Source organism: Caretta caretta, chromosome 3 (genome assembly GCF_965140235.1).
Source record: "Caretta caretta isolate rCarCar2 chromosome 3, rCarCar1.hap1, whole genome shotgun sequence".
Lineage (NCBI taxonomy): Eukaryota > Metazoa > Chordata > Testudines > Cheloniidae > Caretta > Caretta caretta.
This window is the reverse complement of record NC_134208.1, coordinates 105567961-105640049: the sequence shown is the minus strand read 5'-3', so window position 1 is coordinate 105640049 and position 72089 is coordinate 105567961. Positions and strand designations below refer to the sequence as shown.

The 72089-nt window shown below is 43.7% G+C and overlaps 1 protein-coding gene across 1 annotated transcript; it reads left to right on the top strand.

Moving 5' to 3' along the window:
• The first annotated feature begins 30721 nt into the window (after positions 1 to 30721).
• On the top strand, positions 30722 to 67987 carry IL20RA (interleukin 20 receptor subunit alpha). Its single transcript, XM_048844430.2, has 7 exons — positions 30722 to 30906; positions 52799 to 52928; positions 58486 to 58664; positions 59441 to 59616; positions 62514 to 62658; positions 63526 to 63665; positions 66865 to 67987. The coding sequence occupies exons 1-7, from the start codon at positions 30822 to 30824 to the stop codon at positions 67801 to 67803; spliced, it is 1794 nt and encodes a 597-aa protein (XP_048700387.2). The 5' UTR covers positions 30722 to 30821; the 3' UTR covers positions 67804 to 67987.
• Positions 67988 to 72089: the final 4102 nt, after the last annotated feature.

The window sequence follows — 72089 nt, the reverse complement described above, 5'->3', positions numbered from 1 at the left end:
ATTGGCCGCAACTGATAAGATCTGTATCTGCAGTTCATTTGCGAGTGCAGACTGTGGCCACAAATAGGGAGACCAGGCCTAAACCCCAATTTAAAATGTACCAATCTGTTACTATTAAAACTAGGAATAACTTGTATAGGGAGCTGTCCATAGGGACCCTACCTAGGCCTAAGGTCGTAGGGTATGTCTACACAGGGGTAAAAACCCCACAGCATGGCCACAGCTGAACCGGATCAGCTGACTCAGGCTAACAGGGCTCAGGATGTGGGGCTAAAATTTGCCGTATAGGTGTTCGGGCTTGGCCTGGAGTCCAAGCTCTGGGACCCTCCACCCTCACAGAGTTCTAGAGCTCGGGATCCAGCCCAATCCCGAACATCTACATAGCAATTTTTCAGCCCTGGAGCATGAGCTCCACCAGCTCGACAACTGACCTGCGCCAGCCGTGGGTTTTTTTATCTCTGCATTGACGAAGTCTAAGGCATATAAAATACATGTAACTTCTAGGTCAGTCTGTTGAGTTTGAAAGGCAGCTTCTACACTGTGCTTCTGCTGGTCAGACCTGTTTAAGTTATTTACTATATTCAAATTTATTTTACAAAGTGCTTATCCCATGGCTCTAAGTCCATGTATAGTAACTAAGTATACAATAAGGACAAAAAAATCCACAGAGTCATGGGCTGCTCAGCTGACCTAGCCTCTTTTCATAAAATCGCCCAAGCAAAAATAATTGCTTCACCCAATCACTCTATCCCTCCAACCACACACAACCCAGCCCCCGGCCACAGCCAGCAAAAAGAAATGCAACTTTCAGTGCATCCTGGAGATCAAAAAATTCAGGCTCTTCCAGACCAAGAGCGGTGATGGGATGGTGGTTGGAGAGATGTTCTGCTGCTGGTAGTGGTGGTTGTTTCTTGTTGGGGATGCGTGTTTTGTTTTGGTTTATTGTTCGTTTGTTTGTTTGGAGAGTTTGTTGTTGGTCTGGTTTCTGAGGACTGGGCAAATCAAATCTCATCAGGGATTGGCAGGTTTGCTCTCCTGAAAGAGGCGCTGAACAGTTCCATCAGTAGTGGGTCTTTATGGGCTTCAACCGTATCACAGGGGGTGACTTGAAGATTTCCCAGGGCTTTCTGCGCTTCACTGAGCATAATGGGCCCAAGCTTAGTCACGGGTGGTGGCATGATGAATCTTTTTCTGTCTGGTTCAAGATTTTCTGTCTCAGTGAATTCACCTTGCATCTGGTGTGGTCAGTGCTTGTTTCAGATATTAGTTTATGCAGTCTACACTGATTAGCCACTAGACTATTCAATATAGCTCTGCAGCTGTGATTTTGCAGCTGGGGAGGATGAAGATGTCATTTTCATTTCCTTTACTGTAGTGGTGTAGTCCTATGAGTGATGCTGGCAGAGAGATTCAAATGAAGTTTCACCACATCTGAAGTTTCACCACATCTGCAGTCCATCAGCGAATCATGATGGTCTGTAAGGGTGAGTGACGGGGGAGAGGGAGAGAAGAGGAGCGAGCAGAGGGCAGGACATTGGGGGAAAGGGGCTCGACAAGGTCGGGGCCTGAGGGGAAGGGGTGGTGCGAGGGCAGGGCCACTGTTCAGGCACTGGGGCTATCCCCCCCCCACATACACTTTTAGGGAGCTTCCATCACTCCTGATCCGCTTAGTCAATGTACAGGGAGGGGGCAACTTTGGGCGAAGGCATTAACAGCTCTGATCACCACGGGCTTATAATTCTCCTCCAGCTCATCAGTACAATCCTTAAATTGGGCAGCTCGTTTTTCTAGGGATTACTGAAAGCTTGGTGGATTCACGGCCCAGATCTTCACCTAGATGAGGTGATAATCAGAAGAGGAGAATGTGCTGACCGCAATCTTCATGTGAGGGGGTCTTTGTCCAGCCAGCTGGAAGAAAAGGGGCATTGCCTTTTTAAGAGCTTCTTACAGTAGGTGAGGAGAAGGGGAACATTTACCAGGACAAACAGCAAGGGCAGGAAGTAGTTGGGACCAGGGCAACAGAAGGTCACTGCATTGCCCTTTCTGCTGACTGGAAGACTGCAGGGGTATTTATATCGCATACAGCCTGGAGAAGCCCTCCTTTTCCAGGATTGGGTGGCACCCCCACACCCATGAACTGGGCCAGGTTCCCTTTTGACTCCCTTTGGGCATTAAGTTGCCCTTTTCTTTCGGGGGCTGGGAGGAATTTTTCACTCACTGCTAGATTGGCCAAAGCAGAGTGGGGTTTTCACCTTCCCCACAAGAGGTCTGGGACCCAGCATGGTGGAGTAGGGGGGTTAGCTTATATAATGTTGTAATTTAGTGGCTAGCACTTGTGGCAGATGTCCAGAGCAGGTACACGGTATGGAAGGGATCCAGTTATGGTAAAATGGATTGGAAAAGGATTTAAAAAAAAACATCCCTTATGGGAGTGGAGAAAGGGGGGGGACGAGGCTCCTACATCTCATACAACAGGGAGCTGACCCCCCTCCTTCTCCTAGCCCCCTCTAAAAGAGCTCAGGAAGGTGGTTTGGGGGTTCTGGAAAAGCAGGAGCTTATCCCTCTCCTTTATTCACCTCTTGCAAAGGAAAGGCAGTAGGGTCCCAATACATTATGTGGAACTGATTAAAGAAGTGATGCTGTACAATTTGTTGTCAGGTACTCCGAGGTATTTTAAGTGAATAAAATTGCAGCCTAATTAAACCACATCCATTGCCTCCTGTCTTTCTTCCAATGTGGACAGACAATGATATGTTGGTATGGCTCCAATGTCCACTTACTGGCTGAACATCAGTGCTGTTAGTGTATCCAGTTACATCTGTGTTGGCCTGAAGAGAGCCTGTGGGCTGCTACACCAGCAAAGTGTCTGTACAAAATCAGATCATGAATGATATTCAGGTGGGGGCCAACCATGCAGTTGTTAGCAAAAGCTTGAAGCTGCTGGGAGTAGAGCATTTTTAGGGAATGCCCATGGCGCAAGGCCCAGCTGTTTACTCAGGCAATAGCTTGATGGCATATTGGTGAAGGTTTATTTTTGTTTATAGCTGAATATGAGGAAGAGATTTTCATTTGTGTTGATATTGGTCTAATAAATTTATTATTGTTAGAGTTATTTGTTCATTGTATTTATAAAAATATGTACACATGCCACAAGAAAATGCAGGAGACACATTTTAAAATATCTTAGAATAATTCAGCTCTCCTTTTCTTGGGAATACAATGAAAAATAATCTTGGTTCAGTCCATAGTAAGCAATGGCATGGCAGGCTCCTTAGTACCAAAGAGGGGAAAGAAACCATGTACATTCTGTGAAGTAAACTTTCTTAGAAGATATCTGTTAGTGTGTTTTCTACATTCTAGTCTGAGTTCATATATATAGAAAAATTTTAACATCTGATCCACTTATTCTGCTGTAACTGAAAGTGAAAACAGGACTATGTTTATACCAAATAGCTGGAATTTTATTATTTTAAAGGTTTCAGAGTAGTCTGTTAGTCTGTATTCGCATCGCTGATGCATCCGATGAAGTGAGCTCTAGCTCACGAAAGCTTATGCTCAAATAAATTGGTTAGTCTCTAAGGTGCCACAAGTACTCCTTTTCTTTTTATGATTTTTAAGGTATGTTTCCAACAGATGATAAAAGTGCTTTGGATAAACAAGATGACGACAAAGGGGTTATTGTTAAACTAAATCTAACAGCATTTGAAGAACAACCTTTAAACTCATGACTAGAGAAATCTGAATCATCAATTACATTTCTTGGCCAAGACCAAGAACAATTTTGGTTGGCCCTCTTCAGCTTTCTTTCTGAAATCTCTGAAGGATTCATACTTCGGGAGCGGGTGGAGAAGCTTAATTAAACTTACTGGCATCTGAAATCATATTTTTTCCAGTGTGAAGACCATTGCTGGTCAGAGTCATGTCAGAATGCATCACCTAAAGGATCACTCAAAGTAATATTTTTCCTTTGAATTTTCCTGAGCATATTTTCTTCTTTCCTCAGTGTGGTACTATTGAACTAATCTCATGTTAACATAAACACTAATGGCAGCAAGGCCAACATGTTCAAGCCATCTCTCTCTCTGTAGGGGACAGCACTAAATGAGGTGACAAACGTCAGTGCTTGTCTGGAAATAAATTCACATTCAACTAATATTCTGCTGCAGTGAGCACTAAGGCCATTTATCCCTTGTCCACTCCACCAAGATCCAGTAACCTGTGCTTGAAGTTTTTACCTGGTTGACAAGATAGAGATTTAGTGCCAGAGAACTGGCAAGTTTGCAAAGTACATGAACAAGTAAGCAGTTATCACTGTTATAATAATCTAAAACAAGCCAGTGTGAGAATAAAAGCATTAAGGCCTAACTCTGAATTTGTTCCTTAGGGGTTAAAGGAGAAGGGTGGGCCAACGGGTTTGGGAGCAATATGACATCTGGTTCCAGGACCATCAAAGGCTGGATATCAGAGATGCTGAAGCAGAGGGCAGTCTGTATTGCTCCCGCTATGGTTGGTCAGCAAAAAGGTGGTGATGCCATCATTAGATGATGCCAGACAGTCTTATACGAGTCTTGTTCTTCCTAGAAAGGCAGCCAGCCAGTCAGGCAGCGGCACAGACAGCTGCAGCGGCACAGGAGCCAGCAAACAGAGCTGTAAACAGGGGAGTTTGAAAGGGGAGTTTGTATTGCGGCGCTTGTTTGGGGTTTGATTTTGCTGTGGGTGCTGGTGTTTTGGTGTGGTTTGGGTTTCCCAGATGAACAGGATTTAGGTGGGAAGGCTACGACGGATACAGAGGCAGCAGTGGGAGTGACCCATGTAGGGGAAGACACAATGAAGATGACTGGATTTGGAAGCTGTGGTATGTACATGATCCTGGAGGGGGTACCTGGTAAGAGTTTTGTCTGCATGAAGTGCTGTCTGCTAGAGCTGATGGAAGAGAAGATCCGAGGATTGGAGATGGAAAGTCTGGTTGAGTTTAGAAGGGGGTTCCAGTGGATTATGGAGCAAAGACATGAGGTAGCTGAAGGGAATAGCTCAGACTTGCAGAAGGAAGCAGGACTGAAGAACTCTGAGGGGAGACTGCTGGGTGAAGAAAATGGACAGTGGAAGCATGTGACTAAGAGAACCAAGCAGAGGAAAAGACAGGCTAGTGAAGGAGAAATAGAGCTCAAGAACAGGTTTGCAGAGTTGGAAAATGAAGAAGGGGCTCAGCAGGTGGTCACTGAAGGTGGAAGGGCAAGGAAGAAGAGAAGAGTGGCTAGTCCTATAGGAAACAGGGAAGAGTCAATGGACACTACACCAAATATGAACCCCAGGAGGATACAGGATGGGTTGAAGAGGACTACAAGGGAGAACAGGAATGGAAAGAACTTGCAGCCAGAGGGAACAGGGGATAGACCGGAGAATCACACCGTCACCAGGAAAAGGCAAGTCTACGTGATGGGGGACTCCTTACTGAGAAGAACAGACAGGCCTGAAACCAGAGCTGATCCAGAGAATAGAAGGGTGTGCTGTCTTCCAGGTGCTAAGATATAGGACGTGGACCTGAGGTTGAAGAGGATCCTAAAGGGAGCGGGAAAGACTCCACTGATCATCCTTCATGTGGGAACAAATGATACCGGTGGATTCTCACTGGAACTTATCAAGGGAGACTATGCCAGGCTGGGGAAGACACTTAAGGAAATCGAGGCTCAGGTGATCTTCAGTGGGATTCTGCCTGTTCCTAGAGAAGGGCAACAAAGTTGTGACAAGATTTTGACTATCAACAGATGGCTCAAGCAGTGGTTCTATAAGGAGGGCTTTGGGATGTATGGCCACTGGGAGGCATTCATAGACAGAGGACAGTTCTCTTGGGATGGACTTAATCTGAGTAGGGAAGGAAATAGACTTCTAGGATGGAGGCTGGCACAACTGATTAAGAGAGCTTTAAACTAGGAATTTGGGGGAGATGGTTGGGAGATGTCCAGGTAATCTCCATGCCAGACTTTAGCATTGAGAGGAAAGAAAACAAAGTAAGAAAGGATACAGCCGTGGGTAGGAGAATGGACATAAGGAGGAAGGGCAGTGTGGATACCAGTCTAATAGGTCATACTGACTGTAGAATGTCCAGGCCTAATTGGGTAAAGAAAGTGAGAGAGGCAAACAGCAAAAATTAAGATGTTTGTACACCAGTGTGAGAAGCCTAGGTAACAAAATGGAGGAACTAGAGCTACTGGTGCAGGAAGTGAAACCTGGTGTTACAGGGATAACAGAAACATGGTGGAATAGTAGTCATGACTGGACTACAGGTATTGAAGGGTAAGTGCTGTTTAGGAAAGACAGAAATAAAGGCAAAGGTGGTGGAGTAGCATTGTATCTCAATGATGAGGTAGAATGTAAAGAAATAAGAAGCGATGGAATGGATAAGACAGAGTCTGTCTGGGCAAAAATCATATTGGGGAAGAAAACTGCTAGAGCCTCCCCTGTGATAGTGCTTGGGGTGTGCTATAGACCACCGAGGTCTGATATGGATAGAGCCCTCTTTAATATTTTTAATGAAGTAAATACTAATGGAAACTGCGTGATCATGGGAGACTAACTTCCCAGATATAGACTGGAGGACAAGTGCTAGTAATAATAATAGGGCTCAGATTTTCCTAGATGTGATAGCTGATGGATTCCTTCACCAAGTAGTTGCTGAACTGACAAGAGGGGATGCCATTTTAGATTTGGTTTTGGTGAATAGTGAGGACCTCATAGAAGAAATGGTTGTAGGGGACACCCTTGGTTCAAGTGATCATGAGCTAATTCAGTTCAAACTGAACGGAAGGATAAACAAAAATAAATCTGCAACTAGAGTTTTTTATTTCAAAAGGGCTGACTTTCAAAAATTAAGGAAATTAGTTAGGGAAGTGGATTGGACTGAAGAACTTATGGATCTAAAGGCAGAGGAGGCCTGGGATTACTTCAAGTCAAAGCTGCAGAAGCTATCAGAAGCCTGCATCTCAAGAAAGGGGAAAAAATTCATAGGCAGGAGTTGTAGACCAAGCTGGATGAACAAGCATCTCAGAGAGGTGATTAAGAAAAAGCAGAAAGCATACAGAGAGTGGAAGATGGGAGGGATCAGCAAGGAAAGCTACCTTATTGAGGCCAGAACATGTAGGGATAAAGTGAGAGAGGCTAAAAATCAAGTAGAGTTGGACCCTGCAATGGGAATTAAAACCAATAGTAAAAGGTTCTATAGCCATATGAATAAGAAGAAAACAAAGAAAGAAGAAGTGCGACCGCTAAACACTGAGGATGGAGTGGAGGTTAAGGATAATCTAGGCATGGCCCAATATCTAAACAAATACTTTGCCTCAGTCTTTAATGAGGCTAATGAGGATCTTCGGGAAAATGGTAGCATGACAAATGGAAATGAGGATATGGAGGTAGATATTACCATATCTGAGGTAGATCGAAACTCGAACCGCTGAATGGGACTAAATCGGGGGGCCCAGATAATCTTCATCCAAGAATATCAAAGGAATTGGCACATGAAATTGCAAGCCCATTAGCAAGAATTTTTAATGAATCTGTAAACTCAGGGGTTGTACCGTATGACTGGAGAATTGCTAACATAGTTCCTATTTTTAAGAAAGGAAAAAAAAGTGATCCGGGTAACTACAGGCCTGTTAGTTTGACATCTGTAGTATGCAAGGTCTTGGAAAAAATTTTGAAGGAGAAAGTCGTTAAGAACATTGAGGTCAATGGTAAATGGGAGAAAATACCACATGGTTTTACAAAAGGTAGATCGTGCCAAACCAACGTGATCTCCTTCTTTGAGAAAGTAACAGGTTTTTTAGACAAAAGAAACGCAGTGGATCTAATTTACCTAGATTTCAATAAGGCATTTGATACGGTGCCACATAGGGAATTATTAGTTAAATTGGAAAAGATGGGGATCAATATGAAAATTGAAAGGTGAATAAGGAATTGGTTAAAGGGGAGACTACAGCAGGTCATACTGAAAGGTGAACTGTCAGGCTGGAGAGAGTTTACCAGTGGAGTTCCTCAGGGATCGGTTTTGGGACCAATCTTATTTAATCTTTTTATTACTGATCTCGGCACAAAAAGTGGGAGTGTGCTAATAAAGTTTGCAGATTATACAAAGCTGGGAGGTATTGCCAATTTAGAGAAGGACCTTGTAAACTGGAGTAATAGTAATAGGATGAAATTTAATAGTGAGAAGTGTAAGGTCATGCATTTAGGGATTAATAACAAGAATTTTAGTTATAAGCTGGGGACGCATCAATTAGAAGTAACGGAGGAGGAGAAGGACCTTGGAGTATTGGTTGACCATCGGATGACTATGAGCCGCCAATGTGATATGGCCTTGAAAAAAGCTAATGCGGTCTTGGGATGCATCAGGCGAGGTATTTCCAGTAGAGATAAGGAAGTGTTAGTACCGTTATACAAGGCATTGGTGAGACCTCACCTGGAATACTGTGTGCACTTCTGGTCTCCCATGTTTAAGAAGGATGAATTCAAACTGAAACAGGTACAGAGAAGGACTACTAGGATGATCCGAGGAATGGAAAACCTGTCTTATGAAAGAGCTTGGCTTGTTTAGCCTAAGCAAAAGAATGTTGAGGGGAGATATGATTGCTCTCTATAAATATATCAGAAGGATAAATACCAGAGAGGGAGAGGAATTATTTAAGCTCAGTACCAATGTGGACACAAGAACAAATGGATATAAACTGGCCATCGGGAAGTTTGGACTTGAAATTAGACGAAGGTTTCTAACCATCAGAGGTGTGAAGTTCTGGAATAGCCTTCCAAGGGAAGCAGTGGGGGAAAAAGACCTATCTGGCTTCAAGATTAAACTTGATAAGTTTATGGAGGAGATGGTATGATGGGATAACATGATTTTGGCAATTAATTGATCTCTAACTATTCATGGTAAATAGGCCCAATGGCCTGTGATGGAATGTTAGATGGGGTGGGATCTGAGTTACTACAGAGAATTCTTTCCTGGGTATCTGGCTGGTGAATCTTGCCCACATGCTCAGGGTTCAGCTGATCGCCATATGTGGGGTCGGGAAGGAATTTTCCTCCAGGGCAGATTGGAAGAAGCCCTGGGGGTTTTTCGCCTTCCTCTGTAGCTTGGGGCATCGGTCACTTGCTGGAGGATTATCTGCACCTTGAAGTCTTTAAACCATGATCTGAGGACTTCAGTAGCTCAGACATAGGTGAGAGGTTTATTGCAGGAGTGGGTGGGTGAGATTCTGTGGCCTGCGTTGTGCAGGAGGTCAGACTAGATGATCATAATGGTCCCTTCTGACCTTAATATTTATGAGTCTATGAGTGAGTTTGGGATATGTAGGATATGCAGGATTTTTCCCAGTACGTGCAAAAAAAGAAAGAAAGAAAAAAAGCCCTCTCCACAGTTCTATTTCAAAACCAGAAATCTGACATATTGTCAAACTGATTTTCTTTAAGCTCAAAAGAATAATATTAAATAGGTGTTGTCCTATTTGGTTACTTTAAAAAGGCCCAGATTTTGCAGCTGCTTTTTTCTGATTTACAGTATAACACTGCCATTCCTGTGTATATTTTTTTTTAACATTTGGCACTAGATTGCTTCCATGTACTTTTAATTACATTTTTTAAACATTTGCCTAAGAGATGAGTTTTGCAAAGTTGGCTTAGATTTTTGTCATCTCTGAGTTCTCCATTTGCTTCCAAATTCCTGCATTGTGCTAACTTAAACCATCTGGCTGCATTTGATGCGATTTGGATTGAATCTGAGCATTCCATTTACATTTCTAATTTAAAGTGTTTCCAGCAGCATGCATAGGTTTTCATCTTCTGAATGAATCTTTCCATTTATTGAATTTTATCTGGAAGAGAAAAGAGTTATCAACTCTCTTGTAAATTTTTATCTTAATTGCCTGGCATACAAATTTACAGGGAACATGAGGGAAGAGTGAAGTAAAAATAATAAAATTATATCATGCTTTATTCCCTTGGTTATTTTGTCTTCATAATCATTATCTATAATAATATCTGTTCAGTCTTTATAGCTCATGCTTTTTGTTCTTTTTTTTCTTAAGCACATTCCCATAAATAGTGACAAAAATACATTTTCACAATTCTAGTACAAACAGAAGACCAGATCCTGCATACCTTACTCAGGCAGAATTTCCAGTAGTAGTTTTGCCCAAGTCAGAAGTACAGAATTAGAGCATATACACTCTCCCTATATATATACATAATGTACACACACTGTTCAGTATGAGACAGACAGTTGTAATTCAGTGGCAAAAAACTACTTAAACACTGAGTTACGGTTGTTTGGTGGTATGCTGTCCCCTTGCAGAATTTTTAGCTGAGTAAAACTCAAACTTCTGAAAACCAGGAAATGCAAATTTAACTCTGCCTCTTTCAGCAATACCCCAATACACCCTGTTAACACATATACCTTTACCCAGCCAGCCCCACAGTGGCTGAAATGAACAAGCTCTTCACCTCCTTCTACAACCCATTCACTCTCACTCACAAGATTCCAGCTAACTCTCTTAAAGGACAAAAAGAAAACCCCCCCAGCAATTAGCATACAGACCCAACTGACATTCCCCCCTATATGAACTGCATCCCACCAGCCCTGCTTCAGCACACCTCTCCAGACCGCAGCAATGCCCCTGACTGCACTCCCTCCTCCAACCTAGCCCCCAATTCTATGACTGTATCTAGGCCCCCTCACCGCAAGCAGGAAATGCTGTTACTCCCCCTCTCCTATAACCCGACTCACATGCAGTGCCAATGCCTGGTGCGAAAGACAACTAGGGTTACAGTGGAATAGCATTGGGGTGCAGGAAGGCTGAGGTGCAGGGTGATTGCCAGGGCTGGGAATGCAGGAGGCTGAGGTGCAAAGTGGGAGGGGTGAACTGGCAGAGCAGGGGGGTTGGGGTGAACAGGGGTTGGGATGCAGGATTGGGTGCACTGACAGAGTTGTGGTGTGTAGATAAGTTGGGGTGCATGGTGGTTGGGGTGCCCTGGCAGACCTGTGGAAGGCAGAAGGGTTGGGGTGCACTGGTGGAGCTGGGGGTGCAGGAAGGTTAGAAAGGCCGGGGTGCAGGGTGGTTTGGGTGCACTGGCAGCAGGGCTTTGGAGCAGAGCCCGGAGCTGGAGTGCAGAGCAGTGGAGCTGCAGGTTTTTGCCTGGAGCTGGAGCGGAGTCAGAGCACAGAAAATCTTGACTGCTCCACTGCTCCAGTTTTTTTTTCATTTTCAATCCAAAATGAATTATATTTAGCACGCAAGTCCTAAAGGTGCCAAAAAGTTTCAGATTGTATAACAACTGATATTAACATCTACTTTACCACTGTACATAATATGTCACAGTTTTTCTCACTTCAGCCAAAATCACGATTTAATGTACAGATATAAAATTACAAAGTGTTTTGGAGATACGTTTTATTAAAGAATCAGATAATTATCAAAAAGAAAAGGAGTACTTGTGGCACCTTAGAGACTAACAAATTTATTTGAGCATAAGCTTTAATGAGCTACAGCTCACTTCATCGGATGCATTCAGTGGAAAATACAGTGAGGAGATTTATATACACAGAAAACATGAAACAATGGGTGTTACCATACACACTGTAACCAGAGTGATCAGGTAAGGTGAGCTATTACCAGCAGGAGAGTCGGGGGGGATCTTTTGTAGTGATAATCAAGGTGGGCCATTTCCTGCAGTTCACAAGAACATCTGAGGAACAGTTGGGGGGGGGAGGAAATAAACATGAGGAAGCCCTCTACACCAACATTCCACACAAAGATGGACTACAAGCCGTCAGAAAAAGTATCCCCGATAATGTCGTGGCAAACCTGGTGGCTGAACTTTGTGACTTTGTCCTCACCCATAACTATTTCACATTTGGGGACAATGTATACCTTCAAATCAGCGGCACTCTATGGGTACCCGCATGGCCCCACAGTATGCCAACATTTTTATGGCTGACTTAGAACAATGTTTCCTCAGCTCTTGTCCCCTAATGCCCCTACTCTACTTGCGCTACATTGATGGCATCTTCATCATCTGGACCCATGGAAAAGAAGCCCTTGAGGAATTCCACCATGATTTCAACAATTGCCATCCCACCATCAACCTCAGTCTGGACCAATCCACACAAGAGATCCACTTCCTGGACACTACGGTGCTAATAAGCGATGGTCACATAAACACCACCCTATACCGGAAACCTACTGACCGCTATGCCTACTTACATGCCTCCAGCTTTCATCCAGACCACACCACATGATCCATTCTCTACAGCCAAGCTCTACGATACAACTGCTATTGCTCCAACCCCTCAGACAGAGACAAACACCTACAAGATCTCTATCAAGAGTTCTTACAACTACAATACCCACCTGCTGACGTGAAGAAACAGATTGACAGACCCAGAAGTTACCTACTACAGGACAGGCCCAACAAAGAAAATAACAGAATGCCATTAGTCATCATCTTCAGCCCCCAACTAAAACCTCTCCAACGCATCATCAAGGATCTGCAACCTATCCTGAAGGACGACCCATCATTCTCACAGATCTTGGGAGACAGGCCACTCCTTGCTTACAGACAGCCCCCCAACCTGAAGCAAATACTCACCAGCAACCACACAACAGAACCACTAACCCAGGAACCTATCCTTGCAACAAAGCCCGTTGCTAACTGTGTCCACATATCTATTCAGGGAACACCATCATAGGGCCTAATCACATCGGCCACATTATCAGAGGCTCGTTCACCTGCACATCTACCAATGTGATATATGCCATCATGTGCCAGCAATGCCCCTCTGCCACGTACATTGATCAAACTGGACGGTCTCTACGTAAAAGAATAAATGGACACAAATCAGACGTCAAGAACTATAACATTCAAAAACCAGTCAGAGAACACTTCAATCTCTTTGGTCACTCGATTACAGACCTAAAAGTGGCAATTCTTCAACAAAAAAACTTCAAAAACAGACTCCAACAAGAGACTGCTGAATTGGAAATAATTTGCAAACTGGATACAATTAACTTAGGCTTGAATAGAGACTGGGAGTGGATGGGTCATTACACAAAGTAAAACTATTTCCCTTTGTTTATTCCCCCCACCCCACCTCACCCCCACTGTTCCTCAGACGTTTTTGTCAACTGCTGGAAATGGCCCACCTTAATTATCACTACAAAAGGTCCTGTCCCCCCATCCCCCCTCCCCCCGCTCTCCTGCTGGTAACAGCTCACCTTACCTGATCACTCTGGTTACAGTGTGTATGGTAATACCCATTGTTTCATGTTCTCTGTGTATATAAATCTCCCCACTGTATTTTCCACTGCATGCATCTGATGAAGTGAGCTGTAGCTCACGAAAGCTTATGCTCAAATAAATTTGTTAGTCTCTAATGTGCCACAAGTACTCCTTTTCTTTTTGTGGATACAGACTAACACAGCTGCTACTCTGAAACCAGATAATTATCAGACATCCGGCAACACTGCAGACTGCTCCCACCCTTGTGTCAAGGTTAGGCAGGTACGTACTCGCGTAGATTAGTTAGATAAGTATGTGTTGATACTTGTTTTGTAAGGGTTCATCAACAAGACGCGCTGAGCACTGCGATTAAGGAAAAGTATGATGAAAGATGCAACATTTAAGATATCACAAACAGGTATATTGCAAAAAAATAATGTTTTTGTTTATTGATATATTAAGATATCACAAGAAATATTAACCACTTAAGCTCATTTCTCTCATGGGCTCCCGTTACCGGTACATTTGTTCATTTTTACATGCTCCCGTATCACTCTGGCGGACTTATTTTATATGTCATCTGTTCAACGGTCTTTTGGTAGCGTTGTTTGTAATTTTAAATTTACTGAAAAAGTTGTGTGCAGCAGGCATATAAATATACAGTAAACATTTTTGCATAAATTAGAAGTGATTTTTGTGATATATCCAGAGTGATTGGAAAATGTCCAACACAACTTTGGGGGTGAATCCTTGGGTCATTTTAAGAAAAAACATTTCTGTGAACACGTGTCCTAAAAGTCTTCCTAAGGGAGCTACAGTCCCTTCAAGCAGATGATGAAAAGTTAATTTCTGATTAATATCTCAAAAAAGCTTTAATATAAAGTAGTGAAATTATGTCTGTGTCTTAGTGTTAGTATGCGCTACCATCTTACATTATGCAAAATTATTTAAACCATAGGCCTCCCAAACTGGCAGTTGGTCATTTTTATTTCATATTTCAAGAAAGGCTTGTCGTCGACTGCCCCTGGCTACGAGCGGTAATATTATGTTCCATAATAAGTTAATAATTTTTGGTTATTATTTATTATTACGTTTAAAATTTATGGTTCCAAATTTGAAAAATAAGTAAGAAGTAAAATTGTTTGTATCATTCTAAGCAGATTAAAATTTTTAAATAGAATTACTGGAAACGGTAAATTATACAAAATAAATTAAGAGTACTATTTTAATACATGTTTTAGCATTAAATCATATTCCAGGGTCATATCTGTTAAAAAGTCGAAGATTTAAAAAATATTAAATAAAATTGGCCTAGTCCCCCCAGTTCACGACGCCTGTAGTTTAAATAATTTTATTTGAATGATGTTGTATGATAGAACATTGCAAATAAACTTTAACAGGAAAGCGGATTCAAATTGCAAGCACAGTCCTTTCAGTAAAGAGAGCAAATTTTCGGAAATACATTTTTCCTTCATCAGGCTGGAAACATTATACAAGATAGAACCTGTTATTTGCTCTATCTTGTATAATCTATTCAGGCTGATGAAGCAAAAATATATTTCAGAAAATTTGCTCTCTTTACTAAAAGAACTGTGCTTGCAATTTGAATCCGCTTTCCCATTAAAGTTTATTTTCAACCTTGTAACATGTAGCCTCGTTACTGCCCAACAGTTAATGTTGCAGAACAGCGATAGCACCTTCTAACGCTACGGCACATACCAAATTTCACTGATATATCTATAATAAAGCGTTTTTGAGATATTAATTAAAAACTTGGAAAATATTTCAAATATTTTACCACAAAATTTCATAAGAAAAACTAACTTGCAATTTATAAATAAAAATGTATATTAATTATGTATATTAAAATACTTCTTACTTCATTAAAACTGCAAGAAACATGTTAAAATATTAAAATATACTTTAATAATAATTTTGTGTAAAAAGAAAATGCAATCATTTTTGTCCAGAAAATCCAAAATAAATTCAGAGTACCTTAAGTGGTTAAGTTATCACAAGCAGGTACATGATAAAAAAATGTAATGCTTTTGTTCATTGCTTTTCGAAGATCATAACAAATAACATTTGGATGCGATAGTGGCGCAAGAAGATTTGGCCATGGCTTCAGCAAAAAAATCAAATCTGCCCCCCCATGATTGATAGCCGATTTATGGAAAAGGATCTCAACGATGTCTTTACTTTTGAATTTGAAAAGCCCAAATTTGGACTTTTGGGAAAAGCAAAGAAGAAATCGGCAACGTGCAAGGTGGAAAAGGAAATGAATGGCGAGCTCAAACCATGTAGCTTCAAGACAAGTGAAGCAAGTGCCGTGAAAAGTTTCAACCTTTGGTGGCGTGTAAAAAGTAACCATCCTGAAAACTATGCGGCTCTGGTTACAAAAAAGGACCAGGAAGATGAGGCAAAACGGAAAGCTGACGCTGCTAAATGACGTTCATCTGGCTCTTTGAAAACACCTGGAGAAAAGATTTTTGCAGAGCTTCATCTGAAAAGAAACCCAAAATTGAGCATACAAAACTTGGCTCATATTTGAAGTCCTCAAAGGTTACAGTCACCATGGATGCCAATACTTTCCATGAAGGTCTGATGGAAATGGTTTGCTTGAGTTCAACACCGCTCACTACCTTCAGGCTAAAGAACAAAGGATTCCAAAAAATTGCAGGTGAAAAGGGTCTGTAGCTTGGCATTTTGACAGGGCATGATGCAGTTCGTTATTTAGTTGTCAGCACAGCTGAGTCTGGTCGCGAAGAGCTCAAGGAAGCTTTGGAGCAAAAATTGTGCTACCTGAAAATGGATGCGGCAACCCATGGAAACTTCCTTGCAATCAATGCTCAGTACTATGATGAAAAAAAGATAAAGCTGTGGTAAAAACCTTGGACAGAATCGACACTGAAGGGCGTCACAATTCTTCATACGTGAAAAATCAAGTAAAAGCTATTTTAGAAAAATTTGGGATCAGTGAAATGCAAGTGCTGAGCATCTGCATTGACAATGCAGCAAACGTGACATGTGCCGTCAAAAATTTCAGCGAGGATAATTAAACCATTTCTACCTCTGAGAACAGGGATGCGGACAGAACTGAAGCTATTTTGCCTGATGAAGGAACTAAAGGAATGGATGAAATCGAACTCAACTTGGAGGCTGCTGAGCAATGGGTTAATGACCCTAGCCTCATACTTCCAACATGGCTTCATGAGGACAACTCAAAAGTCCAACTGATGATGCATGGTATTCACACTCTTCAGTTGGCAATCTGGGATGGACTGAACAAAGAGCATGCAAAGAAATTTCTGGCAAAAATTCGACAAGTCGTTGTCAAACTACGAACCCATAGTATTCGAAGTGTTCTGCTTGATCTACATGAGGTAACTCAATCATTGGATACTGTGACTCACTGGGATTCAACATTTGCAATGATTGATTGGCTTCTCATTTTTCAATCTTACTGTGAACAAGTGGCTGCTGCTGGAACAAGAGAACTCAAGTTAACAAAAGCTGAATGGGACAAAGTGAAGAACCTGTGAGACCTCTTGGCAAAGCCAAACCAAACAACCATGAATCTTCAAGCTGTCGATGTAACCCCGGGAGTTTTAATAAAGGAACAGCGAAAACTGTCAAAATTCTTGCAAGAAAATGGTGGACAAATTGCAGAAGGAATTCTATCCTCCATCCAGAAACGTGAAGGGAAGCTTTTTGACAATATTCATTTCCTTGCTGGAGTTTATGTTGACCCACGGTATCGGATTCTTCTTACCTCAAGGGAAATACCAAAGGCAACGGAAGGGCTCCTTGATACTGCTAGGCGACTCGAAAAACAAAATCTATTGCTACATTTGAACTCGGTAAAAGAAGTTGAAGAAAACGAAACACAACAAAAGGAGTCATCAACAATCGAATCGGCGGTTTCAGAAAGTTCACATCCTTCAGAAATAGCAGGCTGTTCTCAAACTTCCGTCTCCACTCTGAACTTGTTCGAGCATCCATCCCTGAGACGTCTTCAGCCACCACAGGGAAATGGAGATAATTCAAGCACCAATTCTTCAGGAGATGATGCCTTCGAAAGGAATTGGATAAACAAGAAAGATGCCGGCGAGCTTCTGAGATTCAAAATTGTAATGAAGCATTATTCAAGAGAAACTTTCGGGAAGGCTGTGAGGCAATGGAGTATATTGGTAGGCTAAAAGTTAAGTCTGTTTTTGAGGCCATTCACAGCTACCCACACCGCATTCAGGCTGCCTGTAGAATTGCTTCGAGCATGCCAACAACTCAAGCTAGTGTAGAGCGACTGTTTTTGGCTTTAAAGTTAATTTTAAATGATTTGCGGCAGGCTATGAAAGAGGACTTGATTGCTGCAATAATTTTTTACAGAATGAATTATGAATGATTCTAGTTTGTATCATTGTTGATGACATTTAAATTGTTTTAAAAGTCTGAATAAAAATAATGTTTTTTCAAAATTACAGGATTTACTTTTTTATTTAGTTAAAAATTAATTTGAGTCGGAGCTCGGAGTGGAGTCGGAGTGGAGCTGGACCAGTCACTACTGGTGCCGGAGCAGAGCTGGAGTGGAGCAATTCAAAAATTTAATTGCTCCAAATCCCTGACTGGCAGAGTTGGGGTGCACTGGCAGAGTTGGGGGGGCAAGCCTCCCTCACATGAGCCCCCAACGTCTCTTGAATCCCCATACTTCCCTATTTATCCCCCCTCTCCACAACTCCCTCCTCTAGCTGTAGCCCCAAGCCCCTCTACGCCTATTCCTTTGCTCTTCCATTTCCTAATACCCTTCCCAGGAAGCATTCCATGCCTAATTTTTTCCCCAGAAAGATTTTGATTATATTTGATTACAGGTTCGTGATATATCTTGACTTTAGCAAAGCTTTTGATGTGGTCTCCCACAGTATTCTTGCAAGAAAGTTAAAGTATGGATTTGATGAATGGACTATAAGGTGGATAGAAAGCTGGCTAGATCATACGGCTCAACGGGTAGTGATCAATGACTCCATGTCTAGTTGGCAGCCGGTATCAAGCGGAGTGCCCCAGGGGTGGGTCCTGGGTCCAGTTTTGTTCAACATCTTCATTAATGATCTGGATGATGGGATGGATTAGATCCTCAGCAAGTTGGTAGATGACACTAAACTGGTAGATATGCCGGAGGGTAGGGATAGGGTCCAGAGTGACCTAGACAAATTGGAGGATTGGGTCAAAAGAAATCTGATGAGGTTCAACAAGGACAAGTGCAGAGTCCTGCACTTAGGACAGAAGAATCCCATGCACCGCTACAGGCTGGGGACTAATTGGCTAAGCAGCAGTTCTGCACAAAAGGACCTGGGGATTACAGTGGACGAGAAGATGGATATGAGACAGCAGTGTGCCCTTGTTGCCAAGAAGGCTAACGGCATATTGGGCTGAATTAGTAGGAGCATTGCCAGCAGATCGAGGGAAGTGATTACTCCCCTCGATTCGGCAATGGTAAGGCCACAACAGGAGTACTGCATACATTTTCTTAAATTCCATTCTCAGTTGGAGCCCCCAAATATTTAGTGGATGCCATGCACTGTTTTGGGTAAAACTCAACAGGTGAGACCATTTTGACCTACATTGCATCAATAGCATGACCTCTAGCTCTGTGCTAGCAAAAAAAAAAAAAACCTAGAAACTTTTTGAAAAACAGCATTTTTTTTCAGGGATTATATCTCTAGAACCCTTGGCTCAAATGATTAAAACAGAGCCAATAACTTTCCCCAGCACCCTCCTGAGGCACCAAATTTCAAAGAACGCTAAGTGTGTTGATTTTAGAGGACTTAGGGAACTTAAAACACTGCATTGGCACAGCTGCGCTGCTGTAGTGCTTTAGTGAAGATGCTCCTACACCGATGGGAGAGAGCTCTCCTGTCAGCGTAGTTAATCCACCTCCCCGATAAGCGGTAGCTACATCGACAGGTAAAGCTCTCGACAGGTGAGACCATTTTGACCCACATCACCCCTGAGCGAATTTTCACACCCCCGAGCGACATAGTTATACCAGCATAGGTCTGTAGTGTAGACCTGGCCTTAGAAAGGTCAACCTTGAAATAGATGTTGTGATGCAACCTTAACCACACTATAATATGAAACATGACCTGATTTTGATTGGCTCTTGCACAAGTGGAGGAAGGGTATGAGAAGCTTGCTGCTCTTCCACATTCCTGTGGTCCCAATGCCAGGCCACTCGTTAGCACAATTCTCTGCTCAGAGTGGTAAAGCCCTGGAAGTCACACACTCCTTAACACCTACCAACAGAACAGACTCACTGGGGAGCAGGCTGTACCATCTGTGGCAGTCCGGCTCTCCACACCCCTTTAGTTAAAGATCCAGTCTAGCCCTTTGTGAACAGGCAGAGAATTAATCTTTCACTTCTTCAGCCACCAATACCAACTGCATGTTATTGGGAAAGATTGAAAACTCTTTCCCACATCTGTTTAATGAAGGCAAAAGAGCACTTGCTAGATACATCTTACAAACACAACAGCAAGAATGGAATGTTAAGCAACAAATCTAGGGCTGGGAGCTACTGAAAAATGACGTGGTATATAATCCTAAACTGTGATTTAATTTCTTCCGGTGTATGAATAACTCCTTCATATTTGTAGCCACTCCCTTGAGAGAACAGGAGAGTTATTCAGCCAATTTAGTGTAAAGCATCTTTTAACAGCAACAACTACAGTTATTGGCCAGGTTATGATCTCAGCTCTTTGCTGCTCAATAAATCTGGAGTAAGGCTACAGAAGTCAGTGGAATTACTTCAGGTTTACACTGATGTAAATGAGAAAGGAATCTGGCCCACAATACTTCAATGGGTTCTTCTGTTAGATATCTGTTAATTCCTCTTGCATCATCTCTGAGGTATGTGTGTGTATATATATATTACATTTAATATTACATTTAGTCTCAAGAAAAGAAGACTGAGGGGGGACCTGATAACAGCCTTCAAATATGTTAAGGGCTGTTATAAAGAGGACGGTGATCAATTGATCTCCATGTCCACTGAAAGTAGGACACAAAGTGATAGCTAAATCTGCAGCAAGGCAGATTTAGGTTAGAAAAAATTCAGGGGTTCTCAAACTTCATTGCACCGTGCCCCCATTCTGACAACAAAAATTTCTACACAACCCCAAGACAGGGGACCGAAGCCTGAGCCCACCGAAGCCCCATGTTGGGGGCCAAAGTTTGAGTCCTACCACTCCAGGCGGGGGGTCAAAGGTGAAGCCCAAGGATTTCAGGCCCAGGCAAGGGGGCCTGTAACATGAGCCCCGCCGCCAAGGGGTAAAGCCCTTGAATTTCAGCTTTGACCCTAGGTGGTGGGGCTCATGCTTCAGTGCCAGGCCCCAGCAAGTCTCAGCCAGCCCTGGCAACCCCATTAAAATGGGGTCCTGACTCAATTTGGGGTCCTGACCCACAGTTTGAGAACCGCTGGGTTAGATATTAGGAAAACTTTCTAACTATAAGGGTAGTCAAGATCTGGAATAGGTTTCAAAGGGAGGTTGTGGAGGTTTTAACAACAGGTTGGATGGTCTAGATTTATTTGGTTCTGCCTCAGCTCAGGTGACTGGACTAGATGACCTCTTGAGGTCCCTTCCAGCCCCACATTTTTATGATTCTATGATTGCAGGCAGGTCAAAGTGTCAATATTTAGTTCAGAGAGGAATTTCCAGAAGCAGGTAAGCAGAACTAAAACACCCCTGGTGAAATCCTGACTCAACGGAAGTAAATGGGCATTTTGCCATTGACTTAAATGGGACCAGAATTTCACCCCTCGTTCCTACAGACTTACCAGCAACTCTGTTTCTCCTGTATACAAAGCTTACACACATTCCACTGATATCCCTGCCAGCTTTAGGAAGTCATAACTGTGAAAATATTTTTCAGCATTTCTTTGTCCATTGCAAGTTTTATCATTATATTCATTTAACCCAAAGTACAAATAAACATATAACCAACAAGTCTATGCTCCCTGTAATCTTTCATTCAAATCTCTGGAGAAGATAGTGGTTCTTGCAGCCAGAGTCAATCTTTTCTTTTGTTAGTAAATAAAAATGATGTCAGCTGAAAGTACTGTATTTAAAGAAGTCTGTTTTATGGCGCTTATATTGTCCCCGCAATTATTAAAACAATTCCATTTTATTGTGGTTGTTATTCTTGATGGTGCAGTAGTGCCCAAAATGAGTTTATTAATAAATAACTGCTCAAGAGCTATAAGCCCCTATGTTCCTGTTCTTAAACATCACATGAAAAACCTGGTGAGAATGCTAGACTGTAATAGATTTATTTGTAAATATTTATTATTTTAAGCCATCTTCCAAAAATAATGATTTTTTTCCCAGCCCAGGCATTTTAAACATTTCATCTCTCAGTTTGAATGACAATTGTAACACTGGACACAGTGCATACTGACCCGTTATGTCACAGGGGTACAGCGTAAAATTTTCATATGCACCTACGCCTCATTTTAAAAAATGACACAGAATCCTAAGACTCACTGGAAGTCAATGGGACATAGGGGCCTAAGTCACTTTTGAAAATGGGATTTAGGGTCCTAAGACACTTAGGCGCTTTTGAAAGTTTTACCCATAGTCTTTTGTAGCCCTGGCCATGTCAGGTGACTGGGGCCAGGAAAAAAAGATTAATCTATTAGTACTACTCCTGTGTGTCTCACCCTTATTACAAAACTAACGTATCAAATCATAGCTGGGTAGGTTATAGGAAATTACTGTTTTATTTGTGACTGCACAGTCTCTGATGAATCTGTCTCCCAATCTAAAAATTTAGCTGAGTTCCTTAATATTTAAAAATGTGGAGATGGCCAGACTTTGCCTTTCTTCTGCTGCTCTAATAATTTATATGTGTATTTTACTTTAGGGATGAGCCAAACCAACACACAAACCCCAAATATTGGCAGGGTTTAGATTTCCAGCTCATAACCAACTTTTTGCAGCTTGGGATCATCTCCATTTTATTCCAATTCCCCCTTCCCCAAACTCCAAATTAGTCTAAAATGGGGATTTGTATAATTAACTCCCTTGCAAGAGTAAAACCTGTAGGAGACGACTCAGGGGGAAGAAACTCGTTGAGATTATCCTTCTGGCATTCCCTCAATTCAAAAAGCCTCCAGCATCACTTGTCAGCCACCAGCCACTTGTCAGCCTGGAACCCTCTCAGCCAGAGTGCAGTCTACAGCATGTTGCTCAGTTGGAGGACCTTCTCCTATCCATAAGCAAGGGAGCTACATCATTTCTACAGTTTGCAGGACCTCTCTGTGGCATTTGATACCACTGATCACCAAATACTCCTGTCCTGAAATGGCTCAAGTCCTTCCTCTCAGACTGTACCCAGAGAGTCACAATGAGCAGTTATTCTGCTACAAATCCAACAAGGCTCCCTACCACGTACAGCAAGGTTCATTCCTGTGCTTCATCTCATTCAACGTCTGTGTGAAGGCATGGTGAGGAGCTGGTTAGAAAACATGGTTTTATATGCCAGCAACACACGGATTATCCCCAACTCGACATCTCTTTTAACACAGATAAATACCACTCTCTCCCACCTTTCCCGGTGCCAAGGACAGATCAGCACCTAGATGACAAGCAACTGGCTCAGGCTGAACCCAGGGAGAATGGGGTGATGCTGGTAGGAAAAGGGGAACATTTCAGAGAACTCACCACCTCTGAAACATCCTCCACTACTGAAGGCAATTGCCCATGGAATGTAAAGTCTGTTTGCAGCCTCAATGTCCTTTTGGACTCCTTAGTGCTTTTGGTCCCCAAATAACTATAGCTGCTGAAAATGCCCACTTGCAGCTGGCCTGAAAGCTATGCCCTCATCCTAACCAGCACTGATTTAGTCACAGCACTCCATGCTTTTGTGACCTGCCTCCTCCAGGCTTAGTTACTGCGATTCATTATACCTAAGAATGAAGCTGCATACTTCCAACTAGAATAAAACACAGCAGCCCATCTACTTAGTAAAAGGAGTGCCTCTGAACACACCACCCAAGTGTTCGTCTCTCTACATTGCCTCCCTCTTTAATACAGAGCCTAATCTTTTAAACATTCAAAGCCCTCCAGGAGATCAGCTCAAGTTACTCAATGGACCAGCTCGCCCGCTATGACTATGACCTCCTTCGACAGCTACATTTCACTAGAACAAAAACTGCTGTCCAATGGGGAGGCATGTGAGAGCTGGAGACTGAACTTTAATGGGTACTGGACCCAGACTATGGAACTCAGACCCACAAGACATGAGACTGATCACATACCTCTAGACAATCAGAACCAAATGCAAAACCCATTTCTTCAGCTTAGTTTTCCCTCAACAGCTCTGCCAGCATGCACACACACAGTCAACCTCACCCCTTTTAACTACCACTTTTTTTAAAAAGAGGAAAAGAAATCAGCTACCTATTCAATTTTTCCCTCCAAGTGGTGAAAGGAGAGTGAGTGAGCTTTTTTTAAACAAATAATTGTTATTGTTACTTTTAATTATGTGGGAATTACTTTTAATTACAGCATTGATGAAGGTGATCTAATTCCTATATAGATAGATAAATAACCTAAACAGCAACCTGGACTCACTTCTTGCACTGAGACATATATAACAGCCACTCCAAAGGGGGGAAAAAACAGATTATGAATACAACATAGCATTCATCATGATACACAAAATAAAACTGAATTACTAAGCAATTTAAATTTAACATAGCATAACTGCACAATCTTTCAACTTAACTGCATTTACTTGCGATCCAAATAAAACAGTTTTTTATCACAATCTGGTGAGGAAGAAAAGAAGCATCTAACTCAGCAGGAATAATGTGACGGTCAGCACAGAGTGATTTGAGAAATAAAGACGTGCTTATCATGCGAATATAGGAAGGACTATAATGGCGCGGGCCGAGGGACGTACTGGCCGCTGCTTCCAGCAGCTCCCATTGACCTGGAGCAGCAAACCGCGGCCAGTGGGAGCCGCGATCGGCCGAACCTGCGGACACGGCAGGTAAACAAACCGGCCTGGCCCAGCAGGGGCTTTCCCTGCACAAGTGGCGGAACAAGTTTGGGAACCACTGATCTAGTCTATACTGGTCCATGCAGTTAGATGCATCCACAAATAGCCAATGCTGGACAATTCAGAGGCACCTATTCAGACATCAGACTATGCCACATTGGGATATACTGGGGTCTAGAGGGGCTAGGCATCCCTCTTAATTAATACGCCAACTAGCATAACTGTAGATGTTTCTGTTTATATATAAATGCCTCATCTTTTTCCAAAGACAACAGTTCATCTCACTCGATTTTGGTTTTCTGGGCTTCTCTCCACCTCTGCAAGGGAATTGCTTGAATGACTCACTACTCTCCCCTCTCCTCCGCTAAACCATTGGTAGGGTCCTACCAAATTCGCGGCCATGAAAAAGGCATCACAGACTGTGAAATCTGGTCTTTTGTGTGCTTTTACCGTATGCTACATAGATTTCACCAGGGAGACCAGTGTTTCTCAAACTGGGGGTCCTCACCCAAAAGGGAGTTGCAGAGGGTTACAAGGTAATTTTAAGGTGGTTGTGGTATTGCCACCCTTACTTCTGCACTATCTTCAGAGCTGGGCGGCCAGAGAGCAGCAGCTGTTGGCTGGGCCTCCAGCTCTGAAGCCAGTGCCCCGCCACCCACAAGTGCAAAAATAAGGGTAGAAGTACCGCAACCTCCCGCTACAATAACCTTGCGACTCCTGCCCCCCCCCCACTACGCCTTTTTGGGTCAGGACCCCTACAATTACACCACCACAAAATTTCAGATAAAAATAGCTAAAATCATGAAATTTACGAATTTTAAAACCCTATGACCATAAAATTGACCTTGAATTTGGTAGTGCCCTAGCCATTGGGGTTCCTGCTCGTCACTCATCTGACTCTTGTTCGGAGCGCTACTGTCTGTTTCTGGGATGCGAGGCATTATGCTTCTTTGATCCTAATACAATTAAAAGTGGCAGCACTGCAATTTTTCCATGGTGCATGGAAGCAGCCAAAGCTGTCCACACATCCTAGGATCAATGCAAGCACTCATGGTCTTTATCCTTGGCATTCCTTTCCCAGACAAAGTGCTAGGGCTGGAAGTACAGGTATAAAATAGTTGTTTTTCTTAAGTAGGAAGAAAACGGACCCCTTGTAGTGAGGGGTTGTTGGTTAGTGGCTGGAGCTTCCCAGTGAATGAACGGGAGGAGGAAGATTGGAAAAAATAAAACATTGCTGTCTAGGCAGTTCTTTTATATATATAAGATTAGCACTGATATCAACTCCTCTTGCTGGCTAAATCCTCTCTAGTCTGGACTCCATTTGACTTCCACTGTAGTTCGAATTAACTAACAGAGATTCCCGTAGTGCTTTTTTTTAATGTTGCTACTATCAAGTTCCTGGATTTCAAAATTTGCATAACAGCCATTCTGAGTGGCACTGGCACTTGATTTCATGATAAGGATGAGGAAGGACGAAGGGATTACTTGGAAAAAAAAAACATAGCTGAAACATAACATAAAAATCGCCATACTGAGTCAGACCAATGGTCCATCGAGTCCAATATCCTGTCTTCTGATAAAAACAACGAGGAGTCCTTGTGGCACTTTAGAGACTAACAAATGTATTTGGGCATAAGCTTTCGTGGACTAAAACCCACTTCATCAGATGCATCCCCCTTAGTCGTCTCTTTTCCCAGATGAAAGGTCCTCAACTTGTTAATCTCTCCTCATATGGAAGTGGTTCCATACCCCTAATCATTTTTGTGGCCCTTTTCTGAACCTTTTCAGGGTTTTGGAGATGGCACAACCACATCTGCACACAGTATTTAAGATGTGGGCATTCAATGGATTTATACAGAGGCAATATGATATTTTCTTTCTTATTATCTATCCCTTTCTTAATGGTTCCCAACATTCTGTTAGCTTTTTTCACTGCCATTGCACATTGAGTGGATGTTTTCAGAGAACTATCCACAATGACTCCAAGATCTCTCTCTTGAGCGCTAACAGCTAATTTAGACCCCATCATTGATCCGACCCTCTTGGCTAATAGCCACTGATGGACCTATCCTCCATATAAAACAGCAGCCAACATAACTGAAGAAAAAGGAAAGGAAAGTCAAATGCAACAGGGAAATCTGCTTTAATGTTCTAAAAAGCTACCTTAATTTCTTTTGCCTCCTGGGAGTAATTGCAAAATGTATAATGTCTCAAGGGGCAATTCTAATAGGGCGGATTGTGTTTTCCCCCTTTCTCTAAGGTAGGGGTGAACAACCTACAGCCCGCGGGCCACATCCGGCCCGCTGCTTCATTTCATCCGGCCTGTGGCAAGAGCGCCAATTCGCCCCTCTGCAGGGGGAAGCTGGGGTTACCAGGCCATTAAAAGTCCAGTTGGCGCCACACAGCTCCCGGAAGTGACCAGCATGTCCCTGCAGCCCCGAGGAGCAGGGGCAGTCAGGGAAGCTCCACGTGCTTCCCCTGTCCCCTGCACCAGCTCCACAGCTCCCATTGTCCAGGAACCGCGGCCCATGGGAGCTGCAGAGGCAGTGCCTGTGGGCACGGGCAGCGTGCACAGTGCAGAGCCCCCCGGCCCCTCCACCTAGGAGCCGGACATGGTGGCTGCTTCTTGGAGCAGCGCAGAGCCAGGGCAGGCAGGGAGCCTGCCTTAGCTCCACTGCGCCGCTGACCAAGAGCTGCCTGAGGTAAGCACGGCCCAGAGGGAGACCACACCCCAAACCCCCTGCCCAGGTCAGAACCCCCTCCCACACCCTAAATCCCTCCCAGACCCCGCACCCTTGCCTGCACCCCAATCTCCTGCCCCAGGTCAGCACCCCCTCCTGCACCCTGAATCCCTCATTTCTGGCCCCACCCTGGAGCCTAGGGAAAGCCCTGGGGCTGTGTGTGGCCCGCAACTGATTTTTTCTGTGCATCAGTGGCCCCTGAAAGAATAAAGGTTCCCCACCCCTGCCCTAAAGCGTCTGGCATTGACCGTTGTCAGAAGCAGAGACCATTTTTCTATTCTGGTAGGGCAGCTCCTATGTTCTTATGCTAAACTGGTAGTCAGAGTGCACAAAGTTTGACAGATCACCATTTGATTGTGTGCATATGCACCACACTGTATAGAAAGGAGAGAATAAATGAAAGAAAAATCACAAATGAAATTGCTTTTTATTAGTGTTTTCATCACAATTGTCCTCTCATTTGGGGCTGTGCAGTCAGATAAGTAATTTGACAACAATGAAATTGTCAGCCTTTGAGAAGGGACACATAGTAAGAACACCCAGAGCAAGAAAGGAGACTGTTCATTTTGCATTCAGACACATGACTAGCTGTGTGATTTGTAGGGGCACCAAGATGCAGACTCCTGGATGAGGGATTCTCAAATGGCAGGGAGTTTCCTCACAGTCCAAACTTTCTGCTCGAGGCAAGATTACAGAGTTTGGCCCTTAAAAGGTGTGAGACCCCAATGTGCGTGCTTGTGTCACTTGTGCCTAAGGCAAGATCCAGATTAACCTTATTATAAGCAGCACAGCCTACTATTAAAGTCGGCTGAAACTTCCCATTAAAAGATTCTGTTTTCAGTTCTTTATAACCTAGCCAAATATTAACTGTTTGGGCTGAAATTTTCCTTGTTGGGTGTCTGCCAGAGGCTGAACTTTTTTGGATTTTAGCCAAAATGACTCAGGCACTTCCAAGAAGAAAGCCAGGGGAAAATATGTTGCTTTTGCTAGAATTTTTTTTAAAAAGGGCTATCTTTTCTTTGACTAGTGCTAGTGCAGGGGTTCTCAAACTGGGGGTTGAGACCACACCGGGGGTCATGAGGTTATTATATTGGGGATTGCAAGCTGTCAGCCTCCACCACAAACCCCGCTTTTTTAGGTGTTTTTAATTTATAGGGGGGAGGGTCGCACTCAGAGTCTTGCTATGTGAAAGGGGTCACCAGTACAAAAGTCTGAGAACCACTGCTCTAGTGCCCTCATGATTTGGAGATTGGATTTAAATTGTGGCAAGGAAATATCCTTTTGCCATCCATATGAACATCTGCTCAAATCTGGCCATGTTCTAAGTCTTGAAAAACTGCAGTTTGCATGTGCTCAGTACAGGCTTCTTAGATTTTAACAACTAAACTCCCTGAAGACTCCGTCCACTCTGGCCATGCTCCAGCCTGGGGCTCAGCAGGATTTTCCCTGCAATTACAGCTGTGGGCTGCTGTGAGCCATGCCCACTCCAGGTCCAGGAACCTGAATTGTGAGCAGGAAGCGTGTCTCCCATGCTTTCAGTGACACCGCCCCCCTCCCGCCCCACACACACATATATCCTGGGCCCAGAAAGTATGGAGGAAGAATCTGTCTGATTTAAATGCAAAGAAGACAAGAACCAGATTTGCAAGGGGGTGAAATACCGATTGAGACATGTAAAAGCCTGGGGGTGAAGGAGAAGGAACTGAGACTGGGAGCTGGAGTGGGACTCTGGGACTGGCTGGGCAAGGAGACTAGAAGAAGACAACAGCAGTGCAAAAATCAGATTCAACAGGGAGTTTAGGTAGAGAGATTGGGACTGAGAGCCCACGGGGAATGTGGGTGGGAGAGCAATTGGAGGTTCAATTTGGGGAAAGAAGTAGACTGGTAGAGCCCTGCATGGATACAAATATGTGAATCCGCATCTGAGCCACAAAAATTGTTTGTGGATATCCACATCCGCGGATGCAGATAGCAGCAGATATTCGTGGATTTGCAGAGCTCTACTTACCATGGCCGGGCTGAGGCTCCCGCTGCTGGAGCCTGGTCGGGGAGAATCACCCGTGGAGAGTTGCGGATCCTCCACCTGCCCTCAGCCGGGCGGGGAGCCTGCAGGCCGGGACACGGCCGGGGGCGGCTTTCTGCTGCCCCCACTCCCACCCCCCCCGGCCACACACCACAGGCAGGTGGAGAGACCCAGGCTCCCCACAGCTGCCAATGGCGCTCCCCGACCTGGCTCCGGATATCAGCGGATATAAAGCGGATACCCACTGATTTGCAGCGCTCTATAGGTTGGATGGCACACTGGCAGTGGGGAACTCGGTATGGCTGGGCCAGGAGACTGGGACTGGAAGTGGGGGAGACTGGGATGGGGAGTCTAGCATGGCCAAGAAAGGAGACTGGGACTGTGATGAAAAACCTAAGGAGTGGAGACTGGGACTGGCTAAGTGAGGAAAACGTGCCTAGAATGAATAGCAAGGGATGGGGAAGAGAGAGGACTGAGACAAGGACAGGTTGAAGGGAATGGGCAAAAGAGTCTGTGCCCACTAGAGCACACTCTCCTCCAGAACCTGCAACAGCACCAACATTCCCGGCTCTCACCACCCCTCACTGTCAGCAAATAGCTAGAAAACCAACTCGCAAAGTGTCCCATCCCCCTGTAATGCTGGTACACATGGAGGATGACAACACACTGCTTTCAGTTACTCCATTAGCTCAAGTGGCAGTCGTCTGTGCAGTGGATCTAATGTATGTAACCCTTCTGATGACCCATGTGGGGGGTCAATATGGTGCCATATGATGAATTTTTTTTTCAGATTGCTTTAAAAAAAAAAACCTAGGAAATTACACTCACAAAAAACTATGTTAAAAGAACATTATTAAGGTTGCATAGGTGGTGGAACTAGGGGTGTACCACACCCCCCTGTCTTGAAGTGGATTCCATTATCTACAGGGTTTACACTTTGGTTCTATGTCTCTGAGCACCCCCACTATAAACATTGTTCCAGGGCCCTGTAAGGTTGAAAAGTCAAACACTCAGAAGTTAGGAAAGGCCAGAATTAAGGTTGCCTGTGGCAAAAAAAATAAAGTAAATAAACGATGAGTGTACAAATACAGGCTACTGTAATGGATAAATGTCTCATGTATACACATAGGCTATGATAATGGATAGGCATAATGGATTGAACTGAGATTGCACACGGTTAGTGCTTGATTTTACGACCTTACTATAAGACTCTTTCAAAGTAGCTGTTGTGTGTGTCATTAAACAGTTTGCCCTGTTTGCTCTTCTTAAACAGCACCACCGATTATTGTGAGACCCCCCTCCCCGGCCTCTGATGCCATTTCCTTAACAGCCCCATGGGGTCCTGAATTGCGCTTCCTCGAGCAGCCCCACCTGGCCAGCCTCATTCAGATCCAAATTCCACCGGGTTTGGCAGCGTCTTTACGGGCCGCACGCGCTTGCCCCGCTCCCAGCCGCGGGACGCCTGCCCCCGCTAGTCTCTCCCGCGGCCCGGGGGGCAGCCAGGCCCCTCGCTTGCCTGCCCCGCTCCAGCTCTGCGGGGGGCCGGGGCTGCGCGGGGGAGCGAGCAGGAGGCTGGCGCACGGCGGCTCCGCCCCTGCCGCCGAGGGTTGACGGCTCTCCACCTGCACCGAGCAGCAGCGGCGGCGGCGGCGCGCCCGGAGCGGGAGGGACCCAAGTGTTGCCGGGGGAGCTGCAGCCTGGGCTCGCTGCTGAGGCGGCCAGACCTTCCCGCCCGCCCCATGTGCGCCCCCAGGTCCTGGAGGCGGGCGGGAGCACCCTGGCTCCTCATGCTGCAGCTGCTCCTGCCTTCTCCCGGGGCGCAAGGTAGGCTGGAGCCGCTCTTTCCCCCTCCGCTCTCTGCCCCGTTCCCTGGGCACGTGCAGGCTGGGGCCCGGGTGTGCGCGTCTCCCCCTCTCTCCAGGGCTGGGGACCTGAACTCGCTCCTTTTAGGTTTCAGCTCTTGGAGGGTTTTGTCCCGTGGGATCCAATTGCAGCTAAGCACGTTTTAGTGGAGTGGCTCTCCAGATCCCATCTAATTAGTGGCTCCATGAGACCGCCCATATTATCATATTAATTATTAGATGAAATCCCCAGATCCAAGAGCTTGATCCTGTAAATGTTTAGGAGTCTGAGTAGCTTTGCTCATGGGAAGCACTTGAACCAAATGGGCCAGCTCACAAAAGTGAACTTACTCACTGGTTAGGTGTTCACAGGAGTAGCCCCTGTGGTTTCAATCCTGCAGCTGGAACTGTGCAGCAGCAGAGGTCTGTCCATTTGGATTCAGCAGCGGCATCTGGACCTGTGTTTTGCAAGTTGCAGCTTGCTTTCTGTAATGGACATCAATGAATCCAAACACCCTGAACTTTGGGTAGGCTTGGGGACTCAGCCCTGGGTGTTTGAGAGTGTTTGGAATGATGGTTTTGATGCTGTCCATTATACCTATGAGCTTCCTATTTGAAGTTCGTATCCAGGCTTTTATTTCAAACCCTTGTCTGACAATAATGAAGGGGGGGGGAAAGATAGATCACTCACCTAAACCTCTATTATCTAAAAATAATCATTGGCATAAAGTATAACTTGTTTTTTGGGGTTTTTTTAGTTTTACAAAAAATTGGAAGTGCCACTAAACCAACAAATAAAGGGACACTTACAGTTTAAATATCACATGTAAACAAATTTCCTTACTAGTGTTACTAATAACACTGTAGACTAAATGTAAAGATTTTTAAATTGTAGTACCCTAAGCACTTCTCTGGCTCTTTGTTTACTTTTAGCATACCTTTCATATGAGACAATAAAATAATTTTCTCTTTTGTTTATAGTTAGTTTCACTTTCAGGTTCTCTAGCCTGCAGGATTTCAAATGCTACAGAGGATAGTAGTATTTTAAAAGAACTGTTTTTATTGGATTTTTTTTTTAATTTATTGGTTTCAGGTTTGATTAAAAGTGTATGTTTACCAAATGTAAATTTTGAGTCAAAGGTAAGTTCATGGAGCCCCTTTGAAATATTATTTAGAGGGTTGGTGCCCAAAATATTCCAGGTACTTGCCAATCATAGAAGAAGACAGTCGCAAAGAGTATTCACGCTGAATACACAAGAGAGAGATAAAGGGAACGGAGACAACATATAGACAAACTGGTCAGGTCAGTGATAGTTACACACATTAGTTCCCTGTTTTGTTTTAAACTATCCCCAACCCCTTCTTCCCCAAACCATTATTGGTTCCTGACTCAGCTCTCATCTACATTGTGGTGTTATAGAAAACAAACAAACGGTAAAACCCTGGCTAACCTATGCCAGTATTCTCCTGGATCCTCCCTCAACACAGCAACCCCAATCTCTCACCCTGAACCATTCCCATATCTCCCTGCTGAGAATCACCCTTCTTTTGCCCAAGTCAAAGGGAACCACAGTGAAGGAAGCAATAAGAACCACTTAGATAGAAAGAATTCTGCGTGTAGGTATTTTCTAAGAGTACTGGTGACTTTAGCTTTTTTATTTGCAGGTGATGTTACCTAGGGCATGCCTTGGAGGTGTGATTCCTAGCATGGATTGACAGAGTTGAGCTAGCGTGCTAAAAAAGCAGTGTAGAAGTTGCTGCACTGGTGGCGCTTGGGCTGGCCACCAGAGCCTGGACTCAGCAGGGGTCAGGCCGGCTTGGACTCAGGCAGTTAGTCCAAGCCGCCACTAATGTAGCAATATCCACACTGCTATGTTTAGCATCCTAGCTCAATCAGAACTAGTGTGAGTCTGTCTGCCCATGATGGGAATCACACCTCTCAGCTGTTGTGCAGACATACCCTGAGTGCCAAGGCCTGTAGTGCATGCTCAGTCCTTACTCAGACTGAGGTCAGTGGGAGCCTTGCCTGTGTAAGGATAGCAGGATTGGGCCCTTAGACTGCACAGTGCTGAGGACCTATGAGAGCCTGATCCTCATCTCGCACTGGTGTACATCTAGAGTAATTCCCGTGAAGTCAGTGAGCTAAATGCTGTGAGAGGGAAATTAGGCCCATGCTACTTAGCATTTTACAGGAATCTTTTTGCACCTCTAAGCTAAAATAGCTCAAAGAATTCTAGATGTTAGGACTGGAAGTGACCCTTTGGAAACCTAGTTCATTTTGCTCCATTTCACTACTGCCAGTCTCCACAACACTAAGGCCCAGATGCTCCAAGGTATTTAGATACCTAATTCCCATTGATTTCCTTGGAAGTTAAGCACCTTTGAGGATCTGGGCCTAAACCCATAAGGGCTTGATTCTGCTCCCATTTCAATCCATAGCCAAACTCCTGTTGGTTCCAAGAGAAACAGAATTGCCCATAAGTATGTTTATCCTGGATGCTTTTGGATATCTGTAGTGATGGTGTCTGTTACCTCTGTTTACAACCTATTTTGTTCTAGAATCATAGAACTGGAAGGGACCTCGAGAGGTCATCTAGTCCAGTCCCCTGCATCTATGGTTTTGAAATTCTTTTTTAATAAGAGTTCAGAGTGTGCACACAGCTCATTTCCTTTTGGGCAATTAATTGTCTGTACTTCATTAACTTTAATCCATTAACCCTGACATTTCAGTAAATGGAATGCAGGGTCCTCACCCATTTAAATGTATCCATAGGATCTACTTGTCTTCTAGAGACAAGCAGAGAGAGCCCTGGTTTGATTTGGCTCTTCTTAATTGTGGCCTTAATTACCATGCGTTGTTTTGATGGCGTTATGGCAGCAGGTCTAACTTCCAGTTATTCATGAAATTAGGGCAGTGATGCTGTCAATATAAATCAGTGAGAAATCCCCGGGTATTCAGGAAGATAGTGAATATTGCTCCTGGTCAAAAGCTAGCACAAAAGTCCTGGAACAATTCTTTTATAAAATTGGCATAGAATTGCTTTTTTGATTAATAGAAAATTATTTTTGCTTTTTATTGTTTGAGGAAGGTTTTTTTTAAAAAAAAGTGAAGAGTTTTGTTGGTTGCGGGAAATGGCTCCTCAGTGTTCTCCTCCAGCAGAACACGAGATGAGAACAGCGAGAACAGCCACTGGCTGAGAGCATGTTGCCCCAAAATTTCATCTTCATTTGCTTTAAGCATGCCCTCAAATGTCCCATGTGCAGTCAACCACACGAAGGAATAACAGAGAAGCTGTGCATTTAGCTTCAGGGGTAGAGCCATAGCCTCAGTCCTTCCCTACACTCTGGCAGCACAAGACAACTGGAAAGCTATTTTAATTGGCCTCTCTCAACATTACGCTTCTGTAAAGGAATCTCCATGTGGTGTAGAGCCAGCTGAGCTATTCCATCTTCTCTTAACTCTCAGCAGAGGGGTTGTGCCCACAGCACTTTTCTTGCTGTAGAGAGCCCCTGCTGTCAGACCTGGACAGATGGGCATAATATAGTCCTAAAACTACTTGAGTTGTCCTGAGGGCCTAGTCTGGAACTGGAATAGGCTGGGATTGTTGTTAGAGGCATAAATGTGGTTGAAAGAAAACTTTGCAACTGAGCTGCACAAACTCAGTTCTGGCATGATCCAAGAGCTGTCCCATAATCCCTCTACTTTGGATTTTCTATTGTTTAACAACCTTCTGTACAACAGAGGAGCAGCAGCATTCAACCTTAATCTGGATTTTAAACTTTCAAATTCACTGATCACCTAGTGTTTTGAGGTAGCGGGGGGTGTTTTTGTGTTTTTGTTGGTTTGGTCTGGGTTTTTTAGTGCATGGTTCATATAGTAGTTGGACTGTGCTGTGATATTTTAGACATGTCTGAAATTTTAGACATCCCAGTTCTGAAGTCCCATTATCTGATGATCTGGGCGTGATCTCACAATTATCTGGGTGTGTGTTAAAGGGAGAAATCGCATATGTAATACATTTTAATGCTATGTTAATGAAGGCTTTTTGGCGGAGGGTGAGAAGAGATATTTGTAAATCCATCTTTAATCTCCTCTTAAAAATCTGTCCTCTGGAAAGAGGAGAATTTAGGACCTTTTCTCCCACTCACTGATTTCATTGTTGTATAGGCAAAAAAAGTCAGGAGAATTTAATAAGTTCTTCTTGACCATGTGAGAGCACTCAGCTCTTTTCATGAACAGCTCTGTAAATCCTCCTACCAACATCTTCCCCACCCCACCCCCCTCCAGAAAAACCGCCAACCCATATTTTTTTCATTATAGGAAACAAAAATTAGAAGGGTTGCATCTTCAAAGTGCAAATTCTTTGATGTATTTATTTATTAGAGCTTAAATAGCACTGTAATTGTGGTTTGGGAATACCAGATGAGACCTTCAAAGGTGCCTTCTCAAAATTCCTTCTGATATTTTGTTTGTAATTAAGGCTCCCAAAGGTGTATGGGCTGCCAAATCTGATTTTATTTTCTTTGTGGTTAATCTGCTGCTTTGTTGCTATCAAGACATGTTCTTCATGATTTGGAAAGTAACCAGAATCTGTTAGCACCAAGAAGCAACCCTAGCCATCTCATTAAGTAAACTTGAGGATATGTTTTCCTTTTACAGTTACGGGAGCATTGAAATACACAAAATAGCACTTTGTAATTGTTGTCTGAGAAATAGAGAAGAGCAAGAGGATAAAGGAGCAGAATATTTATTAGCTAACCTAATACAGTGTCAAATAGAGAATCTCCAATTTAATACATGCAACATTCATCTAAAAAACAGGCCATTGTGTAGGCATACAGTGTATGTGCACAAGTCTTTGCAATCCATTGATAAAAATGGAGTTAACCTCAAAATAGGTGTAAGTCACCTGGGGGCATGGATCAGTGGGTCTTAATGGGTTGAGAGAAGACATGGGTTACCGTAAATTGTGAAAGAATGATTTGTTTGATTTAGGTATATCATTCAAGGTGGAAAAATTATGTTGATGACTTAAGTGAGATTTTCAGTGGGGAAAACTCAGTAAATTCTAGATTACAGCTTTCACAGCATCAGAAATTTGACCCCTTTCTGGACATATAATATTTTGTATTACTCTTAAGTGTACATAGTTATGTTTGTTTTTATGATTGTGACTTGTGTGGAACTTCATTTTTATTGTTCCTCTACAAGAGACTATTGAAAACTTACAAACTATGTCATTGCTGTTGGAGATTTTGTGACTTTTGGGAAACTCCTCCTAATAATATGTGACCAATGATTAAGAGAGAGAGAAACACCTGTTTTAAGTAAAGATGGGAATCCAAAACAAAGCTCCAGATCCAGACCAAACTGAAGAAGCTCAGATTTGTATCTGGATTTTACACTTCAGTGTATATATTTCTAGATTTAAATAAGCCTTTGTTTGAAGATTCTTGTTTAGAAGATATATAGGTCAGATTCTGTGTTGAACTAGCTGCTCCAGCAATGTAAAGGGGCTTTACCCAATCTGCCTGGCCTGCACAAAGCACTTCCCAACTGATAGAATGGCTCGACCCCAACGCTTCTCCCAGCCCTTAGCGTAGGGGGCATGACCAGAGCACACTGGACTCCTGTTCTTCTCTGCTACCCACAGCTCCTGAGGCTACTCTGACCAGGGGCCACAGGCAAGCCCTTGGATGAACTTGGACTATAAGAAGCACAGAGATGACATAAAGCCCTATTTGCCCCCTCCGTTTTCCACCTCTGTTCCCAGGCTGAGCATAGGAATGGCATAAGAGAGATCAGACTGGTAGAGTGTTACTTTGCTGGGTGTATAGAACCTTGAATCCGCTTATAGCGATCTCTGTATTTCAGCTTGAGTACACCGTGAAAATATAGACATCAAGGAATGGGGATCTGAGCATTTAGATAAAAGGAGATCATTTTTCTATTAGATTCTCAGGGGATTCCAAGAACTGTCAGACACTGTGAAGGTAGTAAGTGTTCTTGCCTGTGGTTTGCATAAGACTTAACTGTTCTTATCGTTCACTGTCTCATCTGAAAGTGCAGCAGTATCCTGTTTTTGCAGTGTATAATGTTTGAACTGATGATCTACAGGATGTAGATCAGAAATGTTTAAAAGCGGCTATGCTCTAGGAAGGCGGAGGCACGTGTGGTTGCTCATGGAGGTTTGGACATAAACAGGGGCAGTGAGTTATATGGGCCCGTGGTGCCCATGCTCCAGCAATATTCAGGGCCTGGGGGCCCGGCTCCAGCAATGTTCAGGGCCGGGTCTCTCCCCTCGCCCTGCCTGCCACCCCCGCGCACCTGCCCCGAGCGTCCCTGCCTGCACCCTGGGCATTGGGCAACTGCCCCCTGCAGCTCTGCACTGTGCTCCACTCTGCCGGCTCCTGGCATCAACTGCCGCTGCAGGGTCCTAGTGCCCCCCATCCACTAGTGCCAGGGCAGGCTGACCCTACCCCTGCCCTTCTACCTTGGACGGATGGACCCTTCCCTTTTCTGGCAGGACCCTCCACCAGCACAGGGGTCCCACAGTCACCAGTCCTGCCCCACTCTGGGCAAGGGGCAGCCCCATCCCCAATGAGGCTACAGTGAGGGGCAGCAGCAGGAGAGGAGGCACACATGTGATGGCAACCCCCCCCCCCCGGCACCCACCACAGGTGGGGCAAGGGGGCTTCCTGGACCTGAGAGGGGCCCTGGGAGCACACGCAGTGACAGTGGTGTGAGGTGAGTGTGCTTCCGGGGGGGGAGAGGGGGCCCCTCCCCCGGACCTCGCTGCTGCCAGCGGGAAGAGGGCTGGGGGGAGTCCTCTGGCCCCAGCCTGGGGAAAGCCTGCCTGCACCCCAAACTCCTCATCCCTGGCCCCACCCCAGAGCCCACACCCCCCCACAACCCAACCCTCTGCCCCAGCCCTGAGCCCCCTCCTGTACCATGAACCCCTCATCCCCAGCCCCACCTGCAGTCCTCACCCCTGCACCCCAACCCTTTGCCTGAGCCCCTCCTGTGCCCTGAAACCTTCATCACCAGCCCCACCCCAGAGCCCACACATTTTTACATTATTTAAAAAAAATATATTGGCTTACAAGGCAGGTCTGGGGGGGGGGGGGGAAGACGTGGATCTATTCTGGGCACCACCAAAAATTATACAAACCTGCCATCCCTGGATAAAAAGGTGGCAGACCAAAGTGGGGATGAAGCTGTTCAACTCTCCAAATTTAATTCAACCTTGGATAGCTTTATAGACAAGACTTGGAAGTATTTCAGGTTTCACCATCCAAGAATCGTAGCCTTTTACTGATCATAGCAAGTACAGTAGTTAAGGTTTTGTCTGGAAAGTAACTGAAATATGTGTACCCTGCCCTCAGACCACCCCTGGTCTGTGTAAAACATTCTCTCTGGTCCTACTGTATAGATTTATTTTATTAAAGGTATTTTTTTGCTGCTGTTACTCTAGTATCTATATGTAACAGAAGCAGCTGGCTAGGCTAAATACCTCCCCGTTTATGATTCCATGTTCAGCAACAGTCACTTAAAACTGTGGGCTAATTAAAAACAGCAGCAGATTATAAAAATAATCGTAAAGCACTTTTAATATACAGGAAGACTGCTAAAAACAATGCTTCAGCTATAACTAGATGGCTGGTTATATTGCTATATAAAGCAGCAGGGACAGAAGCATTTAGTGTCTCAGATCACCCTGGACTCCTCCCTGCAGCAGAATGAAATGAATGTTTGAACACCTCAACAATTTTTTCCTGCGTGTTATCAGAGAGCAATTGCTTAACCTGAGACTTCAGTATTCCTTTCCTTGAGGCTTATGTGGCAACCCAGGTTCTTCTCACACAATTACCTTTCACCGCACCAGTGAGCAAGGCTAGTTCAGACACGTTGACAAACCTGAGGCATCAGGGGGTCTTGGATTGGGGGTGAGGGGACCAGGTTTGCCAGATGTGATTGTCACATGCTCCATGTGGCTGGAAGCTTGAATGTCAGGCACAAGGAGGAGAAAGGAGTTGTGTGCATATCGAACAGTGAAAAGCACCCCTATGTTTTGAACTGAAGGATGATGCTTTCAAATCTACTGGGATACTTCCAGTTGGCCTCTAATTTCATGTGAGAGATCACAACATAGCAAAGTTGTTGAGCTCACCGTGTAGGAAAAAACTGTAGTGCTCTTCTGGGACAGACAGGGAGATAGTCCCAACACCTTCCTAATTCTCTGGGTTGAAAATGACACAGAGCAGTGGTTCCTCTTGCACTACCTGCTATTTGGCTGCTGGCCTTAGGAGAATTGATAGATGTTTAGCTCGTATATGTTCCCTGCAGACGCTGAATTGAGAGTGCTCTGCTCTGCTGGGCTGGATCAGAGGGGGGGAGTTGCTGTCTCCCAGAATAGTATCCTGCCGTTTGCAAGCCTAGCTAGAGGCTGGAGATAGATGTTCAAGGAGATTGTTTTGCTGTCTTTCAAGCTGGCATATCAGACTGACCTGATAGTTTTGCTGCCTGCAATAGGTCAGGAGATGGAGAAGCCTTAGTTAGGCTTATGGGCCATTTTTGTCTCTTTGGGATTCTAAGCTAGAGAGGAGTATTGAACTGACACCTTGGAGGAGCAGCGAGCCTGGAGAATTGTGGGGGGTGGGGAGCAAGGTCTCACGCACCATCCAGAAGCTTGATCCTAGGTCGAGGAACAGGTGGAGATTCAGGCATAGGAGTTTAACTCGATAAATTAACTCTAATTTCACAGGAGCAAAAACTCTAGTCCAGAGAAAGCTTTGTTAATAGGTCAAATAATAAGATCAGAAACACCCTTCAGGCAATAAATACAAAGTTATCAATTTTAACTGGACCATTGTTGCTAAATGGATAATAGTGCTCTGCAGTGTGAGCATCATAACCATTCTTTGCTGAGCACATGTGCAAAGAGAGGCTCATTCTAGTGCCCCATATGTATAATTTAGGAGGTGGTCCAGCAGATCCATGTTCAAAAATCAGATTATAACTTTCATGAAGACTCGAACTCTTTGCTCACTAAAAGTGCAAAACACAGGCTAATTCCTGAAGCACACCTTCATTCCAGCCTTGAGAATTTTGAAAAATATTATTCCAAGTTCAGACATCCTCACACAAAACCTTTCTGTTTCCTGGCTGAATCTGTGTTTTTGGTAGCAGATGGTGGTGTCCTGTCCTGGGGCACTGGCAGCTCATGTTTTTGGATGTTGTTAGTGGTGATAAAGGGGCAATGCTAAGTGTAGTTGAGAGAGGTATGAAAAATATTCATAAATGGTTACTTACATGAGGTTGTTTTTTTCACATTTTGTTATAAATTCAAAATAAACCTTTTTCTGAAAAACTGCTGGTGTATAAGACTTTTTTTTTTTTAGAAATGAGCCATTTTTATTTATCTTTAGGCAAAACTTTGCCTTTAAAACATACAGAAATTCAGTCTTAGCTCTTTCCATTGCAAAAAGTCATTTTTGCCAACATTGAATGTGAAACTGCTCAAATCTGAAAAGAGCGTTGTATTTAATATCACACAAACACCCTTTACATTTTACAACAACTAGTCTGAAGCCAGTACTGACTTTCCATCACTTGAATTCAAAATAAAGCAATAGAGACTGACCATAACAACTTTCCCCTTAATTACCGAGTGTGCCTCAAGCAAATTACTTTGCAGGCAGCCTAAGGTTTGGTTGAATCAACCCTGCCGGTGAGTTGGAGCAAACATGACAAGTGCAGTGACAAACAAACAATCAGCTTGTTTCACCCTGTCAGCAAAGTTAGCCAAAAAGAATAGTCATGCCTGGGTTCCAAGATGTCTGCCTCCACCACCGCCTCCCCAGGAGCCAGTCCCAGCAACCCTTCCAGAGGGCTGGATGCATTGGCTTCTTCTCTCCTCTGGCCTGTGGATGACCCCACACTGCCCTGGAGTCTCTCAGCGGCCCCTCAACTAATGCTGCCTTTCCCCAGCATGTCTCTCCGTATCTTGGAGCCCTGCTGAAGCAAAGAACTTTGAGCCCTCCTCTGCCTTCTTCCACTTTCTCATCACAAATCCTGTGCTTGTCTTCCCCCTTCTAGGCCTTCTGCCCCATCACACCTTTCCACTCTCTCTCTGATTTCCAACATCTCCTCTCTCCCTTTACACCAACTCTTTTCCTGCTATTCTTCAGTGCCTCCTCCCGCTGCTCAGTCTTGTCTTCACGTACAGTGCTACAGTAATGGTGCCGCTGCAGCGCTTGGGGGAAGATGCTACTATGCTGATGAGAGAGCTTCTCCCATCTGTGTAGTTAATCCACCTGCCTAAGAGGCGGTAGCTGTGTCGACGGGGAGAAGCTCTCCATTTAACAAAGCGCTGTCTGTGCGGGGGAGTTAAGTCAGAATAACTGAATTGCTCAGGGAGATGCGTTTTTCACACCCCTGAGCGACATAGTTATACCAGTATAGGTCTGTAGTGTAGACCTGGCCTCGGTCTTTGGCCTTATAACTCTGCTTTGCTCCCTGCCTTCTCATTTACCAGCCACAGAACTGTAGCAGCACATGAGAGAAGATATAGCTGGGCTACAACCTACATATCATTCTCTTCCTCCCATCCTGTACTGGATTCTTTTGAGAGTGCTGCTTGTAATGCTCCCAATGGTGACGCAAAAGCATGAGAACCAATCTCAGGGCAGACTGATTAAAAAAACAGGGCATAAACCCCTAATTGGTTGTGAGTTGTAAGCTGAGATTTCACCAACCACCTGCAAGCTCTGCAGGCTCTTTAACAGTTTTAACAAGGAGTCACAGGCAGTCCCCTTGGATATTCCGGTCTGTCTCGCCATCCACACGAGCGTATCTCTGTGATAGGATTGCTCCATACACCAAGAATCACAGAAATATTCAGTTTACTCCTGATTCCAAAGGACTAGTCACTTAGCCCAGGTCAATTGCACTTTAGGTCTCATACCAAAGACCACGCTTGTAGCCAATCCTATAATAAGCTATATGAAGATGTATTAAATAGGAAAAGGAAATTAGAGAGTGAACCTAGACACACAAATGAGTTACAGTCCTAGGTTTCAAAAGCTACTATATATAGGCTTCTATAATCAGCAAGTGCTGTTTGACCTTTAGGGCTAAGACAGGCTAAGCAGCTGGGGATCTCTTGCTTATGCCTAGAAACACCTTGCCTTCCACCCAGAGTCCAAGTGGCATATAGATCCCTAGTTACTTTTGTATGGGGTTTTATATCCCCCTCCTTCCATGTGCTCTGAGCTGTAAACTCAGCTGAGGGAAGGAGTCCACTAGCATGACTCATCTTCACGGGGAGGTGAGCAGAACAATAAGAGTCTGAGTTCTTTTTTTGATGATTCCTCTATCCAGATGTGGAGAGTTTCCAGTTGTAAGATCCAGCCATCACCTGCCTGTTATTGATTGGCCTCCTCTACAATTTATGTAGAAAAGCAGCTCTTCACACTAATTAATGTCCCTCTCCTGTATGGCGATGGATACAGAGGCTCACAATACAATCGCTTAAGTATTACATAACAATATGGAACACAAATATTATAAGTAAGATTAAAGCACGCAGTAGAGTCTAAATACTGAACACATCCTTATTCTAATGCCTATTTTTCTATATTAACCTACAGGTGAGCCAGCCAGATTCCAACTGTGTAGCTGTCACTGTCTAGTTGAGACATGGGAACCTTGGCATGAGCTGGTGCCTGGTCTGGCAGTGCCACATTAGTACATAGAGGAGACCAACTCCACTCCATTGGAAATCAGGTCACTTTTTTAAATGCCTAAACATAGTTTTAGGTGCCATAGCTCAGGGGTTAGCGAATTGGCCTAGTAAACCAAGGATCACAAGTTCAAATCTGCCTGGGTAGCAGTTTCTGTTGTGGTCTGTTGTGCCCCCTGTCAAGTCGTTCATTGGCTACTCTCTCTACTCAGTGGGAGGAGGGGGACAATAACAGAAAATGTGGAAATGGCAGAAGTGCTAAATTAGTTTTGGTTTTCACCAAAAAGGTTAGTAGTGATTGGATGTCTAACAGAGTGAATGCCAGTGAAAATGAGGTAGGATCAGAGGCTAAAATAGGGAGAGAACAAGTTAAAAATTACTTAGACAAGTTAGATGTCTTCAAATCACCAGGGCCTGATGAAATACATCCTCCTAGAATATTTGAGGAGCTGACTGAAGACTTAGCTGACGCATTAGCAATTAACCTTTGAAAAGTTATGGAAGACGGAAGAGATTCCATTGGCCTGGAAAAGAGCAAATATAGTGCCAATCTATAAAAAGGGAAATAAGGACAACCCGGGGAATTAGACTACTGAAGTTAAGCTAAAAGAAAAGGAGTACTTGTGGCACCTTAGAGACTAACCAATTTATTTGAGCATGAGCTTTCGTGAGCCACAGCTCACTTCATCAGATGTGTACCGTGGAAACTGCAGCAGACTTTATATACACACAGAGAATATGAAACAATACCTCCTCCCACCCCACTGTCCTGCTGGTAATAGCTTATCTAAAGTGATCAGCAGGTGGGCCATTTCCAGCACAAATCCAGGTTTTCTCACCCTCCACCCCCCCCACACAAATTCACTCTCCTGCTGGTGCTAGCCCATCCAAAGTGACAACTCTTTACATAATCAATAATTAAGCAATCAATTTGTAAACACCTAGAAGATAATGAGGTGATAAGTAACAGCATGGATTTGTCAAGAACAAAGTGTGTCAAACCAACCTAATAGCTTTCTTTCATAGGGTAACAAGCCTTGTGGATAGAGGGGGAGCAATAGATGTGGTATATCTTGAATTTACCAAGGATTTTGATACTGTCTCGCATGACCTTCTCATAAACAAACTAGGGGACTGTAACTTCTATGGAGCTACTATAAGGCAGGTGCATAACTGTTTGGAAAACCATTCCCAGAGAGTAGTTATCAGTGGCTCACAGTCAAGCTGGAAGAGCATATGGAGAAGGGTCCTACAAGGATCAATTGCGGGTCCAGTTCTGTTCAATATCTTCATCACTGATTTAGATAATGGCATAGAGAGTACACTCATAAAGTTTGCGGATGATACCAAGCTGGGAGGAGTTGCAAGTGCTTTGGAGGAAAGGATTAAAACTCAGAATGATCTGGACAAACTGGAGAAATAGTTTGAAGTAAATAGGATGAAATTCAATAAGGACAAATGCAAAGTACTCCACTTAGGAATGAACAATCATTTGCCCACATACAAAATGGGAAATGACTGCCTAGGAAGGAGTACTGTAGAGAGGGATCTGAGGGTCATAGTGAACCACAAGCTAAATATGAGTCAACAGTGAAACACTTGCTAAAAAAAAATCATCATTCTGGGATGTATTAGTTAGCAGGTGTGTTGTAAGCAAGACACAAGAAGTAATCCGCTCTACTCCGTGCTGATTAGGCTTCAACTGAAGTATTGAGTCTAGTGCTGGTTGCCACATTTCAGGTAAGATGTGGACAAACTGGAGAAAGTCCAGAGAAGAACAACGATTATTTAAAGAACTAGAAAACATGACCTGAGGGAAGATTGAAAAAGTTGGGTTTGTTTAGTCTGGAGAAGACTGAGAGGGTACATGATTACAGTTTTCAAATACATAAAATGTGTCGAGGAGGATGGAGAAAAATTGTTCTTCTTAACCTCTGAGGATAGGACAAGAAGCTTAAATTGCAGCAAGGGCGGTTTACGTTGGACATTAGGGAAAACTTCCTAACTGTCAGGGTGGTTAAGCACTGGAATAAATTGCTCAGAGAGGTTGTGGAATCTCAGTCATTGGAGATTTTTAAGAGCAGGTTAGACAAACATCTGTCAAGGCTGGTCTAGATAATACTTAGTCCTGGTATGAGTGCAGGGGACTGGTCTAGATGATCTCTCAAGGTCCCTTCCAGTCCTATGATTCTCTAATACAAACAATAAATTATTTTGTTTTGAAGGCAGAGAAATCTGTAATGGTTCTTAGCTCTTTCAGAAGGCAACTTTCTGAGTCCAGGCCAGCTTTCAAGAAGGCTTTGGTTCTTGCTGCCATTGGTTGTCACAGGTAATTCAATTTTTGGGGTAGCTTTCAGTGGTGTCCAGGTCAAATTTTCTTTGCTCACATGGAAACAAATGTCTTCTAAATGCCAGTTCTTCAACCTCAGCTTAAAATCTGAATGTCAAACTGATTTTCTCCTGGCTCACACATCAGCAATAATAAATCTGTAATAGGAACTTTATCAATCCTCTTGATGAGGCGCATGCCCAGATAAAATCCCAGAGTCTCTCGTAGCTGTCTTGGCTTTGCAGCACTAATAGGAACAAAAGACACTAAACACTTGCTATTTTTCACTAAAATAAAGACATGACTCTAACTATGCACGAGGATCTGATCTATTGAACAAGTAACATTTTACCTGATCCCTGTTCTAACCATAACTGCACTATAAAAAGATATGATTCTAGCACAGTGCAGAAATGGTGGTGACCTGTAATTAAAGCTAACCAGCTTTCTAGACCAAACAAAATCTTATGTAAAGAAAGGCAACTTCAAATTTATATGCCTGCTCTGCAAACCCTTGCTCATGGGAGTAGTCTCCTAGACTTCAGTGGGTTTGTTTAAGGACTGCACACCTGAGAAAGGGAGGTTTCTGGCTTAGTATCTATATTTTAAATAATTCTGCAGTAGTTTACTCTAAGGTCATTGTTTGACTGTTATTTGATGTGGTTAAATTTATTGGTATTTGTTCTTCCCTTCTAATTCAGTTATGCCTTAGATCAGGGGTGGCCAGCCTGTTCAGAAGTTGATATGCAGCTCCTTGTATAGACACTGACTCCGGGGCTGGAGCTAAAGGCACTTACTGCTCAACCCCTGGCTCTGCCACAGGCCCTGCCCTCACTCGACCCCTTCCCGCCCCCTCCCCTGAGCCTGCCGTGCCCTTGCTCCTCCTGCTTCCCCACCAGAGCCTCCTGCATGCCATGAAACAGCTGATCAGGAAGTGCAGGGAGGGAGCGGGAGGCACTGATTGGTGAGGCTGCCAGGGGGAGGGAGGCGCTGGGAGCGGGGTGGGGGAGCTGATGCGGGGGGCTGCTGACATATTACTCTGGCTGTTTGGCAATATACATTGTAAATTCTGGCTCCTCAGGCTCAGGTTGGCCACCCTGGCCATAGAGTCCTGAAATGTAAGGTATTATTATGATTTAATATTTATATTAGCATTATCCAGAGCTCACCGTCAGGATCAGGGACTGATGTGCTGAGTGCTGTACAAACACGGAGACGCAGTCTCTACTGCACTGTAGTAGTGGCTGCAAATTTCTTCGTAAGAGAAATACAGAAAGTGGCTTCATTATGATGGGGAGTGATAAAGGTCATTGCAAACATTTCCTATGAAATAGAACATTTTTATGTATGTATTGAATCTTGCCAAGTTGAGTATATGGCTAACTTCTGATCTCGGTTATGCAGGCAACCCCATTGAAATCTGTGGATTTACTCCCGATTCTCACTGGTGTAAATGAGCTCAAAGTGTGTGTGTGTGTGTGTGAAGACAGGAACTGAAATAAGCAGCTAGTGAATGAGTTATATATGCTAATTAACTTCAATAGAAATCTTGGAATATAATTGTAAATTAGATTACCATAGGCTTTCCAATAGCACTGTTGTATTAATTTAGATGGCAAATATAGACAGAGCCAAGAACAGGAATAGAAACCAGATCTCCTGAATCCCAATTCAGTTGCATTACCTTAGTGTGTAAGTTAAAGTTACTCTTTCCATCTTACAAGTCAATGGTATAATTCTCATTGACTTCAAGGGGAGAAGGAGTGTGACTTTCTTTAAAGAAAAGCCTTTCTCTTGCAAATTCTGGGGGTTTTGCTCATGGAGATCGCCTGTAGGAGATGAGGTGATGGCTCTGTCTTGAGTACTCCTCACTTCACAGAAACCACATCGGAGGGAAGCAAAACATGAAATGAAACCCCCACCTTGACACTTCGTATATTTAAGATATTTTAGTGTAGTAAACAAATACGTGACTCAGATCTGCTGTATAAATATGCTGTGAAAATGTACATACTTTCATGTAGTGATGAACTTTCGAAAGGTTCAGGTAGGCAAATAAAATTCAGATGCTCTACTTCCATAGGTTTTGGTATCACCTGTGTCTGCAACAAGAGCTGATTCTCTCTATCTGGTGCAATTCAATGAGACTTTATTGGCCTGACAAGTATACAAGTGTTGCCAAAATATGCTATTTAAAAGACTAGTTGACCCCTTGGGATATGTCAAAACTTGTTTACAACCCACCTTGAATAGGTCTTAACACCGTGTTTGGAGTTTGATCCCCGGGGTCTGTTTGTCAGTGGCATCCATTCATGATCTGGTGACAGGTTGATTCGCAGTCTGATGCCATGTCTACCGTCTTTCTCCGGGAGTCAGGCACAGTTTTTCCTCATAGCTTTTTAGTGAGAAATCTCTTCTGACTCCGGGTAATTTGAGAAAATCCCTTTCTTGCTCTTCCTCGTATTTTGAGCATTGGCATGAAAAGTGCCTCTGTCTCTCAATCTGTCTGTCCTTTGTTACATAGATTGCACAATCGCTCTTTTGTAAGATTGCTCCCAATTTTCAGCTCTTGTTTGTGGTCACTGGTTCTGTTTTTGCTGAGAGTTTGCCTTCGCTTTATACATTTCACTGCAGTGAGGTAGCCTGCTTGTGATGGTTGTGGGCATACGTCTTTAGCAGACTAGTTTATTGCTGGCTTTGTTTTTTCTTTGCAGTGATATGTATATTGGTGTTTTAGATGCAGCTCTCGCATATTAATCATTCTTTCCAGCTTTGTGCAGCTTAGTTGGTTCCCCTGGTCAGGAAGTTTTCACCTTTTCATCTGGATATGATTACTGATCCTCTGTAGGGATGTAAAATGTTAAACTGTTAACTAGTAAGCATTAGGCTTAGCGTTAACCAACCTTAACCCCCTAAGCGCAGGGTGTGCGCCACCCCAGCCCCTTCCCCCCACCCCCCGCACTGGGCGACACAGCCCCAGCACCCAGGGGCCCCCCAATGCTGGGCAGCCCCAGCCCCACCAGCACTGAAGAGGAGCAGCCTGCCTGGGCTGGGGCCAAGGGGGAAAGGGCAAGCAGGAAGGGGTTTTGGGGGAGCGTGGGCAGGTCCACGCAGGGCTGCTTGGGGAGGCACAGCCTTCCTCAGCCTATTGGACGTGCCACCCATGCCAGCGTGCATTTTGTGCCTCTGACAAGGTGACCTAGGGCAAGTAGCATTTGATTGTTGGAATCTTGTGTGCTGTGGAGCTTCGACATCAGACACCTAACAAGAATGCATCAGAGTGCTGGGAAATGTGAAAGACACAGTAGCACAGCACAGCTAGGGGCAGGTCTACACTTAAAACACTGCAGCGCCACTGTAACATTTCAGTGAAGACACTACTCTGCTAAAGGGAAAGCTTCTCCTGTTGGCATAGTTCATCTGTCTCCATGGGAGGCAGTAGCTATGTTGAGGTGAGAAGCCCTCCCATAGACATAGGGCTGTCTACACCAAAGGCTGGGTCAGTAGAACTGCGTTGCTGAAGGGGTGTAGATTTTTCACACCTTTGAGCGATGTAGTTCTACCCATGTACATTTATAGTGTAGACCTGGCCTATGATGTTATCATGCCTGATGGGCTCCACTATGATCTTCAAAGATAGAGAGAAGCTGGGGACTTTGGGGTTTGAGCACCAGACAGACAATGGAGGGAAGGTGGAGGGTGGAAATGGGCATTTTCAATAAGAGGGTCAGGGCCAATTGTGACTGAGAGCACAGTCACAGAGCAGCAATGCCCCTCTTCCATGTACATTGACCAAACTGGACAGTCTCTACGCAAAAGAATAAATGGATACAAATCTGACATCAGGAATGATAACATTCAAAAACCAGTAGGAGGACACTTCAATCTCTCTGGCCACTCAATAACAGATCTCAAAGTGGCAATTCTTCAACAAAAAAACTTCAAAAACAAACTCCAACATGAAGCTGCAGAACTGGAATTAATTTGCAAACTAGATACCATCAGATTAGGCCTGAATAAAGACTGGGAGTGGTTGGGTCATTACAAAACCTAAATTTAATTTCCCCGATACTAATTTCTCCCTACTGTTACTCACACCTTTTTGTCAACTGCCTGTAATGGGCCACTCTCTTACCACTTCAAAAGCTATTTCTCCTCCCTTGGTATCCTGCTGTTAATTGATTTATCTCATTAGACTGACCTAACACTTGGTAAAGCAACCCCCATCCTTTCATGTATTTATACCTGCTCCTGTATCTTCTACTTCTGATGAAGTGGGTTCTAGCCCACAAAAGCTTATGCCCAGATAAATTTGTTAGTCTCTAAAGTGCCACAAGGACTCCTCAGTTTTTTTGCTGATACAGACTAACACGGCTACCACTGAGACCTGCGACTGAGAGGTAGATTTTCAATGAGAGTAAGGCACCTAAGTATCTTCGGAAATCTACCTGATGATTATTTTGTCCAAACCAGGTCATCCCTGATTGTTCTTATTATGCTGGAAGGTGTTAATGGCAACCATCAAGCAGGTCTTTAATCTATAAAATCACAGAGCTGCTTAATACAAGTGGGTATCCTAAGCACCTTTCTTTCAGGCTAAATGGAAGGAGTAATTAATTGCCTCTTTATGTTGTGAGATCACTGGAAACATTAGAAGCAACCACACAAGGCAGTGGGCCACCTGGCAAAGTCTGAGCAAAAGGTAACCCTAGAAGATTAAGAGGGGTTTCTATGGGAGTGGTTGCCTAATAATCCTATAGCTCATGTATCTGTAAGATGTGTGTGAGAGACAAAAAAGCAAGAAGAAGCCAGCAGAAAGCAAGCTAAGCAGTCAGGAGTGTAATACAGGGTTGGCAGCTTTCTAATTGATGACAACCATGCCCTGCCCCGCATCTTCCCCTTGAAGCCCTGTTCCTGCCCTGCCTCTTCACCTGAGACCCCGCCCGTGCTCGACCTCTTCCGTCAAGGCCTCGCACCAGCTCACTCACTCCCTCCCTCCCTTCCCCCTGTCACTTGCTGCTCTCCCCCTTCCCCATAGCTGGATCCTCTTCACCTCCCTCTCCCCACCCTGCCAGGCTCCCTCTGCTCCAGAGCTGCAACCTGATGCAGAGCCCGCCTGCCTGCCCATGAGATGCAGGTAGGAGGCAGCTCCAGCTGAGCATGGGCTGGTGCAGGTCGGTGACTCGGCACCTCCCACCCTTAATAACCAGACTTTAGGTGTCCAGTCAGTACATCTAACCAGATGCTGCCAGGTCCCCTTTTCGACTAGACTTTCTGGTGAAAATCTGGGCACCTGGCAACCCTAATGTGGCCCTGAGAGGGAGCAGAGAGGCACTGCTTCTTGGGCACAGAAATCACTAGGAAGGCAGACTTGGAAAGAGAGCAAGGAAACTGCCTGCTGTTGGTTTGTCTCTACTGCATTAAGGGTACTTGGCTTTTGTGTACATTCTTTGTAAATATACAGGATTGCACCAAAGAAATACATAACTCATATCATTAATTTCTCTGCCTAACGGCGACAGTCTTGCAAGGCCCCAAATATTGGCTTACCACTCAGGCCAAAAAGGGCAACATTAATCAGGAGATTTGTGGAGTGTATTTATAAGCTGAAGTTAAGCACGTAGGTACATACCAGTGTTTTGACTGTATATTACCTTCCCAAAATGTTTATATATATTTTGAAGAATGGAAAATTCAGAGTTAAGATTATATTTCCACCCTAAACCAGAAAGTCTCTTTCAAATAAAAGCAGTAACCTTAACTCTGCTCCAGCAGAATTGCAACAATATAATACTTTCTAAAAATCAATCTGAGAATATTTCCTTCTTTTCATTTTTACAGTTTGGCCTTAGGATATCCTAAGGTGAGAGAAGTCTGTTAAGGGAGCAGTGGTGACATTAATTTGATTTATAGACCAGTGTCACAAGTGTAATTAATGGTTTCAGAGTTACACATCTGGAGAATAAATATTTAAATGATACTGAAATAAACTTCAAATAATTCTTTAAGGCCATTTAAGGCAGTAACAAGATCAGGTTTCACCACAAGGACTAACCCTTCTGTTAGGTTCCTGTTGTTCGTTACATTATAATGTTTTACTTCCTCATTCCTCTGGTTCTTTGTTCAGCTAAAGAAGAACTACAACTATATTGCTAGAGGATGAGTTTAGGGGGCCTTGAAAAGTCCAGAGTGGCCACAGATTCCCTTTTTTTAATTTCCTCTTATGTTCTCATAGCCTCATACTTATGACAAGAGATAATGCAAACAGTTGTGCTGCTGTTCAACTTCAGAAATTTCAGGCCTGATCCTAAGTGTTGCTGAGTGCCCTCAGCTTCCAGTGATGTCAAACAATACTCCTGGCAGGAGGCACATGGGATTGAGTTGTAAGTAAAGGGTGCACGGTTTGGCCCCTGGTTATGATAGCCTTATTAAGGCCCCAATTCAGCAAGGAATGTAAGCATTTGAGCTTTCCCATTGACATGGAAATATGACATAAGTTAGGCACTTAAGTACTTTGCTGAACTGAGGCCCATATTAGACCAAAACTAAATTCCATGTTTAATCCTTTATTTCAAGAACTGGCTCAATGAGTAGTAATTTAGCTGAGTAAGACTCCCGTAGCTAACATAGGGTTGGGTTCTGATCTCATTTATGTCTGGGTGAATACAGACAGTGACGTCAATGGAGATATACAGATATACACCTGTGTAAGTAAGATCAGAATCTTGACTGTAACCTCAGGCTGTGTCTACACTACGCAGCTTTTAGCGACACGGCTGTTTAGCTGCTGTTTGTCGGCAGGAGAGCAAAACTTTTGTCATTCGGCTGAGGGGGGGGCGGTAAAAACACCTGAAGTTTTGCCACTGAAGTTCCAGTGTAGACGAAGTGTCAGCGAGTAACGTTAAAGGTAATGTCCCATTTTAAACAGTAACGTAACAAAATTATTACTATCACAGCAACTGTACAGTAGAAGCCTACTATTCTGGATCACGCCTGTCTCAGTAATAATAATAAGAGATCGTAGTCTACAGCAGTATTATAATAAGGGTATGCAGCAGCATCACTCAACACAATGCTTTTAACCAAGAAAGGCTGCTGATGCATAGGAATTCTCCACACATGCTTCATGCATAGTTTTGTTTCACAAAAGCAAACAATTAGAGAGAGAAGGTGGGTGAGATAATATATTGTATTGGACCAGCCTCTGTTGAAGAGAGAGACGAGCTTTGGGGTTACACAGAGCTCTTAAAAACACACACACACAATATTTTGGGAAATAGCTGACTGCAGATTAAAAAAAGCCTCTCTAACCTGAATTTTTCAATGAGCCAGAATGAGTTGTAACCCATATTTTTAAAAAGGATCCAGGGGGTTTAAAATGGCTCCAGAGGATTACAGAACAGTAAGCCTTCCTGGCAAATAGATTGAAATAATTGCTTCAGGGTTTAAGCCATCTTTTAACTATTAAAGATTAGAGTGAGACCTAATAGGAGAGGCAGGTTATCCCACATGTGCATACTGTGTGGTTCTTACACTTTCCTTTGAATGTCTGGTGCTGTCCACTATCAGAGACAGGATACTGGACTAGGTGGACCTCTTGTGTGATCCAGTAGGGCAATTCCTATGAGACAATGTCAGAAAATAATCCAGGTTTCATGACCAATACAGCTCTGCTTTTTGGCAAGAAAAAAAAAAGTGTTTCACATTTTAGGGTTTCTTTAAAAAATAAATAAATTTGCTTTGAAGCAAATGTCTTTTGGGATTCTTAGTGTATATTGTTCCTTTTTAATTTTCTTTTCCAGCAAATCTGTACTGTTCTTTGCCCAGTCCTAGAAATGTCCATTTTGAATCTAAAAACCTGAAGAATATCCTGCACTGGTCACCACCAGAAGAACTAGGAGAGGGAGTACTCTATAAGGTGAAGTATTTGATGTAAGTTTGCTCATTGTCTCTTTCCCCATTCTAGTAGTTTAAGTAAAGGCACCTTTATGCAAAGGCAGGGATGGAAAACTAATTTTGAGAATGAATCAGGGCTTGGAGATGTAAATAAAAATAAATGGTTGAAACTTTTTTTTGTTATTACTTAGTTTAGATGCAGTTAAAGGAAGTGTGAGGACGGAATATGTGAAGGATATAAAATAAGAGCTTATGGGGGCATTGCGGAGATATGAGACGAAGAGAGATTGTGCCATAGAGAGGCTGGCTCCAAATCATAGAAGAACTGTGTAAATTCTTAACACTTGTGCATAGGATGTGATAGTTGATGGAAGGTAGAATGTGCCTGTTCTTCAAAATTTTCTAAGGGTCCAAATTTGATCTATACACTTGGAAATTAAAGGTAACTCTATTGAAATTAATGGAATTATGCTGGTGTAAAATCAATATATGTGAGATCAGAATCAGGCTTTTATCTGTGAAGGATTATATCTGACCCAGAATGAATAAGAATGTTGCTTAGGGCCACAGTCTGATTACCCTTACCCACCTTAAGAAGCACCGTTACCACTTGTGTATTAAGATACTATTCAATGTGAATGATGGTGGAAGAATTTGGCCCTTGAACAGTATTGATGATGGTCACAGTACTTCTGTCTTAGCCCCTGCTACTAGGTGACTTTACCTGTTCCTTACTGTAATAACTTTGTCATAACATGAAGCCAAATTCAGACCACCTGCAAGTTGCTGTACTTTAGCTTTTGCTAAAGGCCTCCAGGAGTTGTTCTGGCAACCAGGCATAGGAGAATCCATGCCATGCCCCTTTTCCCTTGGCCTGACTTTCTGTGCTAGCAGGAGGGATAGCATAGGCTTCTTGTCCTAGAGTCACTAAGCCCTGGTCTACACTAGGAGTTGAGGTCGAATTTAGCAGCATTAAATCGATTTAACCGTGCACCCGTCCACACAACGAAGCCCTTTTTTTTAACTTAAAGGGCTCTTAAATCAATTTTCTGACTCCACCCCCGACAAGGGGATTAGCGCTGAAATCAGCCTTGCTGGGTCGAATTTGGGGTACTGTGGACGCAATTAGACGGTATTGGCCTCCGGGAGCTACCCCAGAGTGCTCCATTGTGACCGATCTGGATAGCACTTTCAACTCAGATGCACTGGCCAGGTAGACAGGAAAAGGCCCACGAACTTTTGAATTTCAATTTCCTGTTTGGCCAGCGTGGCAAGCTGCAGGTGAGTGAAGAGCTCATCAGCAGAGGTGACCATGATGGCATCCCAGAATCACAAAAGAGCTCCAGCATGGACAGAACGGGAGGTACGGGATCTGATCGCTGTATGGGGAGAGGAATCCGTGCTATCAGAACTCCGTTCCAGTTTTCAAAATGCCAAAACATTTGTCAAAATCTCCCAGGGCATGAAGGACAGAGGCCATAACAGGGATCCGAAGCATGCCACGTGAAACTTAAGGAGCTGAGGCAAGCCTACCAGAAAACCAGAGAGGCAAACGGCTGCTCCGGGACAAAGCCCCAAACATGTCACTTCTATGATGAGCTGCATGTCATTTTAGGGGGTTCAGCCACCACTACCCCAGCTGTGTTGTTTGACTCCTTCAATGGAGATGGAGACAACGCGGAAGCAGGTTTTGGGGACAAGGAAGATAGCTCACAGCAAGCAAGCGGAGAAACCGGTTTTCGTGACAGCCAGGAACTGTTTCTCACCCTGGACCTGGAGCCAGTACCCCCCAAACCCACCCAAGGCTCCCTCCCAGACCTGCCAGGGGGAGAAGGGACCTCTGGTGAGTGTACCTTTTTAAAATAGTGTACATGGTTTAAAAGCAAGCATGTTTAATGATTAATTTGCCCTGGCATTTGCGGCTCTCCTGGATGTACTCCCAAAGCCTTTGCAAAAGGTTTCTGGGGAGGGCAGCCTTATGCCATCCACCATGGTAGGACACTTTACCACTCCAGGCCAGTAGCACGTACTCGGGAATCATTGTGGAACAAAGCATTGCAGTGTATGTTTGCTGGCATTCAAACAACATCCGTTCTTTATCTCTGTGTTATCCTCAGGAGAGTGATATCATTCGTGGTCACCTGGTTGAAATAGGGTGCTTTTCGTAAGGGGACATTCAGAGGTGCCCGTTCCTGCTGGGCTGTTTGCCTGTGGCTGAACAGAAATGCTCCCCGCTGTTAGCCACGGGGAGGAAGGAGGGACTAGCCACGTGGTTGGGGGAGGCAAAATGCGACCTTGGAACGAAAGCACATGTGCTGTGTATGTAACGTTAATAGCAAGGTTTACAGTGAAAGAATGTACCCATTGTTCTATAAAATGTGACTTTTTAAATACCACTGTCCCTTTTTTTTCCTCCACCAGCTGCATGTGTTTCAAGGATCACAGGATCTTCTCCTTCCCAGAGGCTAGCGAAGATTAGAAGGCGAAAAAAAATGCACTCGCGATGAAATGTTCTCTGAGCTCATGCTGTCCTCCCACACTGACCGACCACAGAGGAATGTGTGGAGGCAGACAATGTCAGAGTGCAGGAAAGCACAAAATGACCAGGAGGAGAGGTGGCGGGCTGAAGCTGAAAGGTGGCGGCAGCGTGATGAGAGGAGGCAGGATTCAATGCTGAGGCTGCTGGAGGATCAAACCAATATGCTCCAGCGTATGGTTGAGCTGCAGGAAAGGCAGCAGGAACACAGACTGCCGCTACAGCCCATGTAACCAACCGCCCTCCTCCCCAAGTTCCATAGCCTCCACACCCAGACGCCAGAGAATTGCCGAAGCAACAGAAGGCTGGCATTCAATAAGTTTTAAACTTTTAAAGTGCTGTGTGGCCTTGTCCTTCCCTCCTCCACCACCCCTCCCAGTGCTTCCCCCCTCCACCACCCCTCCTGGGCTACCTTGGCATTTATCCCCTATTTGTGTGATGAATGAATAAAGAATGCATGAATATGAAGCAACAATGACTTTATTGCCTCTGCAAGCAATGATCGAAGGGAGGAGGGGAGGGTGGTTAGCTTACAGGGAAGTAGAGTGAACCAAGGGGCGGGGGGGGGGGGGGTTTCATGAAGGAGAAACAAAGAACTTTCACACTGTAGCCTGGCCAGTCATGAAATTGGTTTTCAAAGCTTCTCTGATGCGCATCGCGCCCTCCTGTGCTCTTCTAATCGCCCTGGTGTCTGGCTGCGCGTAACTAGCAGCTAGGCGATTTGCCTCAACCTCCCACGCCGCCATAAACATCTCCCCCTTACTCTCACGGTTTCGCTTTGCCAGATTCTGGTGCTGCCTATACTTCTGGATAATGTGTGTGGTGTTTAATGTGCTCCTAATTGCCGAAGTGATCTGAGCGGACTCCATGCTTGCCGTGGTATGGCATCTGCACAGAAAAAAGGCGAGGAACGATTGTCTGCTGTTGCTCTGACGGAGGGAGGGGCGACTGACAACATGGCTTACAGGGTTGGCTTACAGGGAATTAAAATCAGGAAAGGGGGTGGCTTTACATCAAGGAGAAATAAAAACAACTGTCACACAGAATGGCCCCCTCAAGGATTGAACTCAAAACCCTGGGTTTAGCAGGCCAATGCTCAACACACTAAGCTATCCCTCCCTCTGGTTTTTCAGGCAGGACTGAATCGCCATTAAAGTTTTCAAGGTGCCCCTAACAGACCTCACCGAAATGATTATTGGCCGTTGATTTCATGGAGGGAGGGAGGGAGGAACAAATGAATACAAAACAAATCTGGTGTATTTCTTGTTTTGATCCACTCCATCTATCTTTTACATCTTTGGCTGGCAGCAGACAGTGCAGTAGGACTGCTAGCCATCCTCATCTCCTGCCTGCTCACCATAAGATGGTACAATAGGATTGCCTGCAGGACTAAAGAGAATGATCTGGTCGAATCACTCCTAATTTAGTCCCTGCGCCCATGTCTGCCCAGGCGCTCCTGGCCGACCTTACCGAGGCGGCCAGGAGCACCTTGGACACAGTGAGGATGGTTTTCAGGCCTATTGCACCGTCTGCTGCCACAAGGCAATGGGTTGCTGCTGCTTTGTAGCAATGCAGTACCGCGTCTGCCAGTACCCAGGAGACATACGGTGACAGTGAGCTGAGCAGGCTCCATGCTTGCCATAGTATGACGTCTGCAAAGGTAACTCAGGAAAAAAGGCATGAAACGATTGTCTGCCGTTGCTTTCACAGAAGGAGGGAGGGAGGGCCTGACGACATACCCAGAACCACCCACGATAATGTTTTTTGCCCCATCAGGCATTGGGATCTCAACCCAGAATTCCAATGGGCAGCAGAGACTGCGGGATAGCTACCCACAGTGCAACACTCCGGAAGTCGACGCTAGCCTCGGTACTGTGGAAGCACTCCACCGAGTTAATGCACTTAGAGCATTTTGTGTGGGGACACACAATCGACTATATAAAAACAATTTCTAAAAACCGACTTCTATAAATTTTGTAGTGTAGACACACCCTTCGGTATTTAGGTGTTGTGATACTCACCAGACTACAGTCATTCTCTCTGTCTCTCTCTCTCTCTCTCCGGCCCAATGGCTCTTTAAATAAGATTCCAAAGAGGAAAAGCTTCAACAGGAGAGACTTACAGAGATCCCTGTCAGAATATGCCAGAGCTCAGTGGTTAGAGAGATGGGAGACCCAAATTCAAATCCTTTCTCCCCCTCTGCCTGAGGTGGGGAATTGAACCTTACCTGGGTCTCCCACATCCCAGCTGGGTGTACTAACCACTGGGCTAAAAGTTGCAAGGCGGGCACCATAAGCTCCTCCAGCAGCCAGATTTTTGAATGGGACCCAATCTGGTAGGCAGCCTCTCAAATGGGCATCTAGATGCCTAGAGGAATGTGACAGTGTGTGTGCTTAAAGGCAAAAACTTAGGTACCCAGGGAACTTTTACCCTGAAAATTGAGGCACTGAGTCAGTTTAGGCACCTACAGGGTTTGGTGGGAGTTTTGTGAATCTTAGCCTAAAACAGACTTTGGCACCTAAATCTGGCATTTAGACACCTAAGTACCTTTTTGAGTCTGGGCCTTTGTAGCTTCAGGATTCCCTCAGTGTAGTGAGATCCTCAAGTGGTTGGCTAAGCCGGGTTTCGGGAACAAAATGGCCCAACCAGACTGACAAACAGGACCCAAGGAGCAGAACTTTGTAGTCCTGTAAACAGATCTCTTTTCTGTGTTTTGCATCCAAACGATAACCCCTTAAAATAGGGATTTTGTCAGGGGAGCAATGACATACCCTTAATTACATCTCTGGAGTATAGTTCATAAGCTAGTGTGTATGTTCACTACTGCTCTCTGTTGGATGCTGGGTAAGCAATTATATTGCACGGATTTATTAAGATGTAAACCCTTAGTAATTACAACCAGCTACTGGGAAATCTCCATACAAGTGGTAGCTGCTGCCTGAGGTTTGGGAGCAGAAGGTTCCGCGTTCTGTTCTTCATGTGTGCAGTTTACCAAGTGACTACTATGTTTCTGGCCATGGTTCTTGTTCAGCTCTCTCTTTTCTCTCTCTCACGCAGATATGGCATAGGTAAATGGATTAAAAAGTCAGAATGCAAGAACATCAGTAGAACATGGTGTGATCTCTCCAATGAAACGTATAACCACGAGGACCAATACTACGCAAGTGTAAAAGCCTTTTTCAATGGCAACTGTTCCACATGGACAGAAACTGCACGGTTCAATCCTCTCACTGATTGTAAGGAAAGACAAAGTTAGGGGTTCATAGCTGTGATTATATCGTGAAACATTAACATTGCGTGCTCGCCGTCAAGCGCAAACGAAGGAAATTTCATAGCATGTCAAAATTGTTTTTGCTATTGGCAGAACTAGTTGGAGTGTATCTGATAAGAATTTGAGTTTCTATGCCAATTGCATATTGAGTATGTTTGGAAATATATCTGTGTGCTGAATAATAGATGGCCAGTGTTTTCAAGTAGAGTGAAATATTACCATACCTTCAAAGCTTGCAGCAGTGCATGTATGGTTTGGAGAACACCTATTAAGAAGCAGAAATGTTCTGCATCCATAATAATACTTTTCCATTATAGCTCCTACTAACCAGGCAGCAGCCAGAATAATAACGTATAGTGCCATGTTTCTCATCTGTGCCAGACAGCCAATCTGCGTGCTCTCCAGAAATTCCCAGTTATCTAGCTCATTTTAGTAAGCTGAAATCTTATGCACATTGACATAAGTCAAGTCATGTAAATATCAAGGCTTTTTAGTCTGCTAGGCACAAGGATTCCTAACCCAAACTCCCCATCCAGTAGTATCCACACTGTTGATATTAAGGCTTAGTTACTTATCCAGATAACTGTAACTTAGAGTAATTCCTTTTATATTAAGTCCCAAAAATCTATAATGAAACTTATCATCCACTGTTTGGAAAATTTTAATATCATAATAGTCATATCAAATGTATCTTTGCTGTCTGAAATTGCTTTATGTAAGTGTATAAACATATCTTTCCAGCTAAAATTGATCCACCAGCAGTTACTGTGTCTTCCACTGAAAAATCTATATCAATAGTTTTGACTGCTCCTGAGAAATGGAAAAGAACCCCTGAAGAGGAATCTATATCTTTGTATCAAGTCTACTCTGGCCTGCAATATAATGTGTCTGTACTCAACAAAAAAACAAAGAAAAAGGTAAGCTTGAAAAGGCCGTAGAAGAGTACATGTTAAATCTTTTCACATGTTTATGGAACTTGCACTGTAAGTAATAGCATAGCCGGTTTACTTCATTTTGTTACAGGGCTTTTCATTCATCCTCTCTCCTGGTTCTTGTCACACAGGCAGAAAGCGGAAGTCCGAAGTGCAGGCAATGCACTGTTTATGGGGTTAGTTCCAAGCAAACATATCCATAGCTCGACACACCAGCAGAGTCTGTTTCCCAATGGTCCGTTCTCAGCTGTGATGCCGCAGAGCATTTGCCCCATGTCCCCCTTCCCAGCTCTGATGCCTCAGAGTCTTGCTTATGTTCCAGTTCCCCATTCCCACCTCCACCTCAGGCCCAAATATACCTGCAAGGCTCGCCCACAGTCCCACCCCTTTCGTACCCCATGGGAGGGGTAAGGAGTGAGGTTGTGCTTCGGTCAGGGACAGGCATTTCTTTGGTCTTTTAGTATTTTATACCTTCTCTCCCCAAGCCCCCCTTGCCCCTCCCAACTGGTTGCTTGACCTTGCCTTGAGAGAAGAGCCAGGCAGCCTTCCAGTGTATGCTCATGTATTACACTCCCACCATAACACTTTAACTGCTCTATCCCTTATTTCTTCTCATTGTACTAAAAGTCCCATCTGGTTGTGGGAAATACAACACACGGTGTCTTTGTTCTTCACAAATAGTAGTATAAGATATAAGAATATCAAAAAGTCAAACCCAAAATTCTATCTCAGACTTATATGCTAACACATTTATTTAAATATAATTTTGTACATGCCTGTAAAGGCATGGCACCCACCTCTCATTAGCACCCCTTTCTGGCTAGGTGCATCTGCATTCTTTTAAACCAGTCCCAGTCCTGGTATCGGGCCATACCCCCAGTGCTTCCTCCTCAGAGAGGATTGCTTTTCCCTCTTAATCTGTTCTGGCCCTAGCTTTCCAGATGGGCTTCCTGACAGTTGAGTTCCTTCTGGGGACTTACTGCTGTCCAGTTGTAGGCCTTTCCCCAGAGGCCTATGGGGGGGGACCAGGGCCCACCCACTACTCCAGGTCCCAGCCCAAGGACCCTAAGAATAGCAGCTGTGCACTACCATGTCCCTTTAGCAAAACTGCCTTCAGTTCCTTGGGCCACTTCCCTGCAGTCCCACCCTTCATCAGTGCCTTACCCTTACTCTTCTAAGCTCAGGCCCAGCAGCCAGCCAGCTCTTCCTTGCTCCTCCAGTCCATGCTACCACTGAGCTGTCTGTTGTCCTGCAGTTTCCTTTGACCAGCCAGGAGCATAGTCTACACTCCTCTAACTCCAGCCAGGAACTGTCTTGTCTCTGCCGCTGCAGCTCCTTTTTATAGGGCCCTCCTGAGCCATGATTGGCTGCTTTCCCTGCAGCCACTCTAGCCTGCTTGGAGGACCTCTCCACTGTTCTTTTCCTGGGACGAGTGTGGCGGGACCCTGAGGCCTCCCTCTGGGCCTAGTTTACCCCATCACAATGCCACACATCTGGCTGTAAAACTTATGTGATAAACAACATCCTTTGACCACCACATCTGAACATTGCCCACCAATCCATCTCACCTGATTCAATCTAACATTCCATTTCATGGAGTAGCTTCAATCAGGCACATGAGAAAAGAAAAAACAATGACTTGCTATAAAAATATTTCTACCACTCCCCCACCCCCAACATGTACACACACACATACCTCTTCCAAATTACAATGCCATGAAGTGCAGGATAAGCAAATGTAGTCACTGGCAAGGTCCAATTTCTCACAGTTTTGCAGGGCTAGAAACAGGTGCATTATATCATTGGAGAGGAGAGATGCCCAACTTTCAAAGGGGATATATCTAGCTGCAAGCTCTGCAAAGTACCAAAATATTGGCCAATGACGCTATAACAATTTTATATATAGGAAAGTTATTTTTAGATCTCTTTGCCCCTGTTTTAAATGTAATCGCTATTTTTAATTTGCCTCCAAGATCAGGCACCTAGTTTAACAAGCAGAGTTTAACAAACTCTTATTCTAATTTTAAAAAAAGTATTGTAAAACTTGAATACGTGTCTTAAGCAGTCTTCCTGTAACATGTGGCACGTAGAGAATAAAGGGTGTAGTGTGAAGGTTCGATTAATACTCATTTGAGCTGTCCTGCATAATTCACCATACTACTATTACCAATCTACACTCTTTATACTACCCTATCATGACTCTTTATACTACCCTATCAGCTGCGCCGTATTAATATTATGCTGTTTCTTTAAAATGCCTGAAAGCTACAATTATTCCACAGATGAACTATGGAGAGACATTCTTAGCAGCCTTTTTTCCTCTGATGTCAGTTTGCTTTTTTAAAGCAGTGGGACTCCACCAGTGCTGTTCAATAATGGTCTGGCTTTCCAAGCCAATAGAGAAGTGAGAGGGCTTAATTCTGTTCCTATAGGTCAAAGTTAAAACTCTCATTAACTCTGGTAGAAGAAGGGTTGGCCTCAATGCGTTTACCTAAAATGAAAACTAAATGTAACTTTATTGGACCTTGTTAGGATGCCCTACAGAAAGATCAATGAGATGTTTCTGGTATATCACGCTATCCATCTGAGTATATGCTAGTAGCGTTCCATTTTCTCTCCTTTCTGTAAAGGGGGAATTGGTCAGTAATGTTACAGAATATTACGTTAAATAGAAGGTAACATGCTCAGATGAGGTAATGTAAAACTAATTCTGTTTTCATTAGTGTTCAGAAAAATGGAATAATTTAAGATTCATGCTCTCGCTCACGGTAATGGTTAGAATAGTGCTCTTTCCAAGTTGTTTTTGTTTGTTTTTAATAAAATCCATCATCTGTGTTTTAGGGTAGGTGCTAAATAAAAGTTACCATGTTCTTTTTTTCTAGTGGGTCTTCTCCATTAAAAACAATACACTGCTTGTGCCCCGGTTGGAATCCAATACAGTTTACTGTGTCAGTGTACAGACATATGTTACAACACCACTTTTGCTCAGTGGATTTTCCAAAGAACATTGCATTGCTACTCTGAAAGGTATGTACAAATCTGCAACATGTGCAGAGAATGAAACTTAGATCAGAGTTTGAAACTATCACAGTTATATGTCTTGTTAAAAAAGGGACAATTCTAAGAATAGGTGCAGGTAAGAACTGCCTAGGGTGCCAAATGAAAGGGGCAGTTCTGATTTTGGAAAGTTTCCCCTTCTCTCTTCCCCCACCAGATTTTGATCTATTGTACTGATGAAGAATCTCCCAAAATGTTTTTCCCTGGCTGCAAAATACACGTGGTCCTACTCACTGGGGCTCACATGAAATAATTTCATCTGTGAACAGGCTGTTCCTCAGGGCATAAAGCTCATCACCTTCTATTCTCTTTTCCCCCGGTAGCCCTATGGTCTTTGTTGCAGTCTAATGGATTCTGGAATACGTTTGTGTGCGTGCATGTTCTCTCTTTCTCCCTCCTTACCCACCCACCTAGTCTTCAAATCCAGAGCATACAGGAATATGCCTACACCAGTAGCAGCAGGAAACACAGCAAACTGTTCAGCTCTGCTACGTGAAGCTGGGGTCTTTGGGTAAAAAAATGCTTTATCGGAAGAAAAGGGGATCTGTATCTGAGAGAAATCAGAATTAAAACTGTTCTTTCAGTAGGCATTTTTCTCACAGTGAGGGTGAGCTAGTTCCACCAGGTTAACTAGTTCCACCTGCAAAGACAAGTGGAATTATCAAAATTTGGGCTCCGGATCAAATGTCACCATTTTCATCCCCTAGAGATGCCAAAAATCCCTGAATGCATCACACTCACATCATCCATCCAGACAGCAGCTTGACAGGTGCCTGTGACAGCTCATAATATTAAGAAGTAAATTACATAATGCAATAACTTCTGTTTTATTAACAGACCCAACAGTAGAGCAGACTATAACAATCGTATATGGATGTATTCTACCCATCATTTTAACAGGCGTCATTATCTCTATGGCAGGCTATTATGTGCACAGGTATATTCATGTCAGCAAGCAAAAGCATCCGGCTAACCTGGTAAGTGCTCCTCATTACTCACTAAGGCCCCATTCCTGCCATTTACACTGCACCTGTGCAGAGCCCCATTGAATTCACTAAGACTCCATGTGGGCGCTACAGCCTGCCTGCATGCCATATATTGCAGGATCAGTGCCTTAAGTCCCACTCATCTCAAGAAAAGAGCATAAGAACATAAGAATGGCCATACTGGGTCAGACCAAAGGTCCATCCAGCCCAGTATCCTGTCTACCGACAGTGGCCAATGCCAGGTGCCCCGGAGGGAGTGAACTTAATAGGTAATGATCTAGTGATCTCTCTCCTGCCATCCATCTCCACCCTCTGACAAACAGAGGCTAGGGACACCATTCCTTACTCATCCTGGCTAATAGCCAGTAATGGTCTTAACCTCCATGAATTTATCCAGTTCTCTTTTAAACCCTGGTATAGTCCTAGTCGTCACAACCTCCTCAGGCAAGGAGTTCCACAGGTTGACTGTGCGCTGAGTGAAGAAGAACTTCCTTTTATTTGTTTTAAACCTGCTACCCATTCATTTCATTTGGTGGCCCCTAGTTCTTATATTATGGGAACAAGTAAATAATTTTTCCTCATTCATTTTCTCCACACCACTCATGATTTTATATACCTCTATCATATCCCCCCTTAGTCGCCTCTTTTCCAAGCTGAAAAGTCCTAGCCTCTTTAATCTCTCCTCATATGGGACCCATTCCAAACCCCTAATCATTTTAGTTGCCCTTTTCTGAACCTTTTCTAATGCCAGTATATCTTTTTTGAGATGAGGAGACCACATCTGTACGCAGTATTCATGTGCTGGTTGTTAATTTTTGTAAATTGTTGTAAATAATTTTTGTAAATAGTTGTAAATTCTTCTGTTTTTCTTATATTAACAGCTGTGCCTGTGTTAGGCATGACTGCCTGGCAGTCTTTCCTAAAAAGTTGCCCAAAGTTACTGAACATCAAAATGGAACTATTCTCTTAGTCTTGGAAAGGGTCATTGCTATAAGCAAGGACTAAGGTGCACTGAGGCAAATGCCATTAGTAAGCTGGCACGATTTCTATATTTACCCAGGGAGCCCTATGGAGAGGATTCAATTAGCAAAAAATTATTAATTGGATTAATTCATCACCAAATAGAGGAGAGAATTAAAAATGGAAAAAGTCAAGACCAAATTAAATAGTGATGCTCTCTTGGACTATTACTAGATATTACTCCAGTTCACTGTTTAATTATGTTTCTGGAGGATTTAGCATGTCTGCACTGGGCAGATTACTTAACTTTCAATTTTAGTGTATTTTAAAAACAGTACAGTCTCAGTTAGGTCTGTTTTTGTATATTATTCTACTAGCATCCAACTGTACTACTAATTAGATAGCCCAAAGATGTATGTAAAAGCATTTACAAGTTTTTCCTCTTTCTTTTTATTATGTTAACAATTTTTTAAAGAAAATATCTTTAAAAGAATAGGGTGGGATGGGGGAGGTTTCATTTTTAATCCCTAAAAGAGTAACTTTGTCTTCTAGATATTGCACAGCAAGTTGCACAAACACTGATGCCCCATCATAAAGAAAATACCTTACTCAGAATATGTCTACCCTAGAAATGCTATGGCAGCCCAGCTGCAGTAGCACTGTAGTGTAGACACGTACTACAGCGACAGGCGGGTTCTTCCATTGCTCTTCGAGAGATGGTAACTAGGTCAACAGCAGAATTCTTCCATCGACTAGCAGTGTCTACACAGGACTGAGATTGTCTTAACTACACCTCGCAGGGTGGGAAATTTTTCACAGGCCTGAGCCATATAGTTAAGCCAACCTACTTTTGTAGGTTCTCATTTGTGATGTTAATTCGCTCTCTGTGACAGAGGATGGCATGGAGGGTTTGAAGAAGGTAGAGAGAATGATGGGATTAAAGCTGAAAGAAGCCAGCCCATAGCAGGGTTAGTACTGTAGGTGCAGCATTTTACAAGAGTTCTTGCAGTGATTGTGCCTCAGGAGGGTGCAATACTTTCAAAAACCATGGGGCAGTGCAACCATTGTGCTATTTTTGGACCACCACTGTGCCACTCCTTCCGTCTTATATGGAGCCAGCTTTATCTGGGGAGACTGGACCTGGCAGTGTCACTAGCATAGGGCAGCCGTTGCACTCAGGGGAGTTCAGGGTTGCTGCTGTGGCCAGACCCCATGGAGGTACATCTTCTGCATCCTCCCACTTTTGACATCTGGGTTAAAATCATGACGTAAGTAACAAGTGAAAATTAGTCCATATCCCAACCACCATTTGGCCACATCTGCAAACCTCCTCCCCAGGTTGAGAGTCTCCAGCCATGGGGAGGTGGAATACCCAAGATGTTTCAAGTCAGAACTGAAGAGCATTAGGAGAACTTTCTGAAATAGCTTTCGTGCTACACTACACCTTTCTCAGATTAGTGGTATTAGTCTCTCATTTTACTGAGCATTAAAGCACTACACTTACAATAAAAAAGACAGCTTCATGGTTTCTGGTTTTGGGGTTTTTTCCCCCGGGTATATTTTATTTACAGTGGCTGCACTTAATGCATTTGAAAGGGTCTGCTGATTGGAGAGAGGCTCTTTGTACTTAAATGAGGATTGCTGGTAGACACCAGTAATCTCTCTCAAACTGGAAGAAACCTAAGTACAGCTATAATTTAACTAGTACTTTGCAATCCTGTAACATTTTCCATTGGAAGATCTTGGATCACCTTGCAAATGCTAATGAGCAAGTTATGACACACACAACTTCTGTGAGGAGTAGGTAACTAGTGATATCCCCATTTTACAAATGGAGAGATGGAGTGCATAGAAGGTGAAGTAACTTGCCCCAGGGTCACAAATGCACTCTGTGGCATAACTGAAAGTAGAACACAAATCTCTGGACTCTCAGTCCTGTGTTTGAACCCACAACTTCCAATGTGAAGTTAAAACTGATTACTGAATGCACTGTGAACTTTTGCCTTAAGGTAGAAGCTTTCTGAATGATCCTACCAATGGACTTACAGCTCCTCTTGTCACTGCTTAAAGAGAGTGGGCCATTTTACACTTCTCCCTTCCTCTCCTCCTGAACTCTGACCAGATGGGACCTAATTGTACATTTTAAAAGTAGATGCCAAATAAGTTGCAGTTAGATGGTATCTCTTTTTTTTTTTTTTTTTTTTTAAATCAAAATGTCTTTCCGTTACAGGTATTGCACTACACGGATAAACATGATGAAAGGATTTTAATCCCTTCTGAAAAAATAGTGGTTAACTGCATCACTATTAATATGATGGGTGAGTACAAGACTTCCCAGGAAACCATTAATTTAATAGGCAGGACCAGCCACAGTTGCAATTCCATTCATGACGAAAGCAGAGTTGATGATAAGCCTCTGAAAAGAGCATTGGAAGTGAAAGACTCGGTTGATACTTCTGAAGATGTGAACATTTTACCTGTCTTGGAGCAATATGGTATATGCCAACATGGATTCCACTATGCTTTGGGTCAAAGGAATGAAGGGGTTGTAGAGTATGAACTTGATGTGAGGCCTGCAGACCTTTTTCCTGTGCAAAACCTAACAGAACGTGGTTTGACAGAGAAGTCTGCACCAAGAGAACTGCTAGATGAGCCACAGATCACTTTGAGGGATTTCACTGACAATAAAATGGGACAGCCATACTGTCCCCAGCTTGATGTGCAGGTTACAGACATGTGTTCGGTGCAGAAACTAAAAGAACTTAATTGGAAGGAGGAGGCTGCTGCATCAGAGGAACTACTAGATGATCCACAGACGGATTTGGGTACTGAAAAAATAGGACAGTCTTACTGTCCCCAGTTAAAAACCATAACACAGAGCCTCCAAGACCAAACTAGGACAACAGAGGTAGAAGAGGAGGATGAACAGACCATATTAGTAGATTGGGATCCTCATACTGGAAGACTTTATATACCTACTTTGTCCAGTTTTGAGAGTGATACACATGAAGAAGTATTTGAGCATGAAGTGTGTGATCAGCCTGCTAAAGAGGGGCTTTTGTCCAAACTCTATGAGAGCCAGGCGTCTGATGAGCCATCAGAAAACCAAGAACCGTATCTCCTGCAATTCAAGGAGCAATGGGGATTGCATGTAAAAATGGAAGACTGAATGGTCTTCCTTCAAGATCTTAAAATGTTAAATGTAAATTGTTGTTTATACCTTCAAAAGGTATTTATTTCATCCAAATCATGGCTTGATTTAGCCTCGAGGCTGGATTTGTACTGGAATTATCTAATCTCTGCTATGTTGTCATATTTTTGAAGACTTGTATTGTAAAGTGGATGCTCTATAAGGATTATTCTGGTGTCTTCTTTGTGCTATACGCATTTAAAACAAATTATCTGTGCTTGAAAACAATTATTTTTAGAGAATGTTAGGAAGCTTTTCTCACTATGCACTGAATTAAATCATTAAAAAATAGGAAGGAAGCAGAGGAAGAACCTGAGGCATCTTCTGCCACAAGAATTCTAAGGGCCATGTCAGATTTACAGGGGAAAGTTCTTTCACATATTTTGGTAAAATAAGTAGACTTATTTAAAGGCCTAGTCCAGCCCCCATTGAAGTCGCTTGAGAGACTGCTGTAGGCTTCCTTGGGAATTGGATCAAGCTTTAATAAACTCATTACAGCCTCTACTGTAAAATCTTACTGAGAGGTGGGGAGAAAAGGCCAATTTTTTGTGGGAATTAACAACTTCCACTGTATATTGTTTTTGAAGAAACGTTATCTACAGTAGTCATTAAATATTATAGAAGCTCTTAGAGGCCCCAAATGAGATTTGGGCCCCATTGCATTAGTGTTGTACTGATACTTAGTAAAAGAGGGTCCGTACACCAAAATGTTTACAATCTAAACCAAGGTGGAAAAACAGAAATATTATTGCCTGACCACCCACGCCCAATCGCTACACCAATCTCTGTCAATGCAGTAGCAGTAAATTATTGGTGACACTTTTAACATCTTCAAGGAAAGTGCATATATTACCCTTAAACATTCTAATTACCCTAAATCAATCTTATTAAAATAGGCTAGGTGCTTTTATCAAGCCAAAATAATCAGCAACAAAATAAAGACTTTCACGTGAAAGCCTAGTTCCAGCTACAGGGAGTCACTGGAGTTAACTAACTGAATAGGAGCGCCAAGTGAAATGTTGTAAATTAAAAAAATCAGTGCATTCCTCAGACAGATAAGCGGGGAACATTAAATAGGAGTAAGCAGGTGCTGTTGCTTCTGCATTCAGCGTTGGTGAAACCATTTATGGGAATAGTGTCCACTTTTGGCATCCACATTTCAAACTGGATATTGAAAAGTTAGAAAGGGTTAAAAAAGAGGTACAAGAATGATTTCAAGGTCTGGAAAACACACCTTACAATAAAAGACCACATCACCTAACTGGGAATGCATATGCTTAAGTTCATCCCTATTCAGGACAGCACTAAAGCACATACTGAAGTCCTGCTGAATTCAAGGTAAATCTTAAAAGTTAAGCCTGTGCTTATGTACTGTATTGAATAGGGATGTCCTGAATAAGGCCTTGGGCCTTACTGAAGAGAAGGCTAAGGGGTGACTTGATCCTGGTCCATAAGTACCAACATCTGGAGACGATACCATTATAGTAGAGGAGTAGATGAAAGCATAACAAGACCCAGGGCATGTCTCCGCTACAGGCACTTCAGTGGCACAGAGATGGTACTGCAGTTATGCCACTGTAATGCCGTAGCGTATACACTTCCAACACTGATGAAAGGGGTTTTTCCATCTCTGTAGGTAATCCACATTCCCGAGCACCTGTAGCTAGGTTGACGGAAGAATTCTTCTGTTGGCCTAGCTGTGTCTACACTGGGGGTTAGCTCAGCTGAACTACAACTCTCAGGGGAGGGGGAGGGTGAATTTTTCACATTCCCGAGTGACCTAGCTAGGTTGATCTAAATTTTAAGTATAGACCAGAGTCCAGTGGCTGGAAGTTGAAGCTAGAAATATTAAAACTGGAATTAGAGTACAATTTTTTTTAACAGCAAGTGTAATTAACAATTGGAACTGCTTACCAATAGCTGTGTAAGATCCTCCATCCCTCAAAGACTAGAAGTTCTAGTAGCATAAATCTGACTTGGGGCAGGCTGTTAATTATTCCCTTGTGAAAGTTACAACCACTCATTCATCAAGGTCAAAGATAGTAGCGACTCTGCCGTCCAATGGCAGCTTGAGAAAGGAATAGTTCACCAGCATGACTCACACAGTGACCTTCACAGTGCCAGAATCAATTCTCATTTACCTTAGTGATTTGTGCAGGTGCCGTCCTTATCAGCGGCAGCACCTGACATAAACAGGCATTATCAGGATTGATTTATAACAAATGCCTCAAAGGGCATTAAGAAATGTTGTGTGCCAGTTGATCAAAAGCAGGTCAGCATGGTGGCAATAGCCTGGCATAATAGCAATGCTGAAAATTACTTGTGGTTTCTTATTTCCCACCTGGCCGCACCTCCATCTAGGAGCCGGAAAAAGGACATGCTGCTGCTTCCAGGAACCACTTGAAGTAAGCGCTGCCCCGGACCCTGCACCCTTGAACCTCTCCCTGTGCCCCAATCCCCTGCCCCAGCCCTGATCCCCCTCCTGCCCTCTGAACCCCTCGATCCCAGCCTGGAGCACCCTCCTGCACCCCAAACCCCTCCCAACCCCAATTTTGTGAGCAATCCTGGGAGATCCTATCAAGATCTTTCACTTCCTGCCTCAGACCCAATTTCTATTCCCAGATCTGGCCCTCAGGCCAAAAAGTTTGTCCACCCCAATATTCCAGACAGGAAAGTGGAGGGCAGGGGAAGGTTGACTGAAGACACATAGGAAATATGGTAAGCGGTGGAGCCAGAATCAACCCCAGATAGTCTGATCCCCAGACCACTGTTATCTTTCTCCTTGCCATTATATTTTATAAAGTTTAAAATTATTTTTAACATATAGAAGGTAATGTTTCTCTTTAATGTATGATAAACTGGGGAATCACTTCTCTCGCTAATAGTGTTTTATTTACCTTTACATTGCAAACACAGTAACCTGAACTTCCATTTGTAATCTTACATATATAGTGTCCCTAAAGCAGTTTTTTTATAAATAAAAGTGAAATTAAAGGCAACATATTGCAAGCTGATGCAATCCGCTGGCAAGCTGTTCCAGCCCGAACAGCAGAGGGAAATCCCAGATACTTTGCATATTGAAACAGTTGGAGTTTTACCTGTTACAGCCTGGCTTTTCTTTTCCATTATTTTTTTAGAGGCTGATCCAGATTTCTCTTTCACCCTTGGGTGGAGTGTGGGGTTTTTGGATCCAGGTTTTTGACTGAGGCCTATTTCTGTTGGAAAAAATCCTCACTTTTTAAAATGAGGGACGTACCACAGGACTAAAAGCCCAATCATTGTCTCTAAGACCCCGATCCTGCAAAGGGAGCCATGCAGATACACCCTTCTGGCCAATTCTTCGAATGCTGATACTTTCTTATTGCAACAGATGTTTTAACCCTACTGCTTAAGACATCACCCCCAAGTCCAGCTGTGTGGCTTAAGCACTGAATAGTAAAGTTCGCTTCCTTTTGTTGCTGTTTAATTTCAAGGGAGATCCTATCAAGATCTTTCACTTCCTGCCTCAGACCCCAGGCATTGTATCCATGGCCTGTCAGGGAACAGTGGAGTAGAACATGCCTCACCCTGAACTTTCACCAAAAAGGGGTCATGCTCTGTAGTCTCCCTTCGCAGTAGAGAGTGTGAAAAGTGGTCAGAAGCAAAGACCACATCTGCCTCCCCCTGGTTTGTGTGGATGACCATTACAGCACTAGTGTTAGGCAGATGGGTGGGGTATTTCTATGTAGAACAAAGATCTACCTCAAAATGTAGTGAAGGAAAGGGGGACGCCAAAAATTTCAAGAATATGAACAGAATGGTTTCCTAGGGCTTCTATGAAGCTTCATAATGAAATATCAGCTGGGATGTTACTTAGTGGTATCCTCCAATACCTGCTACCCCTTCCAATTGCATATGTGACAAAAAGTTATCCTATCTACCAGGCACAGATTGAGAGGCGATGGGGCAATGTTACTACTAGTTATTTAGGAAGATTGGCATCTTAAGTGCCAGAGATGATGTTAAAATGCCCATCTCGGGAGTGGACAATGAAGGCTCTTTTCTGATGCGACAGTGACATTTCTGATCAAAAGCCAAATATTCCAGTAAATGGAAAACCACAGTAATCACAATCAATTAACTGGATGGTACAGTGTTTTTACTTGCTTTTTACTGCTTATGGTTTTCATCAATAAGATGACAGACCTGTTTCTCATAATTCAGTTAACATTTATCTCCAGGCTTTCTGCTGCAGCACTGACATCAGCGTTCCTGAGAAATTTATT

Coding starts and splice junctions, on each gene's coding strand:
- IL20RA (XM_048844430.2), top strand. CDS start 30,822: ATGTGCGCCCCCAGGTCCTGGAGGCGGGCGGGAGCACCCTGGCTCCTC. Junction 59,617..62,513: donor ACAAAAAAACAAAGAAAAAG/GTAAGCTTGAAA, acceptor CTTTTTTTCTAG/TGGGTCTTCTCCATTAAAAA. Junction 63,666..66,864: donor AAAAGCATCCGGCTAACCTG/GTAAGTGCTCCT, acceptor TTTCCGTTACAG/GTATTGCACTACACGGATAA.